The sequence below is a fragment of the Pipra filicauda genome, unplaced genomic scaffold (assembly GCF_003945595.2).
Source record: "Pipra filicauda isolate LSUMZ 115617 unplaced genomic scaffold, ASM394559v2 scaffold24_size8852520_pilon, whole genome shotgun sequence".
Lineage (NCBI taxonomy): Eukaryota > Metazoa > Chordata > Aves > Passeriformes > Pipridae > Pipra > Pipra filicauda.
Genome location: NW_024104365.1, coordinates 6421856 through 6493944, shown reverse-complemented (window position 1 = coordinate 6493944; position 72089 = coordinate 6421856).

Here is a 72089-nt window from a genome sequence, read left to right as displayed (position 1 = left end):
GGCCCAAAAGAACTCACCCAATGACCTGCAGTATTAAGGCTGAAACTGAAGGTATTAATTATACTGCTCTGTTTTGCATGTCTCAACACGTAAGAAAGTGAAAGAAAGCGATGAGATTCTTGATATATAACCTACTTTGTTGTTCTCTCTTTCTAAAGATAAGAACCATATGATTGTTTCAGGGATAAAAGATGTTGCACATGTGACAGGGATGAGTTATCAGAATTTTGTGAACTGTATGCAATTTTCCACTAGAATCCTTTCCTTAGTCCTTTCCAAAGTCTCTCTCAGCTGCTATATCAGTCTTCTACTCTCAATTAAAAAAAAAAAAAAAAAGAAAAGGAAAATTAATCTTCTTTCAAGGAAGAAATTGGAGAAAAACTTACAAAGCATTCTGAATATTATATGATAGTATACATATGATAGTATGTATATGATAGTAAGAAGTGTATTCATTCTGTTGGCTATGTTAGTTAAAACATTAGGGTTCCTAAAGAATTAAAATTGTGAAGGACATTAAAGAAGAATGTTGGCAATGCACTGAAATCTGTCAGTGTCCTCCATAAACAAACTTCTAGAGAGTTTGCAGAATTTTGATAAATTAAAATTTGGTCTTAGAGATATGTAACAAATATTTGGAAATATGCAGTTCGGGTGTGCTTTCTTCTACCACCTGTTTGCAGGTATCGGTTTTTACTTGTTTGCTTTGCTATTTTAAATCTGAACCTTCCATATTTCATTTGTTTCCTTTGAAAAATTAAGAAATGCATTTTGTGTATAGCAGTGATTTTGATCCTAGAGACACTGCAGTCCCAACCAAACAAGAAACAAAGATATTGCCACTGTGGACCAAATAGGAAACTCTTCACTACTTTATCTATTTGAGAAAATCAGGTTCAAGCCCATCTGAGGAACTTGTGGTTATTTTATAAAGATTGTGAAAAAGATGCAGCATATATGACATACTTGTGAAAACCAAGACATAGACTTTCTTTGAGCAGTGAGCATGAAGATTTTTCAGAGCAGTATATGCTGTAGGGACAGCATGTTTCAAGCTTTTCTGGACATTTTTAACCTCTTACAGGGGAATTTCTAGCTCTACTGAAGCAAGTGGAAGATCATGTTTATATCATGATTTTACCAATCTCTGACTTCAAATAAGAGTAGAGGAAGCTTTCTATGAAGAAAAAGCTTTCAAAATGTTTATCAAGGCAAAACATCTCTAAAGTCCCTAATATAAGGGAAAACAGGCACTTTTTGTTACACATATTTTAATAAACCCAGAGAGGTTAGATATAGCAATGGCATTAAACACCTGTTTGTTTCAAAAATTAAGTATTTTTGTATTAAACAGCAATCACCAACTATTAACAAATCCATGGGACCTGCATCCCAGGGTTCTGAGCAAACTGACTGGTGTAGTTGTCAAGCCACCCTCCACAATATGGAGGTCACAATATTGAAAAATCATGGCACTGCCTGGTGATTGAAAAAAGGGAAAAGTTTACTGCTATCTTTCTTTAAAAAGAGTAAAAATAAAGATCTTGGGAACTACCCACCAGTCACCCTCTCCTCTCTGCCCAGCAAGATCATGAAAAGGATCTTCCTGGAAGAGATGTCAAAGCATATGGATGGTGGGGAGGTGATCAGAGACATCCAGTATGGCTTCACAAAGGGCAAATTGTGCCCGACTAAGCTAGTGGCCTCCTACGATGGAGTGGCTGCCTTGGTGGATAAGGAAAGAGCAACTGATATTGTCTGTCTTGATTTCTGCAAGGTCTTTGACATTGTCCGCACAAGACACTTGTCTCTAAATTGCTGCGATAAGTGTTTGATGGACAGACCACTCCACACATAAGGAATTGTCTGGATTGTCCAAGTGCTCATCAGTGGCTCAATGTCCAAGCGAGGATCAGTGACATACAGTGTCCCTCAGGAACTAGTATTGGGACCACTGCTGTTCAGTATCTTTATTAATGACTCATAAAACCTCCTCAAGAGCAATAAGGCAAAGTGCAAGGTCTTACAGATGAGTCAGGGCAATCCCCAGTATCAATACAGGCTGGTCGTGAAGGGATGGAGAGCAACCCTGCAGAAAGGACTTGGGTGTATTGATGGATGAAAAAATTATACAATTTCTTTGTTGTAAAACATTGAAAATATTCAAGATCAGGCTGAATAGGGCTTTGAGTGAGCTGATTTGGTGGATGATGTCCATGTCTATCGCAGGGAGATAACTAGATGATCTTCTGAGTTCGCTTTGAATCCAAACTGTTCTATAATTCTACACTTTCATGAATCTGTGATTCTACCTACAACTACACAACAAGGTGTGAATAGCTGCATAACGTCTTTTAAATATGCATGAGTTTTGAAAAGAACAGGTAGTTAAACCTTAGTAAAAGTAATATCCACAATAGAATTCCAGGATCCTTTGTCCTCTGGTCCAGATAGTACCAAACTTATATGACAAAATATATCAAAACCAGTCCCAACCATCTGCTCTTTCTCTTCAGAAAAAAAATAAATCTGAGTTCAAACAAAATAATCAGAGAATTAGTGTCCTGGAAGCTCTGACAATAAACGAATCTGGATGAAACCCTAAAAAAATTTTAATACTGACCTATGAAAATTACATTTTTCTAAAAGTGACAAAATATTTAACGCAATACAAGTTATTTTTTTTTCCAGCAACATTCTTTTGAAGATTAGTTTTTGAGGATTTACTTTACATTCTCTAATAGTCAGTCTATTATATACATACAAAAAAGAATAAAACATAAATAAATGTAAATAAATGAATTGTGTGGTATAGCCAGGCCAATGCTAACATATTTCTTTGTATATCCTTGCTTTCTCCTAGTCCAGGATACTTGAATTTTCTAAAGATGTTTTCCAGTTTTAATTTAGGAAAAGTCCTGAAGTTTTCATGTAAAGATTTGTCATAATCAACATTTCCCAAAACCTAGGGAAATCAGTGCTTCCAGAAATGGTTAGAAGCAATTTTGCAGCAATTCATGTATATCTTTACTGCAGACAAAATTACTTTATCCAGACCATAGCTGTTCCTACTTCTTTATCCTCTGTTTGCATTTTGTACTTCCATACATGAAGACAAATAGATGAAGAAACAAAACCAAGTTTGTTTTCTTTGGCTGGGTGTTTTGTTTTGTTTTGTTTTGCTGTTGTTGTTGTTACCATTGGTTGTTTTTTTCCCATGGAAGGGATTCATTAAATACTGCTGCATTAACAGATAAAATGATGTATCGTAATATTCTATAGTTCAAGATGGGGTTAAGGAAACCACTTATATGTGTTTTGATCAACTTCCTCTTCTCTTCCATTGCAACCAAATAGTATTCAAAATATCTCTCAGCTATGCTTCTGAGTGCAGCCTTTGCATCGTACAACACTCCTGCTAAAATTAAAAAAAAAATTGCAATCAGACAGATAACTCAATTTCCAGTTAAAGGGGAGTAAACCCCTAGAAGTATTTATCACCTGAACAATAAAAATCAAGAAGGAGAGAAGTATATGCCAAAGATAAAATCCATGACTTTGGAACTTTTGAGGATTGGAACAGACTGCCCAGGAAGGTAGTGAAGTCACCATCCATGGAGGTGTTCAAGAAATGACTAAACGTGACTGTTAGTGCCATGGTCTGGTTGACAACGTGGTGATTGGTGAAAGGTTGGACTCGATGATCTTGGAGGTGTTTTCCAACCTAAATGATTCTACGGTTCTATGATTCTCTGATTTCATTATAGGAAAACAGGACAAGCTTCTCTATGAAACTTATTAAAGGCTGCAATCTAGAGAGCTTTCCTGCCACAATTAGAGAATCCATATTTTTGGGCTAACTGAGAAAACTCACAGTGGCTAAATACTAATTTTGTGTAAGTTAATGAGAAGCCAAGCCTGAAAGGTATTGTATGTACAGGAATCCTGTTTCAGTAATATTTTTGTTGCTAGTGTTTTTCTCAAAATTCCAAGGAAGGCACATGTTGTACTTTTTTTCTGCTTATTTTTTAAAAGAAAAAAATTAAATTTCCAGCATCAGTGATTCTGTAATTCTGCTTCAGTGATTTTGTGTTCTTCTTCTTTGGGAGAACTTAGCAATATCACAATTTCTATGTATTTTTAGGAGGAAGAATAACATTTCCTTTCATTATTGAAAATAGTTGAAAATTAAAATGAAAGTTTATTAATGCCAAGAAAACATAGAGACAGCTTAGTCTTTTAAAACAAATTTATAGCTTTCTTAGAAAATATTCTAACCTTTTAAATTTTCTAAAATCAGTTTTTGTTTAAAAAACCCCACCCTTGGCACCCATAAATAAAATAAATATGTAGTTTCCGTTTTTTTCTTCCCTTTTCGACTACTTTTTTCAAATTTTCAGCTCATAATTTGCATAATTTTAAGTTTCATATCTATTAGAATTGTTGAAAGTAGGAAAAGGGAAAAAATTAAACAAAAACCAGATTGCTTTATTTTGTATTGAAAGTAAGAAAATAGGATAACAGATATGAAATGAAACATGAAATAAAAATATTTTATAATGCTTATATTACCATAAAAGTGTTATATATAATATTTATTTTATTATTTATGTAATCAAATGTTTATGAAAAATTTTGAGAAAAAATATTTTCTTTTCTATAATTAGCAAATTGTTCCCGGTTGCATACACTAATCCCCAAGGTTTAAGAAACACCTCTCTGCAGGTTTTTGACAAACTCCAGATCAGAACATGACCATGAACAAAGGCTGCCAAGCTCATTTTCAGACAGTTGCCTACAGTTAATTCACTACCTTTGGAATAACCTTCCTTCTCACTTTCTTGGTTTTGTTTTGGTTTTTTTTTTTCTTTTTCTTTTAGTTTTTCTATAGCTCAGGGTATGGCTGATAGTATAGATCTTGGTAGAATTTTAGGGGGAGTTATTTTTTTTTGTGTGTGTGTTTTTGTTTTTTTTTTGGTTTGTTTGTTTGTTTGTTTGTTTGTTTGTTTTGTGTGTGTGGTTTTTTTGTTTTTGGTTTTTTTTTTTGTTTTGTTTTGTTTTGTTTTCCTTTCTCTGTTACAAAGGTGTTATAACTGACTACTTACCCCACTTCAAGGTATCTTTTATTTCAGGAGGCCAATATGACTGTGAGCCCACAAAAAAGAATTACAATACACGACATAGAACTTTGACCTTGAGCTCTACATCACTGTTCTCAGCAGAAACATATCATGCTGTACTGAGAAAAAGACAAGCAGCTTTTTGACCTACAGACATGTTTTTGTTTCACATTAATTGAGCCTTCACATCTAAGTCATATCAAATGCAAGCAAAAGGAATAAGCAAGAACCCCAAATAGAATACTTTCTCTTTGATTTTGGGCACGAGAAATTTCAATCCTTACTGTTAATGAACTAATCTAGATAGATTTTCAATATTACACAAACTAAGACCATACCAAGTTTATCATCACTAATTAACTTTTGAAGTAGATCAAGGGATACTGTTTCTCAAGTTTTTAGTCAGCATCCTTTTACTTTCCTCTCCAGCTGTGTTTTTGTAGATATTTTTCTTATAGTGGCTGCTAATATGTGTTCATGACTGTCAAAGCTTGAGGAGACAAGATACTTTCCCATCTGATGGAGATGAACAGAAGGTGCACAGAAATCTATTACAGTTACCTCCTTATAGCTAACTTCTGCTCTTCCTGGAGGGAAATGCCCTGTGGAAATGATGGTGAGAAGTAAGGTGATGTCCCAGATGGACAGAATGCTAGCAGCAATTTCATTTCCACTTTTCACTTCTGTCACTGTCAGTAACACAGCTCCTTGCCCACCCTGGGCTTGTTCAGAAAAGCAGTTCAGATTGTCTATTGCCAATTGTACCTTTACTGGTGAGCATGCTTTACGTGCAGATCCTCCCTCTTCAAACTTCTGCTCCCAAATAAAGAGCAGAGACAAACTGACGGGGTTTCACTGAGCTCAGATTTCATTGCTTTTTAACTCCACTGGCTGGAATTCAGAGACCCTGACATATCGCTAAGTTTCTAATTTTCTGTTACTCAGTTTTATGCTGGCTGATAACAATCTGCCTTTACAGCAAATAGAGTTGTTAGAGGAATACCGCTGTAGTGGAACACTAATTTTTTTAATATCACACTAGTCATGAAGGGACAGACAAAAGAACATTTACTCCTTACTTGCTTATCCCTTAAACTTAATAATTTGGTTTAACACTGTAATTTTGGATATGTAGAAAAAAATGAAGTAATTTCATCCTATTTCACTGTAACATAAAATTGTGAGACAGAATTCTCAGGAGTTGTATTTCCTGTAGCTTTTTGAGAACCACACAAATACTTTACTGCATATGTGAATAAGGGTGGTATGTACTTACTTTGAAATCTTGCCACCAATGTGTTATTTTCAGTTCATAATCAAGCACATCTTCATGCAGAATCTAACACTCTTAATTTTAATCTAGACTCCTAATAATGTTCTTTATGTAAATTTAATTGCTAAAAATCTAGTAAATAAAACTGATGACCTACTGTGGTGTTTCTTTTGGTGGCCTCAAGCCTCTAATTGGCTAGAAATGCCTTCTTGTTTTTGTACTATCCAGACAAAAGCTTTTTGGATCTGTTGTTCTTCATTGTCGTACAAGTGCAACCCAAATGTAACATGATAAAAACAATTATTGAATGCTATTCCTCCTAAATAACAGGTTTTTTCCACATTAGAATTCAGAACAGAATCACATTTCAAGAGCCCTCTTCCTTAGGCAGCATCATATGTTATGTAAAGGGTTCACCAAATATATGCACACATATGTAATTATTTATATACATGTATGAACTAAAAGAGTTCGCAGTGTTATAGCAAACAGTCGTAAACACTTCTACATTCTCCATTTTATGCTTCTGCTTTTCTTTAAAAAAGTGCTTTACAACACAACCAAGTAATTTTATTCTAATCAACAACTACTTTTAATGAAAATACATCTCAAGATTATTAAAAGAATTGTCCTGATTTGGGAAAACAACTAAGAGTTACATTTTGAACCAGCGGTTAAATTCCAGGTACCTAACTGAGCTGGTCATCAAATCTGTACCAGATACGCAAGTAATCCTATTAATATCTGTAACCAAACTCCGATTTCTCTACACTTTTTCTTTTACCTGTGCATGCTTATCAAATTTAGATTTTTCACAGTGCATAAATGCTGCTTTGCAATGTTTAATTTTGCTAAATTAATTGGAATATTAACTTACATAAAGGAACTTAAAATTTTCATTGCAATGTAAATTCAAGGACTGGCTCTGAAGGCAGGGTAACAAAAAAAGGACAAAAAATCAGATAGAAGGGAAAAGAAAAAAAAGATATAGTACAACAATACAGAAGAAAACAAAGATATGGCACAGTATTCCAAAAACAGACAACACAAAAATTGGCATGTTTGTTGAGGAGAATTGCAATAAATAGCATCTTGAGATAAAGGAAGAAAAAAATTTAAGTTCCCCTGAATGGCCTGGCATGAGGAGTCTAACAGGGCTTCATGAGTAAGCGAGGAAAACATGCAATCAAACTTTCCTTTTCTAAAGGTGGATTTGCTAATTTTATTAATACTCCACTTGAGCTTGTACTATCAGCACAACCTACCATAACATAATATTCTAACTATGTGCTGCAGCTAACACAGAAAAGAGAGAGAGAGAGATTTGAAGGGACATACAATGAGCTACTGACCTCCGTTAAATTTATTCAAGGTATTTGTGGCAGATAGAATTCACCATTTTGATAGGATTGATGTTTCCTGCTTATGTGATCACAAGAAGAGAGAGCTCAAGTTTATTGGTTCAGATACCTACTTTCAGCAAACACAGATATAACCTCATGAGTACAGCGTATCACCATTAATTCTGGTGTGTATTAACTTTCAGTACAATTGAAGCAGTCTCTATGGTACTCTGTATATGAAACAAATCCTGAAAGATAAATTTAAGTCTGGAGCTCGAATCTTCATGGACTGATAAGCTTCAGTGTGCTTTTTTATGCCGAGTTTCAGATTGCACCCACATTTAACAACTGCTTAGCAAAAAATGTATTTATTCAAAGGGCTGCGGTTCTCATTCATTGACTCCACCTGAAACCAGGTTCTGTCCGCAGATGACCAGAGCAAGACCACATTTCTCTTGAAGAAATTTCATCCTCAACTAGTTTGTCTCTGGAATGACCTCTCCCATTACTCTCTATTTTCAGGATTCAAGTAACTGAAAGTAGAATGGTATTGATTCTTGGTAGACTGGGTTTGGTACTTTACAATAACATATTTGGTTATAAAAGATCACTTGTCAGGCATTGCTATGGAGTTTATAGGATTATTTCTATCACTGATAGGTTACACTTAACAATTCTGAATTCTTTTGGATCTGGAATAGGAAGATTACACAAAGGATAAAAAAGTATCTACCTAGACCATGTCCCACCAAGGTAAAACTAAGAATGTAAAATTGATGTAATGGGATAATTAAAAGAAAAAAAAACACCAACACATCAACCCCCCAAAACAACACTCTTCCCACCCCAAAAATATTTTCATTGTAATAGTTACTTAGTTTGCAAATAAATGACTGCAAAAAAAAATTTACCTGAAGCCTACTTGAATTTAAAAAACATGAAGTTTTGACAGAATACACTAAAACAGCAAAGATAAGAAAACTGTATGAAAAATAGAAATAGCCAAAATACATAAAGGATGAAGACGGAAGAAGTGGCTTTTGATACACTGAAACCTTAAAGCTTGCCAGGACTAGGGTAATTTATGAGTACAGAGGTGACTAAAACTCCACAAAATCTGAAAAATAAAAAAAGGTTTATGAAAAATTGATATGTTAGAAGGTATTGCATTTGAGAATAAAATTACTACATCTTATCTACATTCTATGATTTAGAGAATGAATGTCTAAATTTTCGCATACAAGACTTTCTTTTATAATTCAAATTTGTCAGAATAGAATGCTTTTAAAGAAATTGTCAACTACTTCTGGTAAAATACCTGTTATATCAAATAAGTGTATCACATTGTTCTTTTCCTTTTGTTAAAAACCACTTCTTCAGATAGTTTCTTTTTCTGGAAACTGTCATTTTTTTTATGTACGTGCTCTATACATTTATATGCAGACATAATTATGCATATAAATGCAATTTTTTCTTGCATTTGACATATCTGTTTTTTAATTTTATACATTCAGTTATCTAATGTAGTGGTACTGGAGACTTGTGGTTTTCTTTCATTTCTTCTATAATACACACACACACACACACACACAGGTCTTTCTACAATATTTGACTACCCATACAGCTCCTACTAAGTACTTTTCTAGCCATTTAGCCAGTAAAGAACACATTATGTCTAGTCATTATTCGATAGACCTATTCAGTTTATTCTCAAATTATTCCTTATTCCAAAACTTTCTAAAACATAAATAAACTGAATAATGGATTGTCTGACTTATGATTTATAGTGCATAATATTGTTGACCAATAATGACCAATATGTTTAGAAATCATCATAATTTTCTTAGATTAGAAAGAATAACTATTATTCAATCTCTTGCAAAAGGGTACAGAACCTCTTTCAGACCAGCATCTGAGGATTAGTATTACTGAAGCCATGGACTTCTGCATGTTCAGATCCAGTAAATCATATCACTGGATTGAAGTGATATGATATGCCACTTCAAGGCATAAATTACCTAGTCAGATAGCAGTACTTTTTTTGTAGTAGAAGGTGGTGTTGTATGACATGTAGCCTGCTGCAAAGCCATGCTCTCTCCAAGGGGAAATAACACCTATTACACACTGGAAGACTTTTGCTTTTAGGTATTAGGCAGCAAGAACTAGTGGGTGGTCCCCGTGGGTGATCACACTGGCAGGAAGGATCTCTGTATGATCCCAGGTGATCCAGGCTCTTGTACCCACATTGGTCTATGGGTTTTTCTGGCAGGCAACAGACAGGATAGGCAGCATATATGGAAGGTCAAGTGGAAGGTCCCAAGTGAGCTGAGGCAATCCCTAGCACAAATACAGGCTGAGGGTACAATGTATTGAGAGCAACCCTAAGGACAAGACTTGGAGAAGTTAACTGATAAGAAGCTCAACATGGGCTGTCATTGCGCACTTGAAGCCCAGAAAGGAACTGTGTCCTGGGCTGCAACAAAAGCAGTGTGGCCAGCAGGTCATGGAAGGTGATTCTGCCCCCTTGCTCTACTGAGCTCTTGCACGCTTACCAGTGTCTATGTGCGCAAGTACTGTGTCTATGAGGCCCACAAAGATGCTAAAAGGGCTAGAGCACCTCTCCTATCACGAAAGGCTGAGAGAGTTGGGGCTGTTCAGCCCAAAGAAGAGAAGGCTCCAAGGATACCTTATGGGAGCCTGCCAGTGCCTAAAGAAAGCTGAAGAGGGACTTTTGACAAGGGAATGTAGTGATGGGACAGGAGGGAATGCATTTAAACTGAAAGAGAGTAGGTTTAGATTAATTATTAGGAAGAAATCCTTTGCTGTGAGGATGATGAGGCACTGGAACAGGTTACCCAAAGGAACTGTGGATGTCCCATTACTTGAAGTGTTCAAGGCCAGCTTGAATGAGGCTTTGAGCAACCTGGTCTAGTGGAAAGTGTCCCTCTCCATGGCAGCAGGGTTTGAACTGGATAATCTTTAAAGTCCCTTCCAACCCAAACCATTCTATAATTGCATGATTCTATGATTCTAACTTAGACTATATTATGATTCTATGTTTCTATGAAACAGTTCAGGACAGGCTTGCCACCTGCCTGATCACATGCTGTTACAAACAATCTCTTAGTTCATAAGAAGAATGAGAAATGTCAGCATAAGATTATGATACATCCTTTAGGAAGATCATAATGAATGGAGAGCTTTCCCATCAGATTATGAATGGGAACGGAAATTCTCTGAAGGATCTGTGTACAGCTAATTTCATATTTCTCATGTTAGATGAACAATGTGAGACAACCACCAAGTATTAAGGAGAAGGCTGCCCTTATTATTTGCAAATTGCAACTCCAACAGTCACCTTCCACTTCTATTGGACTAGAAAGGTGACTGTCTTCTGTAAGACTTAAGAAATATCCAGTATACGTAAAATTCTCAGCTCATGGTATGCTAGGTGGTTGGTACATGACTGGTAGTTAATGGGATTCCTTGCATCAGAGTTCTCAAACAGTGTTACTGTTGTTGTCTTGACAAGGAATCATTCTTCATTAAGGGCTAAATACATTTTTCTGATGCATTTCTGTGGTGGATTTGACTTTGGCTGTCTGCCAGACCCCCACCTAGCCAATCTCTCCTCCTACCTCCCCGACAGGGGAAGAGAGAAAACAAAGTGGAAAAACTTGTGAGTTGACAGATGACTGAACAAATACCATCATAAAGGGAACAGACTCAAGTTGGGGAATATTAATTTTATTTATTTTCAAATAAAAATAGAGTAGGATGGTGAGAAACAAAGACAAAACTAGTGGGTTTTCTTAGTGGAACTAGAAGTTTTCCTTCAATTCCCACCTTCTTTCCAAGCTTAACTTCGCTCCTGACTTTCTTACCTCCTCCTCTCCCCACAGAACTTCTGCACAGGCTCTCCATGGACTGTAGCTTCCTTCAGGTTATATCCACCTTGTGTGGTGCGGGGCACTCAATGGGCTGCTTGAGAACAACCTACTTTACCATAGTCTTCTCCATACACTGCAGGGAAATCTCTGCTCCAGCACGAGGAGCATCTCCTCCCCCTTCTTCTTCTCTTGCCTTAGAGTCTGCATGGCTGTTTTGCTCATATTTTTCTCACTCCTCTGATTTGTTGCACAGCTTTTTTTGCCCTTTATTGAGTAGGTTTTCCTGGAGGTACCACCAGCTGGGCTGAGGGGCACAGCTGTGCTCTGTGGTGGGTCCACTGAAGCTGGCTGGCACCACTTGTATCTCTCACGAGGCAGCCCTCAGTCTCTCCTTATAGACTGCAGCCTCCTCCTCTGCTGCCAACACCTTTCCGCACAAACTAAATGCATTTACAAATCCATGGTGCGTAACACAGATTTTACAGTGTAGGCTGATCTCTTATAAGTCAACCAGGTAATATTTTGTTCATCAATCATTAGGACTAATGAAATCATTAGGACCACATTTCATAGTCTACATCCATGCATCTTCTACCTTTTCTGAAGGATCATTTTTTTGGGGGCAGATTTCTTCTGTTATTGAATTAGCAGCATAACTTTGAAATATATCTGTGGGTAACTGAAGGGTAGAGGTCCTTTATCTCAGGTTTAAAGCCTATTGTTAAAGTATTTCTTTGTTAAGATACAGTTTGCCTGCTGCATCCTCTGCAATGTTTACAGGAGCAGATGGGAGTAGGATGGTAGTGTGACTCTCAAACTGTTTCAGTGGCAGCAGCATCAGCTGGAGTTTGCTCAGATGCCTGCAAGAGCTGAGAGTGCTGTATCATGACAAGTGTTCTGGCAATGTACATTACACAGGATTTGGTATCTGCTTCTCTAACTTGCTGTAATCTGCACATGGAAAGCAAGAATAAACCACATCATGTTACTCCTCTTAGCTTTTTCTGTGCTCGCCCATTGCAGAACAGGCCTTGATTAAGTGCAGACTGTCAGGGGGTTTCCCTGGTACGAGGTAAGTCCGGAATCTTTAATTAACTGTTTTTCATGATGGTGCATGAAAACAATGGAATATGTGTTACACAAAAGATGCTTTTATAGACACACACACACACACAAACACACAAAGTTTTATTCAGATGGATCGTTGTTGATGGCACATGTAAAGTGTGAAAGTAGCTTCTGGGGGAAAACAAAAAAAAAATAAAAAACAAAACAAACCAAGAGGAAAGTGTAAGGGATAAGATTCCCATTGACACGTCAGGAAAAGCACTGATGTAATTAATCTCTTCCCTGTGCATTCCCTCCAGGGTAGCAGGTGGTACAGCTGAAAGTGATGAGAATATTGACTTTTGCCACAGTTTTCCCTACTACTGTACAATTTTCAGTGTGATCCACTCAACTGGATTTTTACTGTTTATGATAATATTAGTGTGGATTACAGTATGCTTCCTCAGTCATGAGCATTATGTGCTAATTGACTGTTAAGCTCTCTTGCATACGTATTATTAGGTACTGTTTACTGCATATTTAAATTGTTGTTATTCATTAAGTTTTGAGTTTCTCTAGTATTAAGTAAACTTTACAAAACAGGATATAGGAAAAGCAAAGTAATAAGAGGGTGAGTTTCACATCAGTGACATTTGCTTTGCAGAAGAAGCCAACAGTGAGAGAATGTTGGCTTGCAGATGGTAAAAAACCAGCACAAAACAACATGGGAGAAGAATTGCACCGAAGATCGGGAAAATGGTCACATCAGCTTTGGCAAGAAGTTACCGCACAGCAGAGGAAAGGCAGGCTGAAGTTCTGCAAATGAAAAATCCCTTACTATCACACAGGTTAAAGTACTTAGTGGTCTGTGTAGCTTTGAGATAAGTACACTTAGGCCCAGATGTGGATGTGAGCAGGTAGTTCTGGGTCTGAGAAAAAAAACCCCTTTGCAAGATAGGAAGTACAAGGCCAAAGTCTATGGGTGGGAAATACTTACTGGCCACTACAGAAAAGTGAATACTTAAAGATGAGCCGTGAGAGAATGAGCAGTGAACTAAGAGAATGATGGGTAGGAGCAGACCAAAATTGTACGAGAAAATGCCCTGACATTTTAATGACGGGAGACCTAAAAAAAAGCCCAACTTTTACATGTGATAGGACAGTCTGCTCAAACTGGTTTTGTAAGGGTGAAGGTGCCTTCTCCTTTCAGAAAACTACCTTATATATATGTGCACCAATAGTAGCAGATTACATTATTGTTCCGGGGCCTCTGGTGGTCTAGTGGTTAGAGTGCCTGACTCTCACCTCTGCGACCCGGGTTCGATTCCCGGCCCCCTGGGCAGGTGGAGCTCGTCAGCCTTGGTAGGCAATCCACCTAAGAGAAGGTCACTCTAAACAAACCTACATCCTGGGGACCTCACTGCCACTGTCCAAGCTTTGCTCGGCCCCGGCAGATGAACCTCAGGACTAAAGGGTGGGCTCAGTTCAGCGCACGCTGTGTCTCACCTAAAAATCCACTGCGCAGGCTGGAAGGGTTAATGACCTTTCCCAAAATCTTCGCTCGCGAAGACTGGCCATTACACATTATTTTTCCTCAAAAGATCTTATTATATTGATCCCTTTAACATCTCCTCATTGTCTGAACAGATGTTTCTTATGGTCTTGCTATATGTTAAATTACTCTAATAGTCCCTCTGGACTGTTTTCTGAAGCTTTACATGATGGTTTAGTCTTTCTAATTTGTACAGATAAAAATGCCTTTATTCCATATATTTAGGTCAGATCCCCTAGTCTATACATATAAATTTCCACAAATGAGTATCACAGTGGCAGCCCACAGTATATTGAATGGTAATTTTGGACCCTTAAAAGTTTTTCATTGCACAGCCACCATTAAAGCACAATATTGTTAAAAGAGATTTATTATGCAAGAAGGTTCTGCTGAGATAAAATATTTTTTATTTCCTCAGAAAGCATACCTTTATAAATCCCTTTCCTGTGAAAATTTCCAATCTGCAGATCCAGCAATGTAGTGCATGAAATGTACTGCTCTGCCTTCCTGAACCCCTACTGACTCTATTAAGACTCCTTTCGGGAGTACAGATCCTTTTGCACGTGTCTTTTTTGAAGTCCACAGGTGAAACAATACAAAAGAGTACAGACAAAAACTGAGGGGATTTTTATGGCACAGCATGGCACACTAGGCAGTGCAATAAAATACTCAGCTGGCCTGTGGTGTTAACTCATTTCTCCTGAGAATGAAAACATTTTTATTGTTCTTGACAATTATTTTCTTCACTTTCACTTTCATCTCACCCAAACAAGTATATGGATAAGCACACAGAAACTGTAGAAGATGGAAAACTGCTCCCAATATATGGTGAAGCTGGAAAACTGCTATTTGTAGTGCACCATCACATAAAAAGTTACCATTTTAGAGATGGAAGCAAGAAAGGGAAAATTTGATCATATATGAAGGTTGTTGACATGATTTCTAGTATCACACCAGATTTCTGCAGGGTAGGAAAACTGGTCAAAGGAGATTAATCCCTTAGAAATGACTTTAAAACCGCTTCTGAGCATCCACAGAGGAGCTCAACTAAGAGCAGACCCCTCTTGTCAGGAAAAAGAAGCAAAAAAGAGGACAAAAACCCTTTTAAGCTGTGGTTTTCTGCTGCCATGGAGGCAGAGGTGTCTCACTGAGGTTTGAAACATCATTAATTTCTCTCATTCCTGAATACTACAAAACATTTTGATCTTGTCTTTAAATTTGCCCAAAGAGGTTCAAACATTTCATATTTGAGTGCCTAAATCAACCTCAGCTCTTGCTAATATGTTTGTATGTTCACACATTAACTTGGTTTTGGTTTACTCGCACACATGGAATACCTTCAGTTAACTTGATGACTTCAAATATTTCTTCAGAAAGTATTTAAAATTACAGCTTGATCATGTCTGCAAGTGATCAAACAAGAAAGTGAAAAGAGTTGTGACAGGAAAATGCAAAAAATTAAATTTAAATTAAATTTAAAGTCTCCCGACACAGTTTGGATGGCAGACCACATACCACAGCTTAAGAAAGAACAGATGCACATTTTTCTAATTAGGAACTATGGAGAATAAAGAAAATAAACAAATTCCTATTGCAATAGATATGTGGAAAATAAAAAGGCTGTGCTTCTGCAAAACCTGTTAAAAGAAAATAATCACATTAGAAATTCTAGTCAATATAAATAACAGCTTGCAAGTTTAGACAAAAATTAAAAAAAAAGAGATCTGAACTGCAACAAAACATGGTCAGAAGTTATGTGGAATCATACTAGCATTATTCACTTATAGTATCATCTTTAAATGCAAAGAGGCTGAGCATATCCTTCTCTATATCCAGAGACCCACAGGATCTTTCCAGAGAGGTTCCGTAATTTAGCTGATACCACTGCTTGTCAGAGCACTGTTCTTGAGAAAAATCATCTATGGAAAAAGAAGTATTTTATAGACTCTAGCCAGATTTTCCTCTAAAATATAAATATACAAGAAGATTCTGCTCATCAGCAAAGAAAATATCAAACTCAGCATACTTTTTGTCCATATAAGCTCATCAGTGAGTGTCACCAGAGGGTTGTTCACAGAACCTGAAGAAGGATTATTTTTATTGTAAGAATTTCTTTGAGGGGTTGATCAGATTCAATTGTGTGTGCTGAGATCTGCTTATGGGTGAGTAGTGTTTGGTAAATTGGATAATGCAAGACAGAGTCTTCCATTACTACCAGGTCAATTGCTCTGACCTTGCTTTGGCTGGTAATGACTGAAAATGTTTTAATAATGGTGTTGCACAGTATCTTATGTGAAGAGAGCTGATACTGTCAGTCCCATTTCTTGGAGACAGAAATCTGTGTTAAAGCAAAGCCACCTTCACAATTTTTCTTAACCGTCATCCTTGTTAGTGGTGTCAGCACTGAAACAGAAGTCTATGCGGACATAGAACTATCTCAGAACTATCATTGGGTTCTGGTTGGTGCACATTGGTGAGGGAGGCCTGTAGTAGTCACTTGGGAGATTAATCTGTCTCATTGCCAAAGCAGTAGCTAGAGCAAAACATGAATGCTCTTTTATTAAAGGGTAAAAATGGAAAATATCACTAATTTGCAAGCATATTTTCATGTCTAAATTTTTAATTCGCTTAGCTATTAAATCTATGTATGACCATGACAACTGCAAATGGATTTGAGAAAACTTGAGGACTTTTTGTCACGGAAGTCATCAATAAACAATTGAACTTTAGTACAAAGGAGGTCAAAATTACGTCTACACCAGATGATGAATGTCTAATTTGAGGTGCTGGAATTTAATATTAAATAGCCTTTGACATACATAAGAATCTTTTTTTACCAGTCCATGAGGATTGAAAACAACTATGTATGTACTGGTAATTTTCAATAGCAACAACATTTGATAAACTGTCAAGATGTCTTTGACATAGCACTGTTAATTATGTTCAAGATGGTGATGGTACCTGTACCCTGGCCTTCTGCCTCAAGGAAACATTCAGAGTTAGAATTGCTGTTCCATGTCTACAAGACCTTCAGGATGGAAGAGATGGCTGTAACCTTCTTGTAACACAGTCTGTCTTACTTCACAACCTTATGGCTTTATCTGATTTGTCTGTCAAGAACCAAGGCATTATTGAGCAGTGTCTTCCTTCAGTGTCTTCTCACTGTAGATTTGCAAAAATTATTCCCTTCAAACTTCTACAATACACTGTTGCCTGAAATGTTTAACTCTGCATGACACATAATAAATTGTGGCATATAGTTTTGTCACCTCAAGTCAGTAATCCAATGAATTTCACACGCTTAGTAGACTTACACTGTGCTGGGACTTCAAATATGAAGCTTCCAGCAAAAAGTCTAAGAGCATTGTTGTTGACATTCCTCTGAGTCGGAAGTGAGATGAGATTTTATAGGGCCTTGTGGTAGTAAAGAGACTGTCTTTTTGAACAACATATAAAACCAAATTTTTGCTTATCCATGACAAGAAAGAATTCCTTGGAGCTCTTCACCAAACAAGATGACATCAATCATGTTGATCCAACCAAGTACAGAATGGAAATTTCCCCTCTACTTTTCTGGTTATGACTGAACTACCCAACACAATAGTTTCTACTTCATGCTGCATAGTATGCTGCTCTTAAAGCAATTAAACAGTTCGTTATTTCAGTCTAGAAATATCTGGTAATAAATTCCTGCTTCTATAGGTAATTATAAGAAAGATAATACTAACAAGGCCATGAAGGGATGGACCATGCCCCTTATAAGGAAAAACTGAGAGAATTGGGATTGTTCAGTCTTGAGATGAGAAGGCTCTGAGGTGACCTTATTGTGGCCTGCCAGGGCCTGAAGGGGCCTACAAGAGAATTGGAGAGGAACTTTTGACAGGGGCATGTAGTAATAGGACAAGGGGGAATGCCTTTAAACGGAAAGACAGTGGTTTAGATTAGATATTAGCAAAAAATGCTTTATTGTGAGGGTGGTGAGGCACTGGAACAGGTTGCCCAGAGAAGCTGTGGATGCCCTATCTCTGGAAGTGTTCAAGGCCAGCTATTTAGAAAGGTGACACTTACAGAACTATTTATTAAAGTGGAATATAATACTACAGAAAACTCCTCACTTGATGGACTTGACTCATGCAAGGACTAACTTTTCAACAGATAGATATCTGAGAAGCACAGAAATGCAAAGAGAAATATAAGTAGTAATAATAGTTTGATTATCATTTTCAGCACATAGAAGTATCTCTATGTCCTTCCTGTAATTAGAAATTTCTTTTTGTTTTTGCATTATTGCACCAGACTGTTAGTCCCTGTTTCAGAATGCAGTCAGGATGGGGATAATGTCTTCCTTCTTAGACCTTTCCAGTCATCCAATATAAATATACATAAAAGAAGGTTGGGTTTTTTTCTAGTTTTCAAAGAAGACCTTATACTGCATTTCTAGATGTCATTGGCATTGTTTGTTGTCTCTTAAAAGAACTCAATTGTGAGACAAACAACTTCTAAGCTAGTCACATTATCAGTTTTCCTGTTTTTTCAAAGTTCCATTTCACACAGTGACCTTAAACAATAAAATGCTTTAGAAGCAGCTCTCTATCAAGTTAAAGTGCCTCAACACATGGACTACTGGTCACATAAAAAAGTCTAGATCCCTATTAATCCATTCGCAGCTTAGTATTGGAGCCATCTGAGACTAGGGAGAGGTTTTGTTTGTGTGTCACTTACAAAACCTCCACAAAATATTAAAAAAGAAAACAAAGAAAACAGAACAACAATCTTGTCTCTTTTGACATTTTCTTCTCCTGACTATGCATCATGTCTGTGCTTTTTTTTACAAAGTTATCTCAAAGTTATTTCTTAAGAGAAAACTCAAATCTTGATCCAGAAGCTTCCCTAACTCTTACCTTTACTTCAGGAAAAAAATGAAGCTGCTGTTCTTTCCCATTTTACAAATATCAAAGCACTTTATGATTCACCTAACTCACTGAAGACTTTGAGAAGTGATTTACTTCTAGTACATTTTTCTCCATTAATTGATTCTGGATTTTTAGGCAAAAGAAATGCAGCATTAGGTATAAAACCAATTAGTTTTCATACTTATCAAATATACTTGAAAAACAAACACTATTCACACCTGTGAATAACATTTTTTTTAATCTATAAAAATAAATACAAACAAACAGGTGCTAAGATCTAAAAAAATAATTTTCTAACTTTTTTTTGCAAAATGGACTCAGGTGGTAGGCAATTCTTCGTGTGACATACTCATGTCATGTTCTTAATTTTTTAAGGGTTTTTTTCGTGGTTTGTTTCTTGATTTGTTGTTGCTCAGAGAAAGCAGAGGTGCTAAAGAGAAAGAAAAAAGGGAAAGTCACAATTGCTTCAATGTGTCTGTATATGTATAATCCTTGTAGATATTTTATTGTTATTTTTTGACCTGCTTCTGTATATTTCTACTGTGTTATTTTTTTTTTCAGGACTCTTCATTTCTATATTTTTTATTATTATGCTACAAATGATTAGTCAACAAAATTCCCTTACAAGATCCGTATTTGCAATAATATCCATGTAACAAACTTAATTGAGCAACAGAAGAGTGGTTATTTCATTATTGATGTCTTTGCTGCATCATGAAGGCAGCAATTTAGCACTAACCTATAAATAGAAAAAATACTGTTGATGAAACTGGCAGGTCTTGTGTTTTTAATATTCCCTTCAGGGTAAAGTATGACATAACCTAATTACAGTGGTAGAGATTTCACTACAGGGAAAACCGCTGTTATTCCATTTGACAATCAAGTAATTATCTTCTCTAATGGATGTTTTACTGCATGTTACTAATTAAGTCATTCATGAGAATTTATTTAAAATTTGGGAAATGGTGTTACTTTTATAAAAAGCTGGCCCTCAATAATGCCAATAATTTTTTAAAAAAAATTCTTTTTGGTGGAGTTTTTTGAATGCTTTGTGTCAGAGTGCTTACTGAAGCAGAAAGCAGGTGTTTGTTCTGGCTACATCACTGCTCCTTATTTCATGGCATGGACTCAACTTGCAGTTTTTTCATTGTCCTTGGGGCTGTAGGGTTTCTGCTGAGTGCTGGGAGCAAGCGTTTAAAAACAGTAAAAAAGTGATGACAATGCTATATAAGTAGCAGAGTTACTGGGGAGAAAATAGTACTCGAAATTTCATCTAATTGTCCAGGTATTTCAGGAAAGGGGATCTAGGAAGCACAATATATCTCCTTTTAAAAGGATATGCAAGCAAACCTGAACTGCATCTCTCCTTATGGGAGAATCTTCAATCAACCCTGTCCTAACCCAGATTTGGAGTCAAAATTGGGCAATTACATCCTCCATCCTCATCCTCATCCTCATCTTTTTACTTTTCTCCTCTTTAGTTTTCCCTTATGTATCTATAAGATTTGTTTGTTCTTTCCTGATTATGTAACCTGTAAGAAAAGTCAACCATCTGATTGTATGAAAAGGTATAATGGGCCAAACCTCTCAGTCTGCTTCAGAAAGGGGGAACTTCCCTCTCATTAACTTAATTGTATTTGTTCTGCTTATTATGAGTTAATAATTAAAATCAGTGGATTATAATTTTCCTTTATATTATCAATGCCGTAGTGACCCATAATGTCTTGTTGTTCCCAATAATGGATTTCCCTTCCAGATAATACTTTTAAAAAATTAACATCAAGTTCAATATTAACAATAGAATTTACCTTTTATTTTCCCGTACTTCCTGAAAATCTACTGGTACAAAATTAGGAAGAATCTTTATAAAAACATCAGCTGTATCTTAGCAAAGTGTATCTCCATATTTAAATGTATTTCAACACACATTTCCTAATTTTATTTTTTCTTAAATGAATTTTCTTATCTTTAAACTGTCTTCTCTGTGATTACATATAAAAAGCATCAAACTCTTCATTGTATAGACTGAAAGAAAAGATGAAATTATCAAAGAGAAACATTTCAATATTTGAAAATTAAGGTGCCTCAAACATTTCTACATGTATTTTCTCAGTTTCAGAAACCTAAAGAAAGGAAATGTGATTCCATAAAAATAAACACTGGAAAGGGCTCTGCTAAAATCCTGAAATATGTACACAGAAATTTTACGGAAGTTATTCCTTATCTGTATGTGCTACCTATGCACATGACATATAGATGCATTTTATTAAACAAATATAAAACACTTCAAGCTATATGAAAAAAAGTAATCATGTATGCACAATTTAGGTATTTCCCTAAGGTAGCAAAATTGACATTACATCTCAAAGTAATTTATCTAGTGTTATGTATATTTAAAGATGTAGGTAATTACTATTTCTGGTTTTAGCTCTGTTCTGTTTAAATCTATTCAATACAAAGTATACCTGGACTGAATTGAAGTAGTTGTAGCTCTTGAGCGTACCATTCCTTTGACAGGTAGATTACAATTTTCTTCTACTTCAGTGTAAATGTAATTTAAGGGTTTTGTTGCTTGTTTCTAGTAAGTGTTGTGACTTGAAGATGAAAATATGCCATTCTGACTTGTTGGTTCTACTTGAAAAAGCTGTGGAACTGTCACTGACAGGAAAGAAGAAAATGTTTTATCATCACCATTAAACTCTAACAGTTTAGGAATCTTCCATGTCCACCAAGATTCAAATACCTGTTGTTCAGCAGCTGTGTAAGACTTCAAAGCAAGGATAATACTGTATCCTATTTAAAAAAATAATTAATAAAGCATCAGAGAATGTTTATCTCAAAGCACAAAATGTTTTCTCAGAAAAAATAGAATCTTATTAAATCTCGTATTATCAAGAACATCTAAATACACCATACATAAAAGAAGTGGTGAAAAGAAAATTATTATGATTCAAATTCTTTTTCACACAAACAATTAATCTTCACCTTCCTCAACTTTATGAAAGATAGTTCTGAACTTTATACACAGGAGAGAATCTAGGAAGGTACTAGAAAGAAAACGTCCACTCAGAGGCCCACCAAGTTAAATCAGAGATGCTCATGTCAGACTGCTGATGCTACAACTGAATCTGTAGCTAGTGAATCTATTTCACATATGTGTTATATTCTTCCATAAAAAATAATATAAACACTAAACACAAAACTCTGTACTCTTCCATGCTGCATTGCCCAATTCACTAACAAGGGGAAGTTCCACAGTAGCTTCCATTAGTACCACTTTATGTACGGTCTGTCCTGTTTCTATTCAAAACAACAAATATGGCTATCATCATCATCATGACTGGGCTTCGCGAACGAAGATTTGGGAAGGCTCTATCCACATTTGCTGCAGGCACGCTGGTGGCTTATGAGGCCAATACGTGACAGACATATCTGATTGCAAAAGGCACAGCAGAAAGACTCCTTAGATGGTGTATTCTGCAATATACGGTTCTTTCTGCGTTGCCTTTTTTCCTCGAGGGTGATCCTGCGTGTGTTCTCAAAGGAGACAGCTGCATTATAGATGGTGTGTCTCCAGGCCTCCCGATTTGAGGCCAGAGTAGACCAGTTATGGTGATCAATATGGCCAAGGCTGAGATGTTGTTTCAGGGAGTCCTTGTATCTTTTCTTCGGGGCTCCTCTCATGCGGCTGTGGAATAGTTTAGTAGTTAGCTGATTCTCATTTTCATTCTCCCCCCTAACATGTTTGTGGATATAGAAATGGCACAAATTAACTTCAGTGGTAAGCTGGAATACAAATGCTCCATTACAGACCTGGTAGATAAAGTTCTCATTCTGCAAGTTAGCAGATCTTGGAAAAAAACACATTTAGATTTGTGGTACAATTAAAGTTGTTTAAACATTTGTATTGAGATCCCAAGTACTCTTTATTCCTATTAGAAGTCTAAACTACTACCAAATAACAGCTAGAATATGCTGGTGGAATGGTAAGAGGTGACTTCAATGTGAATATCAGGATGGAAAAGCCAAATAATTCCTTAATGCCTTAAAGAAATGTTTTTTGCGTAGAACATCTCACAATCATTCAGTGTGAGGACTTGGTGTAGCAACGGTAACCATCTCAAGTGCAACAAATCCAAGTCCGTAATCTATCATTTACTAACTCCTCTAAAGTAGCTGCGAGTTCAGACAGTTCTTGAGATTGAATCTCCATCTCAGAAGCTGAAAGCAGAAGACTTCCTACTGAGCTTGAAGAGGTAGCTGAGAATAGTAAAAAAAGTATTTGCTCTGTAGTAAGTTATTTTGTGGATAAGATGAATGTCTTACAAACCACATCTCTTGTAATCACACATTCAGCAGAAGTGAAAATTCAGAGTGGTGATAGGGGAAGACAACAAGCTGACTTAACTGTTATAAATTTCAAGAGAGAATTAGAGATATAAACATTGATAGGACTGTCAATACTACCTGACAGTATCACATTAGAGTAGAGAAAGGGTTAAGGTATATTTTGATCTAATCAAATTCTACTAAAATGAACTAAAATATCTGGAACTCATAGGTATTTAAATAATGTAAGAAAATAATTTAAAATTAAGTGGAATTCTCTATTTATCTATTTATATTCTAGTATGTAAAATGGACAAGATTGAATTTTGTGACAACCATGCTCAGGCAAACACATCTTTAAGGGGAGGCATAATTCTAGTTACTTCTACTTCTAACACATTCATTTATAGCTCATGTAATATTTTTTCTAGTGAAAACTATTGCACTGAATGTGCATGATAAAGCACTCTATCAAATATAAGATAGGTATTATATGTCAACAGTATGCTCGCATTTTTTTTGCTTTATTTTGCCGCAGTAGGGATTTTTTGATAAAAACAGATTGTTTCTTACTGCTTCAGTTGCGTAAGTTCATGTCATCAGCGTTACTCTCATAATAATATAGCCATTACACACATTTTCTATAGCTTCCCAAGCTTATTCTCTAACTGTGGAACATGGATAGCGTCCAAGTCATTTCACTTCAGCCACTGAATGGTTTTGGAATACTATACAAAAGGCTCTGTCTACTTTTTTCTGACCCATGTATTTCCACATTTTGAAAAATTAAGTAAAATGTTGCTTAAGGTATCTCTCAACTCTCAAACATCACAAGATCAGTCTACTGACACTGTCAGAAAGTGAGAAATACAGAAATATATGGTGGTTTATTTGCAGATACAGTGGCTGGGGTTTTTTATATTTTTATTTAATTTTTAAAAAGATTATAGTTTCAAGCAGGTACTTCCAAAAGCGATATTAAAACATAAGAAAAAGATATTTGTAAGAATTCAGAGGGAATTTCCCTCTCCCCCTCAGTTTTTTCAAACTTTTCCCCTCCTTTGTTAGCTAGCAACTCTTGCAAGAAAGCCCTAATTGTATTTTAGCCCTAATTTAGCCCTAATTGTATCATTCCTTTCTGCTTCCTAATAAGAATCTAATGAAACTATATAAAAAGTTCTCAAAAAAATATATTTAAACAACTAGCATTACCTAGGGAACCTGTTTTGCCTATTCTTATTGAGCTTTTTTGCTGTATCTTAATTCTTTTGTTGGGACTGCTGAACATGTATGGTATGGCTTCTTTTAAATGACTTGATATGAGAAGAAAAATATATAAAACATATATGTGATACATACTTCTAAGCATGACAAATGTTATAAAAAAAATCTCTTAAGTAAACAGGTCTCCTTAGATAAAATGAATTATAAATATGCTGTACTTTGTTTTAGGAAAACATGATCACAAATCATTAATTGATACTGTGTAGGAACAACTTTAGAACAAACAAGAAGCTTTGCCTTCCCACAAATATTGAAAATAGACAGAAATCCATACCAAAGAATCATGTGAAGGCTAAAAGTGCTTTGACACAATTAACAATACAGTCATATTCATCCTATTGAGTTACACAAGCATAGAAAGTCCTTAAATTGCTTGTTGCTACAACCTGTATCATGGAAACACTAGCATATTCCTTCAAATTCTGCTTTCTGATTGCCATCAGTGATAATATACCAGGCTGCTTGGCATTACAGTGCTAGTTTTCCTTCCTAAACCTGCTGTTATTGAGGAGCAAGTTCTGACTGCTGCCCATGGGGACCGTGCCAGGGGTTGAGGGAGAATGCAAGACTGCCCTCTGATGTGGAGCAAGGGCACTAAGGCCACTGAGTCAGAGCTGGGATGAGACCCAGGGACAGCCTCAGTTCAGTGACAGCCTGATAACACTACTGGGGTAAAGTAGGTCTGAGACTGGAGAGAAAGCCATGTCCATGGATCCAGGTTGAGTCAGGATGTATCTGATATGAAAACTGGCAGCTAAGTCAATCATTATTTTTGTGATCTGAAGGGGTTGTCTACATTTTTGATCAAGCAGGTGATCTTTCTTTTCCACAAAGGTATCATTACAGCTAAACACATTTGAATTCAGGGGATTGACTGAAATATTCCTTGCAGTGCATGATAAAACTATCATTAATAATTAAAATCAATGCCTAATGTAATTAAAAAGCAAGTATCAAATCTCACATTAAAAAAAAAGAAAAAAAAGAGTGTTGATAAAATTCATTCTCTTGATTCATATGAAGAGAAAAAGACTTCTTAAGCCCATTGGCAAAGTTAAAAGAGCTTAGGCAATATTTGTTAAGAGTTTGCATTATAGGACACAAATCTTTCTGAACTAATCATATGATGATGATTATGGCATTATCCATTATTTTTTAGTTTTTTCCTAATTTTTATGGGCTTATGCATCGGAGAAGACCATACATATTCATCAGGAAGTACCACACATTTTGTGTAAGAATAAAATAAACAGGATAGAAAGAGTAGAATATATGCTAGGAATATGTGTCAAAAGTGGATTCATTGTTCTTCTAGAGATAGAGGTCAAGAGTAGGTCAAGCTAATAAAAATATTATATTTCTCATGAACTGGACTTAAATGCATAGTTTGTGATGTTTGTTGTTTAGAGACTTTCACAGATGAGAGATGTATCTCGAAAGACAAATTTTCTATAAGGATATAGGTTGATGTAGTGGTCAAGCAAATAAAAAAATCTCAAACAAGTGGTTAAATTTTTGAAAGTTTTAAAAAACTGTTAGGATGTTTTAGATTTGCTTGCATGTTTTCTGTGTCAAACTTCAGAAAACATTAACAAAATTTAATAAAAATAGCACATGAAAAGGTGACACTGCAGGGTGACAGTGGAGAGAGTAACAGTGGAGAGAGTAGCAGTGGAGAGAGTAGCAGTGGAGAGAGTAACTTCTGAAAGAAAAAAAAAGACAAAAATGTGATACAGTGAAAGAAGTGTATTTTACACCAGCTAGGATATCGAGACTGTTACTGCTGAGCAGCGATTACACGATGCCAAGGATTTTTCTGCTCCTCAAACCACCCCAATAGTAAGGAGGCTGGGGATGCACAAGAATTTGAGAGGCAACACAGACAGAACAACTGCCCCCAGCTGGCCACTGGGATATTCCACACCATATGGCATCATGCTCAGCAGTAGAACTGGGGGAATAAGAAATGAGGGAGACATTTGTAACTATAGCATTTGTCTCTCTGTGGGGCCTCTGGTGGTCTAGTGGTTAGAGTGCCTGACTCTCACCTCTGCGACCCGGGTTCGATTCCCGGCCCCCTGGGCAGGTGGAGCTCATCAGCCTTGGTAGGCAATCCACCTAAGAGAAGGTCACTCTAAACAAACCTACATCCTGGGGACCTCACTGCCACTGTCCAAGCTTTGCTCGGCCCCGGCAGATGAACCTCAGGACTAAAGGGTGGGCTCAGTTCAGCGCACGCTGTGTCTCACCTAAAAATCCACTGCGCAGGCTGGAAGGGTTAATGACCTTTCCCAAAATCTTCGCTCGCGAAGACTGGCCATTATTTATTTTATTATTATTTGTCTCTCTGTGTAACTGTTACATATGAGGGACCCCAGCTTTCCTACAGTTGCTGCCTGCCCATGGATTCCTTGTTTTGTTTTGTTTTCGCACACAGCTTTTCCCTTACCTATTAAACTGTGTATCTCAACCCCTGTTTTTTCACATTTACCCCTCTGCTCTTCTTCTCCATCCCACTGTGGGGAAGTGAGAGCAGCTGTGTGGGGCTTAGCTGCTGGCTGGGGTTAAGCCACACCTTTTGTCAAAGACTTTTTTTTTTTCCCCTGCACATCCATCCAGCTGACTTTTGTTTTGCTTTTTCTTTCCTCTATGTGTTTGCTTGGTCTTTTACTTTTTTTACCTTATTTAAAAAACAAAACAAAACAAACAACCTGTTAAAAAATACAAAGCCAATTTAATCCTTCCTTTTGAAAAATATGATTTCTTACTCTAAGTTCAGGCAAAGAGGAAGATGGCAAGAAGTGGTTTTAAGAGAGCACATCAGTGCTCTTTCTTCATTTAAATTATGTACCTTCAAAGGAAATTTAAAATGTAGAATTCCAGGAGAATACAGAAGTGAGTTCTTAGATGCTTCATCTGCATATGCAGTGGTTTTCTGTCCTGTTTCCTATTTAACCACCCCATCAAGCCTTTTGTTCCATAATGGTAGTCTCTTACCGGATAGATCTCCTTCTTCTATTTCAGCATTTAGCAAAGATTTTCAAATCCATCTTTAACTTACAAGGCTTTGTAAGAATTTTGATTTTTCTCGTGATATGTCTTTTTTTTAAGTTACTTTGTCATTTTACAGAAAGTCCTGGCATAACTTCTCTCAAATGCTGCTAAAATGATGATGCAGATAACTAAGACTAAGTATTTAATATTGATACCATTGTTAAAAAAGATCAAGGAATCACACAGTCATGTTTTAAAATTAATTTTAGGAGAAATCACAAACAGATTTGTCACCAGGAGAAATTACAATTCTGTTCTCTTTGAGCAATTTTTGTGCTAAAGCCTTCCAGGGCCACTCTGGCCTGGCTTAGAGTAAGTATTTGGGACATGGAGGTGCATTCTGTGTGGGGGAGTTTTGCCATTGTTGGGGGATTGACAAAGGAGGCATCACTTGCAGGAAGCAAGCATGAAGTAAAGTACTTTGAAATTAATAACATTCTTTTCAGTTACAAAGCATAAAGACAAGAGGGAGTTTTAACATTCTTTAATTATTATTTTTAATGATAGTAGCATGAAATTTAACTGGACATATTGACAAGAGTTTGAAGTTTCCTAATTCTTGTGGCCATACAAACATTTTTTCTATTTCTTTTAATTCCATTTCAATTTCAATATGTTCCAAATTTTACTACTACTTTAACATTCTGTTATTTTTTTAAGATTTTGATTGGTTTTGTCTATTTGTGACAAATTACATTTACTAAAAGTCAAGCATCTCATTTAAGTGCTGTTGGCTTTGGTTGGTTCTTTTTTAAAAGGGCAGAGGTTTTTCTGCTCTGCTATAGTGTTATGCCCATGGCCCACAATGACATTTTTCCACAAGCTTTTCTACCTCATCAGTGTACTCTTGAGATCTGTTCCATATTGTTTGAAAGTTTCCCAGGAATGTAACTTTCTTGTGTGTCTTTGTGTTAATGACTTAATTTTGTGTATTTTTCCTGCAAGATATATTGACAATTTTTATCTCTAACAAATCAGTTATTGAGTTTGCTATGAAAATATTATTATTTCTTTTTTTAATTCTTGCTCTTTGTTATCCTTCTATCTCCAGTCAGAGGTCTCTTCGACATATCCTGAATAAAGGTCAAAAGCTTGGCTCTACCCACTGTATCTTGAAACCTTTAAAAGGAAAATGTCTTTTGTCTGTTATTAATTATAGTATTTGATGACATCAAGCTGAGAGGTGCAGCTGACATGCCTGAGGGATGGCATACCACTCAGAGTTACATGAATAAGCTCAAGAAGTGGGAGCATGGGAACCTCATGAAGTTCAATGGAGACGAGTGCAAGGTCCTACACCTGTGTGGGAAATACCCCTGCTATCAATACAGGCTGGGGGATGAACAGACTGAGAACAGCCCTGCTGAGAAGGGGGTGCTGGTGGATGAAAAGCCAGACATGACCCAGCAATGTGCACTTGCAGCCCAGAAAGCCGATTGTATCCTGGGCTGCATCGAAAGCAGTGCGACCAGCAGGTCAAGGGAGGTGATTCTGCCCCTCTACTTCGCCCTGGGAAGGAGTCCTGTACCCAGCTTTGGAGTTCTCAATATTGGAAAAACTGTTAAAGTGAGTCCAAAGGAGGGCCAGAAAAATGATCAAAGGGAGAAATAATCAAAGGCCAAGAGAGCTTGGAGAAAGGAGGGGCCTTTCAATATACAAAGGGGGTTTAAAACAAAGAAGGGGATAGACTTCTAAGTAGGATGTGTCATCATTATGGCTAGGCTTCGTGAACAAAGGTTTGGGAAGGGCTCTGCCAACATTTGCTACAAGCGCACTGGCAGCTAAAGAGGCCAATGCGAGATAGACAAGTCTGGTTGCAAAGGGAACAGTAGAAAGACTCCTTAGGTGGTATCGGCAAGACATGATTCTTTCTGAATTGTCTTTTGTCCTCGAGAGTGATCCTGCGTGTGTTCTCAAAGGCAACAGCAGCGTTATAGATGGTGTGTCTCCAGGCCTCCCGATTGGAGGCCAGAGTAGACCAGTGATGGAGATCAATATGGCCAAGGCTGAGATGTTGTTTCAGGGAGTCCTCGTATCTTCTCTTTGGGGCTCCTCTCTTGCGACAGCCAGTGGCAAGTTCACCATAAAGCAGGATCTTAGGGAGGCGGTGGTCCTTCATCCTTGAGATGTGTCCTGCCCAACACAGCTGTGGTCTCAGCAACATGGCCTCAATACTTGTGACTGCTGCTTGTTCTAGAACAGACACATTGGTCATGTAGTCTGACCAGAGGATATTTAGGATTGTGTAGAGACAGCATTGATGGAAGCGTTCTAGGAGATGCAGGTGGTGGCAGTAAATGACCCATGATTTGGACCCATATAAGAGAGTAGACAACACTATGGCTCTGTAAACACTGATCTTTGTACTTTTCTTCAGGTGTTTATTTCGCCAAACTCTTTTATGGAGTTTTCTGAAAGCTCTATATGCCTTTGCTAACCTGTTGTCTATCTCTCAAGTTTGCCGATTGTCATGGTTTGAGAGCCCCAAAATCCAATTCTCTAGTCCAAGCCCCCCTCCTACATCTCAACCCAGTATGAGATGGGTTTTCCAAACACCACACGAGACTCAAAATGGGGGGAAGGGAATATATATTACAATGACTGTACAAAATAAATATTACAATACATTACACACAATCTTAACTATCTCTACCATGACAAAGCAGTATTTACAATGGATCAAATCTCTTCTCCCTTCCAAATAAAAGTCCAGGAGGGAAGAAGGAAGAGATCCTTTCCACTCTCAGAGTAGCAGTGTCTCTAGGGCAGCAGGCTCTCTTCTTTCATGCAGCAGCAGCTGTAGCTGGATCTCTGCCAGTACACACGAGGGGGGTATCCAAGCCCTCTCCGCCACTCGACTCCAAGCAAGGGTCTTCTCTTCTGTAGGCTGTGTTCACTGGGACAAAGGTCACTTCACTACATCACATCACGAAGCGCAGGGGTCTTCGTGATGGTCTGTATCTTCAGGGGATTCAAGTTCCCTTTGCAGAGCTCCTGTGCTCTAACTCGAAGCAGCGGGGGGGTGAAAGCCCTCCTCTGCATTCCTTTGGCCATCCCGGTCCAACTCCGGGAAAGCTCTGAGCTTTTCAGCTCCTTCTTTTCAGTGCTGTAGCACTCTAAGACTCTTCTCAAGTAAGAGTCCATCATCCTCCTCCTAGGAGATCTCAGAGAGGTTTGGGGACTTTGTTTCAGTTCTTACCCAAACTCTCTCTCTCTGTAGAGCTTAGTTCTGCTCTCTCTGCTCCTGGCTCTCTTTCTCTTCAGACAACTTTGTGTCTCTCTTCCTTGGCTGCAATACCTGTTTGCTGCTCCTTATCTTCTGGCTCTCTGTCACTGTCTCTGGCCAGTGTTGGTTTTGCCGCTGCTTCTGCTGCTCACGGAGGAGAAGAGGAGCTTTCTCAGCTGCAAACACTTAGCCCAGTCTTACACCGTTCCAAGTCCCTGTAGCCCCCCAGCAGGGACTGGAGGGGTCCCAGCCCCCCTGTGGGGCTCTGGGCCCCTCAGCTCGTGGCTTTCACAACATGGCCACCTCCCAACAACAACTGCAACAACTACTTTCTTTTTCGGTCTAAGTGTGATATGTTTATATTTTGCAGAAGCGTTCATTGGTTCAAACCTCAAGGGTCACCACCCCCTGGGGGTTTACCATTTTATAGCTTCAGGGGGAAAACTGTTTTCCCCCCACCACACAGATGACATCAAGTTGGGTGGCAGTGTTGATCTTCTGGAGGGTGGGAAGGTTCTGCAGAGGGATCTGGACAGGCTGGACCGATGTCCCAAGGACAGTGGGATGAGCTTCAACAAAGCCATATGATAGGTCCTACACTTCAGCAGCAATAACAACCACGAAGTGCTACCGGCTTGGGAAGCGGGGCTGGAAAGTGGTCCAGAGGAAAAGGACCTAGGGGTGCTAGCGCTGGTTGAACATGAGCCAACAGTGTGTCCAAGTGGCCAAGAAGGCCAATGACATCCTAGCTTGTGATAGTATGGCCAGCAGGACGAGGGAAGAGATTGTCCCTCTGTATTGGCACTGGTAAAGCTACACCTTGAATCCTGCCTTCAATTTTGGGCCTTTCACTAAAGAAAGGTGCTGGAGCAAGACAGAGAAGGGCTATGAGGCTGATGAAGGATTTAGAGACTAAGTCCTGTGAGTAGCAGCTGAAGGAGCTGGAATTGTTTAGCCTAGAGAAAAGGAGGCTCCGAGGAGACTCTACAAATACTTGAAAGAAGGTTGCAGCTAGGTGGGAGTCAATCTCCTCTCCCTGGCAACTAGTGATAGGACGAGAGGAAATGGCCTCAAGCTGAGGGGAGATTCAGATTGGACATCAGAAAGAATTTCTTTACTGAAAGGGTTTTCAAGTATTAGAATGGGCTGCTCAGGTAGGTGCTGGAGTCATCACACCTGGAAGCATTCAAGAAACGACTGGACATGACAATTAGTGCCATGGTCTAATTGACGTGGTGATGACTGGTCAAAGGCTGGACTCAATGATCTTGGAGGCCTTTTCCAACCTAAATGATTCCATGATACCCTGATTTTATGACAGGAAAACAGGATGAGCTTCTCTGCGAAATTTGTGGAAGACTGCAATCTAGAGAGCTTTTCCTGTGTTGTCTAAAGATTGGGAGCAGAAAAAACTCCTGGTAAATTCAGTAGAGATAATAGAACAGGTCTTTAATGAAGGCCTTCCGGTACAAGAAGTACAAACAACAAGTGCCATGTCCAGGGCTTCTACAATTTTATGGTATTGTCCATCTAATCCCAGAACTATCCGCACCCCATATCCTTCCCCTGGCACATCTCTTCGGAATTGAGTCGGAGGGTCCCAAGACTCCTTTCCTCATCTTCCTCTTTTTCATGGCACGTACTGTCTTTGGAGCTTCTCCAAGGTTCTGGGTTTGCTTTGACTATTGTGGTACCTTGTTGTTCAGGCATGAGGTGCAAATGTTCTTAAAAAGAAGGTGTTTACTATAGTCCTGCCTTGAAAGGAGCCTAAACAAGCCTAAAGAACTTAGAAAATACAATATGAAATGGGGTATAGGGTTTGGTCAGAGTTTAACCACTGTTCCAAAGTCTGACAGACTACACAGCTACCTTAAAATCTACAAAAGCTAAAAATCCTAAAAATTCAAAGACATCACCTGCCACAATTAGTGAATCCATATTTTTGGTCTAACTGGCCAAATCACTGTGGCTAAATGATAATTTTGTGTAAGTACAAATAAGTTCGTGAGAAACCAAGCCTGAAAGGTATATGTTGTATGCACATGAGTCCTGTTTCAGTCATATTTTTGTTGCTAGTGTTTTTCTCAAAATTCCAAAAAAGTCACATCTTGTGCCTTTCTCTGCTTATTTTTTAAAAGAACAAAGGAAAATTAAGATAATAACAAACTGCCTTAAGGTTGGGCTAGTTTTCACTGCCTTCTTTGATGTATTTTCATCAGGTGTGGCCAAATTACCTGTGCACTATCATCAGTAGTTGTTGGAAGAATTTAGATGAACAAGTCTTCCTCTCTGTCTTCTTCAAATAAATGCCATGCATATATACATCCAAATCTCCAACCCAATTTTTTGGAAGCTACATGAGTTGAAAGGTATAATGTGAGTATAAGACATATACCATTTCAAAATTCACCCCCATGCTTCTTCAGTGATTGAATTTTTTATTCCCTATGGCTGCAGTTTTCTTACAGTGTAATATTTCAACATGATGGAACTATTTCACTTTCAAATTCTTTAAATTATTTTAATTTTTTGCTTCAACATTAGGAAAAAGAATCTGTTTTATTAAAAAAAAAGGTAAATCAATCAAGTACCCTCTGTAGAGGTTGGAAATTAATTTTGATAAATTTTGCAATATTTTTCACACAATAATACAGAATAATTATGCTTTTCTGTAATGGGTTCAGTTAGCCATCTAAATGATACCCATTATGGTCCAGAGTTTATATAATTGTGTCACTTTTACTTACCTTTTCGCTTCCAGCTTATATTTATATTTGAAGAAGATAGGGCTGTATATTGTGAAAAATTAGTGAAGCAATCATGAAGGGATGAAATAATCTACTACTTCAAGGTTAGATATGACAGAAGTCAGTGGCACTGTATGATTATCTTTATTATTGATCTACTAATACAAAAGGAACCTTGACCTTAGATCTCTGTCTGGAAACCAAGAGACTCCCTTTTTCCAAAGATGCATTGAAGTTTGGACATTTCACTCTGATGTGAGATTAAAGATACCTGAATTACTTAGGTACACTGAAAACTCAGCTAAAAGAAACAGATTTTAGATGTCAGTGATGTCAAAGTGGCAGGTGTTACTCTAGACTATTAGTGAAAAATTACCTCTCATAAAAGGGGGAACTACTTTTTCCTAGTTATTTTTGAAGGCTATTCAGTGTGTAATTGTAGTGGATTCCTAGAGTTGCTACTGTATACTGCCCCCAAGTCTATTACCACAGATGACAGGTGACCTTCACAAATTCCTCATATTTTTCACTCTATTTCTTTGTGGGGAAAAAAAAATCATTTTCATCATGTATAGATTGTAATATTTTTAAGTAGTGCTAAAGAAGAACATTGCGTGCACTCTGTGGATATGGGGAAAAAGCCTGAAAACCCAAAAAGGTCTTTTTCTCAACAACAAAAATATTTGCCTATAAAAATGTTGCTTCCCTGGTCTGAAAATCCCGTAAAAAACTGTGGAGTCCATCTGGACTCTGCTTTTAAATGTACAAAATTTTCAACAGCTTCAAAACCAGAGGATAATAAGGTTGCATGCAAATTATCAAATAAAATCTTATCTTTCTTGTATCTTTACTTTTCAAAGATAGACAACATTCAGCCCTGTGAGGAAACCCTACAGGTTCAGTGTGGGTCTGTGTCTGGTGCACCTAATGATGTTTGGAGGCAACATGGATTCAGTTGCCTTCTCTGCTACAAATACCACACTATCTTATGAAAGTAAATGATTAACTGAACTGTCTCCTGACGTCAAAGATTGTCAAACTTCAGATGTAGGCTGGAGTCTGGGGTTATCCCACAGCAGCCCCCAGTCTGGTGATTTCGAGAGAGGCTAAGGACTAGCACTAATAGAGTCTGAGCTTCGTTTACGTGAGGTCCTAATCTTTCTGAGTTTAAAATGTGTGCATTTTTGTACCGAACAGTAATACCTTCTCTCTTTATCTATTATGTCTAATACTCCTGTGTATTTTGACATGGTTCTACGGTGCTTCGCACAACAGGATTCCTAATTGGTTTCAGTAGGGATAGAGGGACACAGTGCAGTACACTGTGCAGGGCACTGAAATGCACAAACCATCAAGGAGAATTTGCCAAAATAGCCAAAAATGCACAGTCCTGTGTATGGCAGAAAGTCAGAACACTGCTTTCTGGGTCTGCAGACATAAATAAAGGCAGAGCCTATTAACTTGGGTTGGGAGATGAATTATCAGGCCCACATTTACACTTTGAATAAAGGCAGAAGTAGCTACTTCAGTATTTGTTTGTCAAGTTCACAAGCAGACATATCCTGAACCTTTCCATAACAGCAGTACTAAAAGCAATACATACTCACATAAACTTAGAAACATACTTTTTACTGACAACCATGTGATAACACTTTCCCCTTGAAATGTTATCAAAATGACTAGATTTTTTTTTGGAAAGGTTAGTCTGTCTGCTTATCTGAGAAATATAACTTTTCTGGTATGACTTAGAGAAGTAAGTATCATACAAAATCCTGTATCAACATTTATATAATATTTAAAATGTACATTTTGCAGAATCACAGAATCACAAAAAAATGCTGAGTTGGAAGGGATCCACGAGAATCAACAAGTCCAACCCTTAGCCCTGCACAGGACCATCCCCAAGAGTCACGTCATGTACCTGAGTATCATTCAAATGCTTCTTCTACAACTCTGTCCTTGTTGTCCTACAACAAGCTTGGTGCTCTGGCCACATTTCTTCCTACCCACAAGTTTTCTCAAGAGAAAACATTCTGTTCAGAAACTGAAGTAACTTTAAATGCAGTATTTATTTAAGCGTTCTTCTTCTACTTATTGTGGCATCTTCTATTACCGCAGAACTTGTTTGCCCTGGTATGTAAGAATTCATGGAAGCTGAGACTACCTTGTTTTGGTTAGTCTTATTTTGACAGGAGATTTACTCCCTTTAAGCCTCAAATGACTTCTCACAGCCATTGTTTGGCTCTTTCTGCCACTTTTATATAAAAAGTCATATCATGCTCTATTTTCTTATTCAACTTTAAAATAAGGAATGAACCAGAAAACATGGTACCTTGGAGAGAAAAAAAATTAGAAGAACTAGATGAACTTTTTTCTTTTCAATACTTTCATTATTTGATTGATTTTTTTTCCCCTTTTTGTCATGCACACGCAAGTTCTCTTCTCTACCTGTTTTTTTATGGGTTTTTTTTCCCATAATTAACTCGAGTATGTGGCTACGTTATAAGAAACAGAGAAACTGTTACAACTCAAAATGCTACAATAAATAGAAGACTTTTAATGATTTACTAAAAACAGAATCTTGTTTCCTTTCTACTACCTGTGAAACTATATAAAACCACAGGGAAATAGGAAAAATAAATTTGAGTAGAATTACTTTTACAGCAACCTTACATCGGTGCACCTTATTTTGTCCAAAGGGAATTTTTTCTACCTATTTACCAGCATGAATGCAAGAATGTGTTCTAGTGTTGGTGTTTCATTACACAAGACAAAATTTGCATCTTCTGATGATTTGTATTAATAAAAGTTGTCTGATTCAGAACACTGGGAATAATAGAAATTTATGTTACTACTAGAATTGTCTTCTCTTTTTTAAAAGATGTTTCTAGAAAAAGTTGATTATTAAATTAATTGCAATACTTATATCCATTCTTACTCTAATTCTTTTATGTAAATGAAACTAGCACCGAAAGTGATGGATTACTCTGAACATCTCAAACCTCAAGGATTAAGTCAAATGTTTCCATCAATTTGCCAAATAGAACACCATTCAAAGTTTAAAAGTATTTCTTAAAACATAATTCCAGTTTTCCAGACAGCTATAATTTTTAGTTTTATTGCAGATGGCAATAGCTGAAGCCACCAGATGTAATTCCTTCCATTTCTCTAGTCAGGAGCACACTTCTGGTTCTTGATATGGACATCCTATATTATGTTGAAAGTATTTGTTTCCTAAGTCCCAAATCTGTATAAGATCTTTCTTGGGAATTGATGGTTATAACACTTTTCTATAGCCTTCCCTCACAGAAGAATTCCAACCTCACTCTTACCTTCATTTCCTCTCCCATGGTGTACTAAAGTATTGCTGTAATCAATAAGTACACACAAATGGTGCTGGATGTTTAGAGCTGACCACATAGAATATTGACTTTTTTCTTCCCTCCAGCTACAATATACTGGATAGGGATCTGACATTTGCAGTGAAAAAGCCGATAGAAAAAATTTTCTATACGAACAAATTTCATAGGCAAGTCTGATGAGAAAAAACGATTTTATCAAATTTTGCAAGAACAAGTTTTATCATGTAAGAACAATATTCCTGCTTTGAAATAGTTAAAGGGAGCTTCATAAAGCTTAAAATACTTAAATGTTCATTTTTAAATTAAGCCCCTTAACTGACTAACATGAAAGTTCACAAACAGGTCAATAAGTAAGGAATACATCATATTCAGAACTTGTTAAATTATTCATGTCAGTAAGAGTGAAAACTATACCTCGTTTTTAAAGATCTTAGTGGATTAACAGCAGAAAGGCTGGTGGAGCTTTACAGATTCTCAGTGAATGAGAAGCACCACAAAGTCAATATTGTTAGTAATTTAATCTGACCTCTTTCCCTCAAGAACATAATGTTAAGAGCAAAAATACAGCAGTGATGTGTATATAGATCCAATCAATAATATTCATAGTTTTAGGCTATTTAGTAATAAAATATGTGAACAGTAGATCAAAATGCACTAAATCCTGTTTCTAACAAATGGTTTCCATTATATAAGAAATCTTCCCAGTTCATAATATTATAGAAAAAATGTTCACATTAATTGGTCAACAAAGGATGTGAGTATATCCTAGAGTCACAGGGTAGTCCAAGTTGGAAGGGATCCACCAGGATCATCTAGTCCAACCCTCAGCCCTGCACAGGACCATCTCCAAGAGTCACACCATGTGCCCAAGAGTATCATTCAAATTCTTCTTCGACTCTGTCAGGTTTGGTGCTGTGAACATTTCCCTGGGGAGCCTGCTCTAGTGCTCAACCACCCTTTGGGTGAAAAGCTTTTTCCTGATATCCAACCTAAACCTCCCCTGACTCTGCTTCAGGCGGACCCTTGGGTCCTGTCACTGGTCACAAAAGTGAACAGTGCCCCTCCGTTTTCATTCATGAGGATGTTGATATGTATTTGTTAAATGAAATATTAGCATAAAAATTAACCAAGGTTGTGGGCATATCCTTCTGCCTTGCAATTCACCTTTAATGTCAATAGCTATTTGCTTTTTCTGTTATTCCATGCTGGCAAAGGTTCTCTCATACTCTGTAAAAATTCATGAAGAAACTGGTTTTCCTGGCAGGGTAAGATTTGATTACTTTGATGTCACCAGAAGAATTTCTTTACATACTAATGGAGTAGTACAAAAAATTACAGAAACATCTGTATCCTCTTGCTCTCTTTCATTTTAACTTCTGCAGAAGTCCTATAAATTGACATAATTTAAAATGCACACTGACAAGAATGTATTTTCTAACAAAAGTGAATTCCATAGAGTTATGTAAATACTGTGGCATTTCACAAGGTGTATTTGCATAGGTCAGCAGCCATTTCAGGTCATCTACTGATAAGATAAGAGACTAGCTGAAGTAATTTTGTTCTTGTTTCATTTAAAAGACATTACACTTATACGTATGCATACAGTGTTGCAAAAGATTCTTTTTGGCCTTTATATGCATAGTACTTACCAGATGGTTTTGCCTAATGTGTATAGAGAAAGAAACAGTACTCATTTATCTTAGGCTCTTCAAAAATAGTGAAAAATATCATATTAAATCAGACCAGTGCTATGTTTTAATTGCAGGTCTTCGATTTCTTTCACAGTATGCAGAGTGATAGGGTGTTTGTAACACGGACTTTGACTGCCATCACTGTATCAATCCTTTAATGAAATCTTTAACACTGATCTCACATATGGCACTGTAAAACCCAGAAGCCCACATAAAAGAAGTGAGAAATGTTAACTCTCTACGTGTAGCAAAACCTCTCATGAAAAAATAGTTCCATACTGTGTATAACAATCCATTCCTGAGAGGAACAGATGCTCTGCATTTTTCAGAACCTTCATGTCTATAAGTTATGCCACGCCACAATAATGTATATAAAACCCCACAGAGCAAGCGTTGTCTTGCTGTATTCAGGTTGATCAAGCTCTACACCATCTCAGGATGAGTCCATAAATTGAAGACAATATTCCATCTTCAAAGCAAGTCCAAGTTTTCACTGTATTTTTCAGCCCACAATATCAGTACCAATACAAAAAAGACTTCCATCCAACTTTGCTGCAAAAGGATATTAAGAGTACTCAATGGGATAGTAAACAAAAATAAAGAGTACTAGATCACCTCTTTCAAGCTTCAGAATCAAAGAAAGGCTTGCTAGTTTCTTGATTTTTTAAAAAATTCTTCCTCTAAAATATTAAGAAAAAAATCCAAAAAATATATTCCAGTTGCAGTACCTACCTTACTTATGCTCTTGAGCACTGATCATTCTCAAAAGCTTCAGACTTCATTTGTCTGCACATATGCATCTTCACTATAACACAAGAAAATGACCAGCTAAGGTCATAGGCTTGACCTTATCTACAAAACCCATAAAATATAGAAGTTATAGCTAGAATGGTATTAGACTAAAATTATGTGTCAGAACTGATAGTAAAGGTAATTACAAACTTACTATTGAGTTTCATTTTCAGAGTCTTCTGATGACTAATAATTGTAATAATACTTGATTATAGCTTCTGCTGAATCACCCGAAAACCGCAACACATTACAAAAGTGCAGATTTTTAGTGTCTTCTTTAAAGAAAAAGAAACACCAAAAAAAAAGAGAAAAAAACCCAAACTCCAAACACCAGAGAGTTCCTCTTAAATGAATTGACCACCCTCTTGCTAATTAACTCTCCTTAAGCCCCTCTTTTATTTCTAGCCCATTTGTCAGTGTTAGTCTTTTAAATATCAAATGGTATGTAAGCCTTTTGTACAGTATTTTTAAGCTTTCAGAGAGCTCTGCCAAGCTGTATCATGCACCTTTTCCTTAAGCGAAGATAAAGAGGCCTTATTACAGACCTGTTACTCCTGCTAAGTAGTTGATGCTTCTGACACTCTCTCTCCTGCCTAAACATTTGTAAAAGATGTCCACAGATCTTCCTGCTGCATTCTAATGTATTTTCCATCTGCATGGACACTGGCCCAAACCAAAGTGAAGCACCAAAGTAAAACACCTATATCATTCTTTGAACATTTTCAAAGTCCTGAGGGAGCAAGATGAAAGGTGAATACATCTGCATGCAGACTGCTGTGCTCTAAGCATATGCCTGTCTTAATGAGAAAAATATCCTGGACAGGTTGGTGAAATTTGAATGCTGAAAACTGAAGGTAAGAATCAGTGGAATCCAGTGAGGAATAAATATGTTTTACCTTCCATACCTTTTAATTAGGCTGAGGAAATACTTTAAGATATTTTTACGGACTTGGAGTGATGTGCTAAACACAATAAACAGCATGACCCTAGCTTAGATGTGTGTCCACGCTCGTGAATAAAAGCTGCAGTCTACATGCAGCCAAATTACTTGAGTATCTGTGTCATCATTTCATCAGAGTCAATATGACAGTGTTTCTGCCCAAGACAGTTTGAATTGTTCAAATGAGATTGTCTGTAACAATGCACAAAACAGCTAAAAGTAGATCAGGAGATGGCTGTGAACTTACATAGTTCTACTGAAGTCAGAATCATGATGACCTATGCTAGTCAAAGTCCTTATCTTACACTTTTATTTTGAAAAACAAAAAAACCTTCTATCAATATTGTGAAAATCAATTTCAAGAACAACAAGAGGACAGGGTAAAAAGGGCACTAGTTGCCACAAAAATGTTTTTTTGATTTTGCATTTCTCCATCCATTTTTACTCCTGAAATAATGTTTATAAATAAATATAACTGTCTATGTAGTTTATTCAGAAGAAGTATGTCTTGGGAAAGTATTTCAGAGGACATGGAGCAGAATCCAGAAAGTTTTATATGCAGTCAGAAAGGAAAAGAAGACAGCAGCATTTAATAAACCACATTACTTTTATACTGTCTTTTTACTACCTCCTTCTTTCAAAACACAAGATAAAAACAAGGGCTGCACTCTTACTGCCTTGCACAGAATTATAAGAAAAGGGAATTCATCTAAATAAGCACACTAATTTTTTAAAACTTTAAACACATCATTAAAGTTCTCTGTGGCTCCTGAAGTTCCATGGATATAATATACCGGGAAGAATGATCAGGTTAACTTGCAATTCATGGGAGAAGAGAGGAAAAACAGGAGAGTTACTATGGCAGATACCTTTTCCCTAAACATCTTAGCAAAAGTGCAGCATTTTGTGGCTGATGCTTTGAAATTCTGCTCTCTATGGCAAATTTATTATTGCCTTCGAGAATCAAAAATCACACAAGGACAGTCAGAAAATATATCTGCCATGAAGAAGCATCTTTTAGAAAAGCTCAAGAAATTAACGTTCTTCTCATTATAGTGTACCATTTTACCAGATTTGTATGTTTCAGTGTATTCGAAACATATGATGACAGCTGTTTTTTTGTAGATTGAAAATACATCTTAGAGAAAAAAAAAAACTTCTTCTACAAAGATATTCATAAGTCCACACTTTTTAGAGATTTCTTTCTATCCAAGACTTCATCCATGGAATGCTCTGATTTAGGATTAAATTGGAATACTTCTTGGTATACACATTCACAATATTGACATATAAAGTAAGGACACACATGGACATAAAAGATATGTACTCAGTTTCTGAAGGTTATCCTTGTATGAAAAGGACCCAAAGACTTTGAAAATTACAACTGTGCCTAAAAGCCAGTGTTTTTCTTTCAGGGACTTGAAAGTCCCTGAAAGAATTGAAGATAGTGATTACAGGACTGTGAAGGATTTTTTTGCCAAGGATACATTAACTATTCAGATAATCTTCCAGGTGACAGTACCAAACTGCACTAACCAAAATGACCATTTGTGCTGACACACGGATTAATACATTTCAGTGTCAGTCATTAGATCTTAATGAATGCAACTTAGAGATCTACAATAACAGTTCAGAGTCATGAATTATAAAATATGCTCCAATTATATAAATAGTAAATACCATTAATACTGCTCTTTACGATTCTTTTGATCCCAAGAGAAATCTTCCATTAGTCAAGGGTTTAAATAAGGATTTTAAAATAAGAGAAAGAAAAAAAGAATCCAGATCTCTTGTTCAGGCATCTCCTCTTTTCATACAAAGCCATGTCACCTCTTCTGCCTCTACATCCTGTGCTCTTTTAATTTGATTCCAGTTATTAAATAATGTCACTTTTCCTCATACTTCTTTTGTTGCCTATATTCCAGATGTATATATACACATATTTTAGTCATTTGTCTGTCCTCAAAGAAATGTCAATCTCAGATACAGGATAAGGAGAACAAATTATCTTTCCACCTCCTCCTCAATGCAGCTAAAACTTGATACATTATTGTCATACCAAAAACATACAATTAATTCCTTCCCAGAATAAAAAAAAAAAAATCTACCTTACTTTGTAATTTTTGTCTCAAAACAATTTTTTTCTGTTCTAGTACACCATTTTCAAGACAAGGAAGATTAGGACGGTGCATGATATTCAAGATTTGGAGAAAACATAGATGTGTACAATGACATGCTGATATTATTCATTTTTCTACGTGAATCCTGTATAATAATCCTTGAATTATTCTAAATTTCACCTTAACACTGAGTTATTTTTCCATTCGGAGGTATTTAATCTACATTCATTCAAATGAGTGAATATGGTCCTGTTATTTGTGATGGTTTAAGGACAATAAAAATAAATCATGTTTATCACAGACCTTTTCTGCCTTCTACTTATACTTTGTACATTACCCATTAGCTAACAGCATGTGCTTCTGTTATATAGACCCATTTCCCTGACCACACAGGTCTGCTTTTGACACACATAACTTCTTAAGTGCTTGGGCCCTTTTATTTATTTTTTTTTTTTAAGAGAACTTCCATTAGTATGACTTCTATCTTCCATTTCGTTTTTACTTTAGTGCTTAGGTTTTGGTCGTTCTGATAATTTCTTCCTCTTTTGCTAGAATTACATTCTTTTATGTTCCCTTATTATACCTTAAAATGGTTTATTGTATACTTTATTCTCTTCCCTAGTCCAGAGAGTTAGAAAATTTTCATTTTGTTGCTAGTCTTTTTCCACTGGTCAAGGTATTATACTGCTGCTTCCCTTGTACACATCAGCTTCCAAGCACATAATTCAATCTTCTGCTAGGTGCAATGGTCCCTGCGTTCAGTTAAATAAAGCATGTTCTTTCATCAGCTCTTTAAATCTTCATCCCTAGTGTCTCCATCATAACTTACCAGACGTAGGCAGTCAAGGTTAATATTTCAGCCACATCTTCTGTGTCCAGAGACATTTATTGTCCCTTGTCATTTCAACCCTACGCGTTTCCTCAAGATTTCTATGGCTTTTACCATCGCTTTCAAGAAGAAAGGAAAAAAGTGTAAAGATAATGTTACATCTATAGTATCCTACTATCCTTTGTTGGCCCACTTTGATATTTTGAGATTGACTGACAGAATTTTTTTTCAAATGAGAATTAGCACAAATAGAGGGCTGACTGGAAAGCTGTGTGCCAAACATGATCAAAGACAGATAGTCTCTAAGTTTTACTTGGTGGGTCTCCTTTCTCACCATGTGACATGGTCTCCAAAGAGATAGTGACAAGTAAACAGAATAAAAAAATATAAAAACATATCCATGAATAAAAAAAAGGATTCGTCTATTTCTCCTCAAAGGACAATCCTGTTTGCTCACAAATTGATGCTTATCTATGTCTTCTGTCTCCTCTGAAGTATAATTCATCAATTAAACTGAAGAGCTGTGAAGTGCAAAATGCTGCAGTACGGCTATATTATATTTTCTACTAACATTCTCCTAAAGTAAAAATGAACAGATTCTTGCAAGATTTCTTGTGGTCTACATAACTGAAAATTCTCGCAAAAAATATTAAGCAATACAAAAATCACAGTAGAACCCTGAGTAGGCTATTCTTACAGTTTTAGGAATACATTGTCAAGTTCAGACAGATTAGTGACCCTGCTGAGCTTGGGAGCACAATAAAAAAAAAAGTAGAACAAGAAAAAACTGAGTGTGTGTATACCAGTAGCTTAGTATCATTAAAATTAGCTATTATATGATTTAAGCTATTTTCTGTCATTGATTAGAGAATAGATTTCTGTCTCTAATAAGAGAAATTTGACTTCCTGGCTTAGAATTTCTGCAGGGTGGTTTTGACCAAAGGTTACAATTTAGTCTTCTCAGAAGGTCAGACACTTGAAGAAACTGCTCTTCGATTAGACAGATACAACCTGAAGGCTTGAGATCCTTTCTGTCACGATCTTTGATGTACCCTTCAGCATAAGCCTCAGGGTCTGCAGCCCTGTTCCACTTGAAGTCATGATGCAACTCTCGTTGGTGTTCCAGGTTCTACGTATTTGAATAATAACTTATGTCACTATATGGGCAGGGCAAGGCAGGAAGTGTCTCCAGTATAAGCAGTGTTTAGGTGTTCCCTTGGAATTCAATGAATGAAAATTGCCTGCAAGATTTTCATGATAAAGACAAGAACGTTGTGTTTCTTTGGCTAATACTTTTAGCATGTTGGTAGCTGACAATCATAAAATTTACAAGACTGTGATGAAGAATAATAACCTAATTCAAGCATGTGGCAGTGGTCAACATGGATAGAAAATTTTAAAATATGGTTCAGTGTTTTTTTTTAAGCAAAAGGCTGTGCTTACTGGATCTTTTCCCACTCCAGAGAATAAAGATTATTTTAAAGAAAAAATGTCTACATTTATTAACTTTACTTGTAACATCCTTAAAAATAGAAAAGTACAATACAATATTCTGAACTCTTGTTGATCATATTTTTTACTTTATATTGTGCATTTAGACAGATGCACTCTGAATGTAACAACGTGGTAAAAAATAAAGATAAATATTTAAGAAAAACCAACAACACTTCTCAAAAGAAAGCATGCTACTTATCTTTCTAAATAACAAGAAATTTCTATATTCTGATGGTAAGAGTTTTTATGTACAAGAAGCTACATCAAGAAGTTAGATCTAAAAAAATCTGTATAAGAAATTAACATCTTTCTGATACTTAAAACATTCTACGTGGTTAACTAGGGAGGATGTGTAAGAAAGTTCACATGATAGTTACAGTAGCAATACTACCACCCCCTAACTTTTCTACTGTTAAATTTATTCAGAGGCTATCCTTCCACCCTTGCTATCCCTGTAGGAACATTGTTTTCAATTGAAGATCAGATAGCACTGCCTATAAATCAATTTATTTCTAAGAATTCTCTAGTGACATGCTTCTCCAACCCTCCCAAATTATTTTGTATGCAATTTCTCAGAATTGTGTAAGTATCAACATGGCACATCCCAACATACAGATTTCAGTTTCAAACTGGATATAAACTTGAATTAGTCTCAAGAGGCAGGCAGCTTCTCTACATTTTCTACGTTGCTACTGTACAAGTCATAGCAGTAGCTATAACATCTGCTTTTTTAGCTCACACTGTGTCATCAGAGAAAAATCAGAGACCATTCAGGCAGATCTGAGCCAGCACTTAGTATATTGATTTCAAATAAGTGAATTTAGATATATAAAATACTTAATAATTACAGATGGATTGGCAGTCAATGCTATTTACTACACAATACTCTACTAACTTTAAAGTTAATATGGGATACAAAGACTATTCTGTAAGCTTGCTATACACATGCAAGCAAAACATGTCCCTTACCAACCCACAGATGTCCAGTGTCAGGTAAGGGACCTCTCAGCACTGAGGAGTAACCTTGAGAGGCATCCTTGCTCAAGTGGAAATCACTGCTGCTCAGACTAGGGAGGGAGAGCTCGATGGGACCTGATGGCTGCAGATATTGATAGCACAAGGTGGTTGGTTTTCAGTCAGATTTTTTTGCTGGGTTCATGAAGTTTTGGATACTTATCAGTCTAGTATGCAGCCAAACCACTCTTTCTGGTTTGGTGGTGTCTCATTGGTAATCTCAGTCAACAGGATTAACTTCAGTTAGGACTACTTGCTGAGCATCTGCCTGGATCAAAGTTCAGTTAACTCAAAAACCCAATTACACACTGTTCCAAAGTAATTGGAACCTTGAAGGATTGTTTCTGTTGACAGTGCAAATTGATTATAAATATTAGATATATCACTTATTGTATTCTTAGTTACTTACAAACAGCAAACCCTCAGTTTCCAAATAGAATAAAAATATACAGGGTTTTTTGTTTGGAAATCTAATTGCCGCTCGATCTGAGTTGTGATCAAGAGATCTGTTTCTAAGATATGTCCAAGAGGTTGTGATCATAAACATTCCCTAAAAGCTTTCTTTGCATAACCACATGGAGCAAAAGAACTAATTCCTACAAGCATATTATGGGAAACTTCTCTCCTCACAGCTCATACGCCTTTGCTGTGATCTATTATGTGCTTTTTAGCAAACTATTCTGTAACTATTTCAGCTGTGCACAGGTTTACACCATAACAAAGTTTTGAAAAATATCCCTCTTCATTATAAAGTGTTTTCCTATAAACTGTAAGCATGAACAGATCCTCTGCAGAGAAAAAGGCCCATACTGTGCAATATTTTCAAGCTGAAAGCTGATTGTTTTCTGAGAAAGTTTAAATGCCAATCACTTCCATTTCATTTATATGTAATTATAAGGAGGTTTTCTGTTTGTTTGCTTAGTTGTTTTTTTTCTATTTGTTTTGGTTTTTCTTTATTTTGGATTTTGGGGTTTTCGTTTGTTTGTTTTTAAGATAGAAATTCAATAGGAACCACAATACCATTTCCTTAAAAACTGTTAATTCAACAGAGTTGGTTTGGTTTAAGAAAATAAACTTTAGTCTTCTTTTGAAATGCCTACATCATCATCACCAGCTATGGATGGATAATTCAAGCAACATTCGATTCCAAACTGGCTATCGTTGGTAGCAATAAATTGTGATATATAATGCAAAAACAAATAACACACTTTGAACACTCTGGGGAAAAAGCTACCAAACACCAAAAGGTTGTTCACATACAGAGAAAATGTGAGAACAATAAAAAAGGCAGTGGAGACAACATTTAGAAACATGAGTTATGTTTGTGAGCACCTCTATTACATGATGTTGAGTTGCATTATTTAAACATCAGATCTTATCATTTAACCTTGGATGACTGCCAGGTGCCCACCAAGCCACTCTCCCATTCCCTCTCCTAAGCAGGATGAAGGAAGAAAGCGAGATGAAAAAGCTCATGGATCCAGATAAGGGCAGGGAGAAATGAATTCAATTTATTGCCAATTAAAAATAGTGAGATAGTGAGAAGTAAAGACAGAACTGAAAACACTCTCTATCCACTTACTCTTTCTCCCAGGCTCAACTTCACTCCTGATTTCTCTGTCTTCTCCTCCCCTCCCACACTCATCACAGGAGGACTGGGGAGAGAGGGTTGAGGTCTGTCCACAACGCTTTGTTTCTTCACGCTGTTCTTTGCTTCAGTGTGAGGTGCCTCACTCAAGATAAAATCCTTCACAAAATTTTCCAAAGTGCATCCTTCCTACAGGTTGCAGTTATTCAAGAGCTGTTACAGCACGGGTCCTTTCTGTGGCCTACAGCCTTTGGGAACAGACTGATATAGAGCGGATGCCCCAGGGGTGTCAGAAAACCTATTCCTCTCCATGGGCTGTAGTTCTTTTCCGGAGCCTGTTCCTGCATGGGGTCTCTACCATCTCCAGCTTCCCTCACCTTCTTGGTGGGGGGTCATCCATCAGCTGCAGCGAGGATATCTGCTCCAGCTTGGTCCCCATGAGTTGCATGGGGACAACCTGCTTCACCATGATCTTCTCCATGGGCTGCAGGGACTCCCTGCTCCAGCACCTGGAACACCTCCTCCTCCTACTTCTTAATGTGATGTCTGTAGGGCAGTTTCCCTTACATTTTTTTATCACTTATCTGTCTCTCAAACTGAGGTGCGGTAGCTTTTATCCTTTATTAAGTATGTTATCAAAGAGGTTACAAGTGTTGTTGATGGGCTCAGCTTTGGCCAGTGGTGGGTACACTTTGAAGCTGGTTGTAACCAGACCTGTTCAACATGAGGATGGCTCCTGGTTCCTTCTTACAGAGGACAGCTCTGCAACCCCCATGACACTACTGAAAAATTACCATGTAGACACAATACAACTATGCTGCTTTCTAAAAAGGTTTCAAGAAGATTGAAGAAACAACATTTCTTTCTTGAGGTTTCTCTGGTTATGTTATTAGTTGTGACCCTTAAATTTATTCTAATCATACTTGTTCCAAAACTGACATCTGATAGAACATGAGCAATGGATTAATAGTGGATTCAGTAATGGTTAAGGGATGATACACTAGCTCTCCTGAAGCAACTCTGTCACTGCTTGTAGTTGCAAGACCCATTTGCAAAAAAATTAAAAAGCCTTCCTATAACTATATTGAAAATATCATCATGGCTGGGCTTCGCGAACGAAGATCTGGGAAGGCTCTATCCGCATTTGCTACAGGCACGCTGGTGGCTTATGAGGCCAATACGTGACAGACATATCCGATTACAAAAGGCACAGCAGAAAGATTCCTTAGATGGTGTATTCTGCAATATACGGTTCTTTCTGCGTTGCCTTTTTTTCCTCAAGAGTGATCCTGCGTGTGTTCTCAAAGGAGACAGCTGCGTTATAGATGGTGTGTCTCCAGGCCTCCCGATTTGAGGCCAGAGTAGACCAGTGATGAAGATCAATCTGGCCAAGGCTGAGATGTTGTTTCAGGGAGTCCTTGTATCTTTTCTTCGGGGCTCCTCTCTTACGGCAGCCAGTGGCAAGTTCACCATAGAGCAAGATCTTAGGGAGGCGGTGGTCCTTCATCCTTGAGACGTGCCCTGCCCATCGCAGCTGTGTTCTCATCAACATGGCCTCAATACTTGTGATAGCTGCTTGCTCTAGAACAGATGTGTTGGTCACATAGTCTGACCAGTGGATGTTTAGGATTGTGCGGAGGCAGCGTTGATGGAAGCGTTCTAAGAGACGCAGGTGGTGGCGGTAGATGACCCATGATTCGGAGCCATATAAGAGAGTCGACAACACTATGGCTTTGTAAACACTGATCTTGGTGCTTTTCTTCAGGTGTTTATTACGCCATACTCTTTTGTGGAGTTTTCCAAAAGCACTATATGCCTTTGCTAATCTGTTGTCTATCTCTCCGTCGATCTTACCATCTGAGGAGATGAGGCTACCGAGGTAATTAAACTGTTGGACTGATTTGAGCTCTGATTGACCAATGGTGATGTGGGGATGATGGGGGACATCCTGAGGTGCAGGTTGATGGAGGACCTCTGTCTTCTTTAAGCTGACTTCCAGCCCAAAGAGCTCAGCAGCATCTGCAAAGCAGGATGTTAAATGCTGCAGGGCAGCTTCTGTGTGGGCAACAAGGGCGGCGTCATCAGCATAAAGTAGCTCCCGGACAAGATGATTTAAGGTCTTGGTGTGGGCCTTCAGACGCCTTAGGTTGAACAGACTTCCATCAGTACGATATCGAATGTAGATACCGTCCTGATCATCGAGGTCTGCCATGGCCCTTTGGAGCATCATGCTAAAGAAGATGGTGAATAGGGTAGGAGCGAGAACGCAGCCTTGTTTCACACCATTCTTAATTAAAAAGGGCTCAGAAAGTGTGTTGCCATATCTGACTTGGTCGTGCTGATCCTCATGGAGTGAGATGATCATTTTAAGGAACTTGGGGGGACAACCTAAACGTTCCAAAATCTGCCACAGACCTTTTCTGCTCACAGTGTCAAAAACCTTGGTGAGGTCGACAAAGGTTACATAGAGACCTTTGTTCTGTTCCCTGCACTTCTCTTGCAGTTGTCTGAGGACAAATACCATGTCTGTGGTGCTCCTGTTGGCTCTGAAACCACACTGACTTTCAGGAAGGATACCTTCTGCTATAGTGGGTATTAGTCTGTTCAAGAGTATTCTTACCAGGATTTTGCCAGCAATGGAGAGCAGAGTAATACCACGATAGTTTGAGCGGTCAGATTTAATTCCTTTCTTCTTATACAAGGTGATGATGACTGCATCACGAAGGTCAGATGGCAGTTCGCCGAGTTCCCAACAGCGCACCACAAACTCATGAAATTTGGTGTGGAGTGCAAGGCCTCCATGTTTCCAGATTTCAGGTGGAATTCCATCAATCCCAGCTGCCTTGCCGATTTTCACTTGCTGTATGGCCTTGAGGGTTTCTCCTAAAGTGGGGGCAGTATCCAATTCATACTTTACTGGTTGTTGTGTGATGGACTGAATTGCTGAGTCTAGGACTACGCGGTTGGTACTGAAGAGAGTCTGAAAGTGTTCAGACCAACGATTCAGAATGGAGGTTTTATCTGTCAGAAGTGTTTGACCATCAGCGCTGAGTAGAGGGCTTTGTACCTGGTATGTAGGCCCTTATACTGTTTTCAAGGCCTCATAGAAACCTTTGTGATCACCTGTATCTGCGCATAATTGAGTTTTTTCAGCTAGATCGATCCACCATTTGTTCTGGATGTCACGGAGTTTCTGTTGGAGCTTGCTGCATGCAAGACGAAAGGCTGTTTTTCTTGCGTGACAGGATGGCAGTGCAAGGTGTGCTTGGTGGGCGGTTCTCTTCTTCCTCAACAAGTCTTGGATTTCTTGGTTGTTTTCGTCAAACCAGTCCTTGTTCTTCTTGAGGGAGAACCCTAAGGATTCTTCAGAGATATTGAAAATATAGACTATTCGCAATTTATCAATCAATGATATTTTAAATTTTTTTTTGTGCTGTATGGAAAATGACAGTGGGAAACAGGCTGAATTGTGGAAGTGAAGGATGCCTTGACTCCGTTTTGCAATTCGAGTGTCATACTATCTAGTCACTTTCTCTAAATCTTGCAGAGTTCTGTGTTTGAAAATGATAGACAACTTTCATCATAACTTTTAACTCAAACTTTTTTATAAATATCAATTTAACAATGAAGTTTGAGTAGGATGATAGGGCAAAAACATGATGGTGAACATGAAAAGGCAGGAGACAGAACATTTAGAAAATTAGGGAGCAGAGGAGCTGATGGGGCTTAAGTTTCAAACAATCTTATGGCTGAATAATCAGATTAAAAATTTGTGAATGTTGTGTTTGTACTTTTAGTGCTAGTAAATCACTTAAGGTTTCAAACATGTACATTTTGACTGAAGAATGTACCAGAGTTTAGATTATATATATATATATATATATATATCTCCCTATATAATCTCTCTCTCTCTCTCCATATATATATATATATATATATATATATATATATATATATCTCAATTACAAGTTTTTATACTGATTCTACACTTTAAAGAGAAGTGACCTTTTTGCCACATGAAAAAATAGCTATCACTGTTAGGGTGTCAGTCAGTCATATGCAGATGGTTGTCAGTAAGTTCTGCAGTTGTTTTGTGAAGGCAGAGAACTGCTAGCATTCATGAGTTCTTGTTTCTGTCACACAGATTTTTTCATGCGCATGAGACAGAATAACCCCTACACCAATACAGATTGTGGAGAAAGCTTCTGAAAGGCAGATTAGCAGAAAAGTATGAGGAGGGGTTCCGATGAGCACTGAGTTGATCATTACACAGAAAAACATCCTTGCCATAATTAAGGCCAGCAGCTTCCTGGGCTATATTGAAGATTGTTGCCAGCAGGTCAAGGGAGCTGATCCTTGCCTTCTGCTCAGCACTGGTAAGACACACTTGGGCTTTGGGTCCAAGTCTGGTCTTCACAGCACAAGAGGGATGTGAATATCCTGGAGAAAGTCCAGCAAAGGGCCATGAATGTTATAAAGGATTATAAGAAAATTACGTATTATGATAAAGATCAAATAAAGATTATATAGTCCCTTGATGATATCTAGAGGTGCCTTCCAGCTTTAGTAATTCTGTCATTTGGTGATTCTGTGTAGTAAGTTAGTCACTTGTTTCCATGTTCACTAGTTTTTCTTCATAAAATATGTCTTCTTATTCCCTCAGTCATGGTGTCCCAACTCCTCTTGGCACTACCATGCAGAACCCAGCTCATGCCCCTTCTGTATTCCAGTCAGATGGCTTTCTCTTTTCCTCACCTGGCTATAAGCCAGGCAAAAGCCTTTGGAAATTTCTTAGGAGAGTGATTTGCATGTCTGCATTCCTGTACCTGATGTGTCAGTTGCTGCTGGCTGGCAAAATTAGAACTTGGGAGAAGTTCACTTAATTACTGTCTTATAGAGAAGAATGTTTAGTCACCTAGCAGAAATGGTGCTTACATATTGGATCTTGAAGTTAGCAAGGTGTGTTCATGGTAGACTTTTTCTTTTTTTTGAGAATTCAGCTATGTGGTCATGACAAATTTCCAATGGGTATTTGCAAACAGAATATTCAGAGTATTATAATTTACAAATGTCAAATGATTTTTTGACAGAGGGGAGCTACTGAAAGGCAACTTCCTCTCCATATGCCAAATTTCAAGTCTTAATCCTAATTACATTTAAATTTATTAACTAAATGATAGCAATTATGTACAGAAAGCAAGGTTACTTCCCTTAATCCTGCTCTAAAGTATGGTAAGATTGTATTGATTAAATATAATTTTCTCTAAGGCTGGTACCTGTCAATGAATAGTTTAATTTTAATAATTAAAGTGTGGCACAATTCTATGCAAGCAAAAGCAACTTTCAAACAAAGAAAGCTTGGGCATTCTCCATGTGTACTAGCCGGAAAGACATGTAAAACAAATAAAATATGAAGGAAATATGGAAAGTAATGAGGAGATTCAGGCCTAAAACTTTTCAGGAAATCTTGAAACATACATCTGTCTAAAGCATATAGCTTTAAACATATGTTATGTGTCATATATATTTAAACTAATGTCATAAGAGCTTGCAGCAACTTACAAGTATCTAAAAATAAAATAGGTTATGACAAAATGCTTACCTGAAGTAGATTTCAACTGAAAAACTCAGAAACCTTACTAATAATGTTTTTGAACACTTCAAACTAAAATCGTAATACATGACTCCTGAGACTGACTGAAGCAAAGCTGCCAGACAAACAGATTTCCTGTCTGTTCTCCTTTGGCAAGTCTGATAACAAAACTGATGGATGTCATCATTTAATGAGTCCACATGTCATAATTCAGATTTTTGCATTACAAAAGGTATACTTCAACCCTCCAGTACTCTTTGGTCTTGTCTGAGAGAAAATTTTTGCACACAAGAAAGTGATAAATTACACTGAGGGGTCCATGTATAGCCACTTGAACATTTAATATCCAAATTTAAATTACATTAAAAATACTTTGATGAATAAGAATATTGTTGAGTGGTCCATCTACAATGTTCAACTTGACTGGTTCATTTGGATGCACTCTACACTCAAATACCTCAACAGCTACATCCATTTAATGGCTTAAAATGGTTTTTGAAGTTGTATCATGATGCTGCTAAGTCGAGTGCAAACAGGCATCATCTCTATAAATTTAAACAAACACAAAGAATTACCACATGTGATTTTATTTTATTTCATGTACTTATTATACTGTGTGTTCTCTCATCTGCCTACCTTGCTATGTTTGTTTTATAGAACAAAAAGTAGGTCCTGATTGGAGAGAACATACTCAATGTAAATACCATTTGTTTAATGACAGCCTTCTTTCGTTAACATGACATGAATATGATTCTATTACCCTGTTATCTGTTTTCAACATTGTACAATAACCTGCTTTGTAACTAATTTGCAAAAATCCAAACTTAAAAAGGTCTTTCTTTGTGTTGATAATGCCTTGAAGTAGCAGGAAAAAAAATAAAAAAGCATTATCCATGCAATTCAGAAAAAGAATATAAAGATCAAAAAAATCTGAACCCCAAAACATTGTGTTTCATAACATACTCTGCCCATTAAATATAATAAATCTTACTATTTCTAGTCTCTGTTTAATCAATGTGATGGAATTGCAATTCTGTTTTCACTAACTGTGATTTACTTAGTGTGCTTTGATTTATGGTACCACAAATTTGTTTAGGTAATGGAATATTTTAATGTACCATGCATGATAGAATGCAGTGTAATATCTGTGAATTGCATAGTGACTAGTATTATATTATTGTTGAGATCTAGCTAAACTGTAAAATCAGAAAAAAAATTAGTTGTGTAAGCATTTTACTTTTAGGTATCTGTAAAATTGAATACATTGACTATCTTACAACACATATACCAAAATGAAGATTATGTTTTATGTTGTAAGTTAACACATTCTTCTGCTTAGAGTTCTTTATAAGGACTATGCATCACTGGCCTAAGTGCTGCACTGCAGAGCTGACACTACTCATAGACTTGCAATGCATAGTTCCAGTTCTGCAGATTTCCACAATCAGTCAATGGGGTTATCAATAATAATTCACAGTAATTAGGTTTAGTAGATATGTGTATCTTTATAGGACTTAAATTCTTAATACATTATCTTTAAAAGTCTTATTCAGACAAACTAGGTGATGCTAGGGCATTTAGACAAAGTTATGCGAAATGACTTTCTGATGTGATGCTTGAAAAGCAGCGGGTGTACAACAGGACAAATATGTTTTCAGGCTCTAAATGAAAAGGATGATGACCCCTTCTTCTGTTGAGTATTTTTTAACTGAGTTTATATAACATCACATTAACAAAATCAGAGACGAGGTGTCACCAAAATAATGCTAACAAGTTCAGAGAAAAAAAAGAATTAAAAAGCCTTCTGAAATAAATTGTCCTATAATGTCTGAGCTTCATGGTCAGTACTATTCAGTGACTGTGAAGAAAAGACTATATTATGAAAACAGTCAACATTTCTAAATTACACATTGACAGATTCTTTTCTAAGTTTAAAAATATTTTACCAAATATTATATATATTATGTGTGTGTATGTGCACGTAACTAATGTATATATTTTATGTACATACCTATATTTACATTAAATGCAAATATATAACACACATATAAATACACTTGCATATTTTATGCCCTGCAGATCAATGATATGTAACAACTACAATTTTAGGATTTGTTCTGGGAAGCACTTTTTAATAATTTTCTAAAAAAGAGAAAAATTTAACAGAACAAACTAATTCACATTATATACCAGAAGCAGTTAACTAAAGCATTTTGAACTAATGATACTGCAATACACTTCTCCAGTGGTTTCCAAAGGAGCTTTCATTCTTATCTTAGATTCTTGAGATTATCTTTAGCACACTTACCTACAAGAACTATTGTGAGTAGACTTTCTTAAGTTCTGATGTTGCGTCAGCATTGGCCTGAAGTTACGTCTCCATTGATGTGGACAAATCCTGCATAATGTACCTGCTTCCTGTGCAATTAAATTCTTGTTTTACCTACTCATGCATATTTTTAAGTTTTACATTCTGGCCACTAGTGTGTGATAAACCGGAGTAAACAAAATTACTGTCCTAGGAATCTGCAATAAAACACTACCTGATTTTTTTTCTTCTTACTAGGTGACCTGCTTAAAATAGTGGCTTTATCAACTTGTAAATGTGGACCAGCTAGCAGAAGCAGGCCTATACAGGCTACTCTGAAAGTGTCCACATGTTATTTGATGTAGTTATTTAGGAAAGGATTTGTATTTTTTTAAGTCAGAAATTGCAGAAGTGTGAATATTTCCACAAAGTAATAACTATTATTGTGGAGTCATGTAAGTTGTCACACAAAAAAAAACCCCAAACACATTTTTTATTGTTGGTAGACCATCTATCTATTATTCCGGGTGGGTAATGAGGGAGTTGTCCTTGTGAAAAAGTCATGCAAACCAGGTCCCACATGGTAGCTATTAAGGTAAGGCTGAATTCATGTTCAAAAGAGATGAATAAAGGCAATATACTGTAGTCACTGAATCTTCACTTTTTTATTGTGTTGATTGATTCACAAACAAAGTCAAGTTGTCCTGTCAAGTTTAATGCTTAGAATTTTGAAATGGAATATGAAACTTATGTTTTATTTTCTGGGAAGAGTAGTGCAATGGTAATTTAAATTAACTGTATTGGGTGTGATAGATAAGCTACTATAGGCTGGAGTTCTTTTCAGTCTTGCCACACTTAGTTAGCTGAGATGAGAGGAACAGAAAATAGCCAGTGGTATTTTATTGTTAAAATAAGGTAAAAGAAACAGATGCAAAAACCCCCCAAGATTCCTTGCTGCTTATTGGGATTATAGCTGTGTTGTGTAAGTGATTGGAGTAATTTATTCTTAATGAGAAAAGGTTGTTCTCAGAGAAAAGTATTTTCTGGAGTCTTGTTTCTTTGCATAGAGAAATATTAATTTATCTACTTCTTTCTCTTTTGTGTTAGAATATTTTGATACCTCTTCATAAAGCAAGAGTATCAATCAGTCTTGCTTTACCAAGATCTACTGTACCTCTCTATTTTACTTTAGATTTTTTCATAGTCCATATAAAATATTTTCATCTTTAGAATTTTCAAAGTTCCTTGTCTAATGCAGCACAACAGGCCCCGTACCATTCTGTGATGTAATACCTAACGTCATCTAAGAAAGTCCAGAAAGTAAAGTGAATTTAGCACCTGTTTTAGCCAAGAAATTTTGGATCTGCTTCTGTGTAGAAGAACTGGATAGTCAATGTTATACTCTGTTTGTCTGACCTAGCTAACTTTACTCAAACTCTTTCCAGGTTATGATGACTGTCAAATCTCATTTCAGCTTTCATATCCTTTCCTTTTTCTCATAAATAAGAAGCTCTTCTTTAACGATGGGTTAGTCTGCTGATTTTTTCAATTTCCCTATCTGGAGGATTCCAATTGGGATTACAACCATTTCCCTGCTCACAAAAGTTTTTATAAATTAAGAGCTGGTTATGAGTAGACAGTTTGAGCAGTTTGTAATGGTTTAAGTGCTTGAAGATTAGCACTAATTATACGTAGCATATTAGGATACCGTAGATTAACATTACTAGCAATTAGCAGCAGTTTTATTGCAGATTAAAAGGCAACTTAGATTAAAAGGCAACCATTCTGTTAAATGTCTTAGAAATTATTTATAGAGAAGTTGAGAAAGAAAACTGTTAAAAATTCCAAAGAAATGATAATTAATAATCAGTGAATAGTTTCTCAGTTTCAGATTGTGATACTGCAGCTGTACTTGTAAGATCTTATATTCAGTGGTGACACCAGGGATGTGAGTGGATAGGAAGAAGAGATTTTGGAAAGTGCCTTAACACGAGTTCAAAATGTCTCTCGAATAACAACTATTTATTACTCTAGCAGCACAGAACTGAACCTGTGATGAACATACCCGAACCTCAGTAAGATTAAAGGTACTGTGTAGCAATGAACATACTCCTACCTGTTACTGAGCAGCTTTTGACCACTGAAGTCACCAAAGCATTCCTGCCCTACTGTTACCTTTTACCCTGCTACATACTAGCATCCTTTTGCTTTACATTGGGAATGCAATAATGGCCTGATGCCACTGCAATATAAAACATAGATAATGAAAATTTGCTACAACATCAACTAAATAATAACATTCTCATGAAGATTCAATGGTACAATTCAGTCAAAGGTTCTTTGCATGCATCTAAGGAAAATAACATTGCCACAATAAAATTATGTATAAAAGCATAAAAGTAAGCAGGTTAAATGTGAGCCAGTTCCAACTATCTTAAAGCAATTGTATTGGTAGCCTATCACATGGTAACTTAGTGGGGTTTTTTGTCTTAAAACTTAGAATGCTTCTTTAGGTGGGAAAGTGGCAACTGACATAACTTTTAAAATGATTCAAGCTGAGAGGTAATGCCTGAATCAATCCCACTATTGATTTTTATGGATTTAGGATCAGGAGTTTTATTACTTTGAGAGTCAGTGAAATTCAGTATCACACTTATGTTTCACAAATGCTGAATGAAGAAGGCCCATTTTTTATAAACTTCCCTGTTCCTGAGAAACAAATCATAATTGCTTGTCTTTGTATCTGGAGAATAAACTCAGTCTCCTCTTTGTGGGCCACAGAGAAAACTGACATTTCTTACTTTTCCCAAGGTTATTCTAACATTAATTAAAGGGTTTCACTGTACTTTTATCTCCCATGCTTGTTCTTTTGTGGATATTATGCTATTTTTAATATATTGAAATGTAATAAATTCAAATGCCAGACCCCAGAAAATGAGTACGTGTTAGGACCCCTGGATGTGTACAGCAGGTTCTAAATCCTGTACGAACAGGATTTAATTTGCAAAGATCTTCTGATTATTTACATTTTACAGCACTTTCACTGCATGACATGGTATTAGAGAATAATGTCCTTTCTTAACAGTTTCAGTGGTTACTAATGATCTCTATAGGCTACACACTATCACTTCTGGTAATAAGAACCATAATGAATTTAGTTGCTTTAATCAGACACATAATTTTTCTCTAGCATGTCAAATGGGAGGGAGAGAGAGGTAGTAAGGAAGAATGGAAGAAAAGAAAATTTGAGAGCTTGTTATTGCCACCTCACAGTGAAGGGAACATAAGCAACCAGAGGTAAACCTGGGCAGTAATGTCCCTCTTCCTAGCTGAAAATTACAGCCATGAGATATTCTGGGCCAATGTGAGATTCAAAGTCAACATGTGCTCCTATACCCCTTGCTTCTATCTGGAAAGGTAAAAATCAGATATGTGAATAGTGTAATCATTATTTAGCATACCAGTGTTAGAAATGTGTTTTGTAAGTGCATGAATTCATTGGGATACTGGTTAAATTGCTCAGACTTCCAAAAAGGCTTGAAGACTACCAAGGGCTCTGGCTATGCTAAGTGCACAGATGCTACCAAACTTTTTCCCCTCTACTCCTATCAAAGCCTTCTTGCTCAAATTTTCTGTGCAGAGAGGTACATAAACTATTATGCTTTTTAAGTATTTTAACTGTTAAAGAAATGAGCATATTATGATTCTTTATTCCAAATGGTAGAAAAACAGAGAAGGACTTCTTTGTGTCTGTCCATCCCACAGTAAATTTCATAGGAAATTCAGTATCTCATTTTCAGGCTACATGGCAACTTTATAGTTGCAGCTGTTATCTTTGAATAACCTGATTAGAACTGAGTGATTACTTTCACATAGTTTTTTCTCTAGTCAAATAATGTATTAGGACTGTAACAGTAAATCAGTTACAACTTCTTCCATTTTCCCTTCATTTACCACATCACCGCCACTTAGAATAATTTTCTGTTCTCTTTATCACTTACTTCTGAAGACTATTTCTTTTTTCAACTTGTAAGTAATCAGAACATCTGATCAAAGCATAATGAACATCCTATCCCATCATGAACAGATAGGTAACTGAATGGTATAGCCAGCATGCTACAATGAAATCATGCCATAAGGAAAAGTGATTCACAGGGTTCATAAGCAACAAGTTACATTAGCAGAACCCTGTATCCATAACAGAAACTCTATCATAAAATATAAAAGAATATTTTTATACTTTGATAAATATCAATGCAATAGACTATTGTCATTGGTTAATTGTTTCCCAGATAAATACCAGAGCAATGTAAAAGTTTTTAATAATTTTTTTTTGTCAAATAAATGTTTTGACAAAGATGAAACAACTTAGATCTTTCAGTAAAAGATCTGTTTCACTGACATAATTTCTCTTGAATTCGAAAATGCTATATTAAATGAAAATACTATTTGCGTTCAAATAAAATAATCCAAAGTTAAAACTGGCACACGGTTCTCTGTTCCTCATTTTTTCTCGTATTTAAGACATCTCTCTACCTAGACTTTTTGCACCAGATCCATAGCCTAGTAAATGTCCCATTTCATAAAGTTCAGAGAGATTTTGCTGACTTAACTCCAAAGTGGTGGCAAAGTGTATTAGAAAAAGACAAATGTCTTGACTATACTCCAAGTTCTTTCTATATGAGGGACTGTAAAGTATTCTGTAAAGTCTGTAGTCTGTAAAGTCATGTGACATATCTTATCTTGCAACTTACAGTTTCTTAAAAAAAAAGCAACAAACTTTTTTCTGTTTGCATGTTAGGATCTGAAAGCATTAAGTTAACTATGGTTCCAAAGTCACAGAGCATTCATGATAAATTTATTATTTAGAGCCTTGAATTATAAAATGAAACACTGAACACCATAAGTTTAACGTTATACATGTACTTAATTCATGCTTATTAATTTTATAGAGGCTGTGTTGTGTATGTGTATGCATCTTGAATATTTAGATTCCAAATATTTCTAAAGGTGTTTTTACTATTTTATCTATAGTAGGAGAATAATTCAGTGAATATTAGTAATAATTCAAATCCCACTTGGTTATATTTTTCATTTTATATCTGATCTGATTTTGTGCTAGTTGAGAAATACTGCAATGTTGCACCCAAAACGATGTATGTTCAAATGTCTATTTACTAGCAATTGAAACTGAATGACTTAAGTGCTTGAACTCAGTCAGCTATTTATTTTTATATTCAAAAATTAGCAACCAGCACTTGAAAATATTAATATAATAAATTATCTGAAGCATCATAAAGCCCCTCCTTGTAGAAATGCTTCTTAAAGACATTTTTTATTTAGAAATTTACCAGGCACATTTTATTATCGATAATTTATGTTTACCAGGGCAAAATTAAAAGGACAGTTTCACTTCATGACATTTAACTTGGTGAAGTAAAATGGCAGTTTTGTAATCTCTATGTGGTAACATAGTTTCTATGAATCTGGTAAAGACTGATCACATTTGGGTCCATAAACAAAAGAAAGGAATAACTTCCAATTCAAAAGATCTTGGTAACCTGTATCTTAGTAATTTATTAGTGTACAATTAAGAACAAGTATAATATTTATGTCCTTGCCTCTAAATCTTCTTTTTTCCCTCATAATTCAGAAACGTTTACTAGTACTGACAAATCTTATACTGAACTTTATTTTGTTAATTTAAATATTAAATTTTTTAATATAAATTTCCTAGAGTTGTTTAAATTTCAAATGTTGAAAAATACCTCCTCCTCTCCCCTCCCCTTTCCCCTTGACCTGCCCTCCCCTGCCCTTAACGTGTCCTGTCCATCCCTTAAACTAATCCTCTCCCCTCTTTCACAAAACAACACAAACAATTCATTGGTCTACTAAGAATATTGACAAATTTGAGAATGTTGTATGGATTTCAAAGTAGTCTCATATTCACACAGACCTTCATCCTGAAAAATCTCTCATTCTGCAGTTTTGAAAAGAGTTTATATGCATCCTAATTTGAAGTGTGTGTTTTTCCATTTTACTGTAACAGAGCCAATATGTTCACACCCTGCAGGATTGAGTTCCAAACACATTTTCTGGACAGTGTTGACAAAAGTTAACACCTGTGTCAAAAATATCTATTTGGAAAACCATGCTGAAGCTTGTCTACATAAATTCTTCTAATCTTCCATTGATATGCTTGAATAGAAGCATAAAGTGATAGAATCACAGAATGGCCTGGATTGGAAGAGACCTTTAAGATCATCCAGTTCCAACCCCCCATGCCATAGGCAGGGATGCCATTCACTAGACCAGGTTTCTCAGGGTCTCATCCAACCTGGCCTTCCAGGGATTGGACACCCACAGCTTCTCTGGGTAACCTGTTCCAGTGTCTCACCACTCTTTGAGTAAAGAATTTCTCCCTAGTATCTAACCTAAACCTGTCCTCTTTCAGGTAAAAACCTTGCCCATTGTAAGAGACTTATAGATCATGATTGCCTTAAACACTGTAGGGCCACAGAAGGAACTTGCCATAAGTCACAGAGTGGAAACTTCAGATAAGCACAGAAGAGAGGAATTTGCAACAGGAAGGCTCTAATTATGCAACTGATGGAGAAAGGCTGGTTAGCATGTCCTAGTTTATACATCTGGACAAATATTCCCATTGTAACAGACTGTGAGAAGCAAAGTAACTGCTTATATACATGCCTGTCCTCCTGCGCAGGGCTGCTCTCAACGACTTCTTCTCCCAGTCTGTTCTCAGCTCTGGGATTGCCCCAACCCAGATGCAGCACCTTGCACTTGGCTCTGTTGAACTTCATGAGATTCTTGTGGGCCCACATCTCAAACATGTCCAGGTCCCTCTGGATGGCATCCTGTCCTTCTGTGGTGTCAACTGCACCACTTGACTTCATGTCCACTGCAAACTTGCTGAGGGTGCACTCGATCCCACTCTCTATGTCACTGATGAAGATATTAAAGAGCATCAGTCCCAAGACAGAGCCCTGAGGGACACCACTCATCACCAGCTTCCACCAGCCTCCTCCTCCACCAGCCTCTCCAATTTCTTACCCACTGGACAGTTCATTCATCAAATCCATGTCTTTCCAATTTGAAGATTAGGATGTCATGTGGGACAGTATTGAGATCTTGCAGAAGTCTAGATAGACAACATCTGTCCGTCTTCCCTTTTCAACCATTGCCATCACTCCTTTATATGAAGGTCACTAGCTGGTCAGAAATGATTTGCCCTTTGTGAAGCCATCCTGGCTGCCTACAATCGCCTCCTAGTCTTTTATGTGCAGGAGGATCTGCTCCATGATCTACCCAGGTGCAGAGCTGAGGCTCTGTGAGAGACTGGAAAAAAACCACTACTGGTTTGAAACAACTAAGGTGTGTGGGGGGAGGGGACAGATCAAGCTCTGCAAAGGTGGGACGGAGCTCTGCTCCATACCACAGCCCCTAGAGCCTCTCCCTGTCACTGGCACACCAAAAGCAATGCTCCAACTGCTCTGGAATGGCTGGCAGAGCAGAAGCCATTTCACTGCTTTCTCTATCTCTCTTTTTTTCCTTCTTTCCCTCCTAATTTTCTCTTCTTGGAATCTGTGTAACTTAAAGTTGGATGGGCTGGAGTTTGCTAAATCAATGCTTTGTGAAATTCTTTATTGCGATTGGATGTTGCCTTTAAAAATCACCAAGTTGCCTAATTTTTTAAAGTTTGCCAGTAAAAAGTTGTTGCTTGACCTCACAAGAAAAGTCCTATTTTTCCCTTGTGCTTTCTCAGGGTATAAAAAGCCCCAAAGCCTTTTTAAGAAGCTCACAGGGCAAAACTAGGGCCTTACGAGCTTACCATGTGCAGGTCCCCAGATCTTCCTTTCTTTCCTTTTGTAAAACTGGGAGCAGTGTTTCAATTTTCTGGTCACTGCGGACTTCATCTGACTGTCATGACTTTTCAAATACAACGTAGAGTGGCTTGGCAACAACATCAACCAGTTCTCTCAGGACCCTGAGATGCATGTCATCAGATTCCATAGACTTGTAGCTGTTCTGCTTTATTAAGTGGACTCGAACATGTTTTTCACTTGTAATAGGAAGGACTTCACTCACCCAAGCCCCACCGAGAGGATCAGGAACTTGAGAGAAGTGGGAAGTCTAAGTGCCAGTAGAGACTGAGATGAAGAGGTCATTGAATACCTCAGCCTTCTCCATATCAAGATCACCCATCTTGCTTCTCATTTACACAAAAGGTATGTAAACTTGGGGAGAAAAATTAAGGGACTTATATGATATATTGAAAACTTAGATTCCAGTGGTATCCTACAAAAATTAAAAATATCAATTGCTTGGTTAACTGTCATACAAATACACCAAAAGGTCACCTTCTTTGACACTAAACTCAGAGCCACGAGTGGCTTAATATTCTGTAGTAGCTTCATCTTCTGTATTGGTATCATGAGGTTAGGACTGCCCGATTTAGTCTCGTCAATAAGGAAGAGCCTCAGCTACACTCTCTTTAGAATGCCAGTGGTGCCCCAGTGAGGTAAAGAGAGAAAGATCCCCCAGTTTCATTTATGAGTGTTGTTAAATTGCAGCTGGGAAAGATTTACACTATTACAAAACCAACAAATTGAAAGGAGTTCAGTGGCAACTCACTGCTTCTGAGATGTCTGTACGTAACAAGTATGGGGAGGAACGATGCCCTCAACTTAATTTCCTCTTTTTCTGATATATGCCTTTATATGTGCACTGATGAGGGAGATTTTATCATTTGGTGGATAATTTGAAAGGTAAATTAGTATTTAGCAAATAGAAAATGCATGCTTGATGTGCTGGAAAGGGACATAAAGTACCTTAAAGCTCAGACCCACGCTGAATAGTTGCCCACTACCAAGAGGGTACTGTACACAAAACAACAAATCTTGGTAAATGAAGTCCAGCTAGAGATTTGCTGCCCCTGAGGAAAGAGGATAATGTGAAGAAGTGACTATTTTACAAGTATAGTATTTTTACATTTAAATTCATGAAAAATATTTTATATCAAAGTTGTTCAAACTATAGCATATATGATCAGAACAATTTTTTTTTCCAAGGAAATCAAAGTGGATTAATTCTATACATTCAGTAGGTTTTTTTCCAAGTAAAATTATCCCAAATCCTATAGAAAATATTGTATATTTTGTTATTATACAAATAGCATGAGCAGAGATTAAATTCTGTGCACAGCTGCTCTTAGAACAAACTAGCAGAGCTCAGTTAAATAGAGGAACTAAAAGAGTTTATGAGGTTTAGTTTTTTTTTGGAATAGTACAGGAAAAGGACATTGAACAAACAAAGAAACAAAAAATACATAGTTAAAATGATAACAATAAAATAAAGGATATAGTAAAATTAATAGAAAGCAAAATAATTTCCTAAAGGATGTGATTATGCCTTGTCATATATGATCCCACTGTGGGTAGTCAAAATCAAGTAATGCAAAGCAATATTGAGCAGAGGTGTCTCCTTCCTAGGAATTTTAAACAGGTCTTTTCCATCCTTAACTTCTAGTTCCACACAGGGAGCACAGAGAAACAGAGAGAAACGACAATGGGTCAGATAACACAACTACCCCCATGAAGGATCCTGGAGGCACAGTTGGGGTGTTGTCAATACCCCAGGCAGCACCCCAAGCACCCACCTGGCTCCTCCTCAGGGTGTCCCAGAAAGCCTCTGCCCCAGGACTGGGGGACATCGAGACTGTGAGGCTGTGGGGGCTCTCCAGGTCTTACTACAAACAGGGATCACATCCCGTGTGCAGGATGCTTCATGGGGTGCAGGAGGTAGTGCAAGATTTATTGTGGGATGTAAAGGGGATAAACCAGAGGCAGGAGAATCAGGAAAAGCAAGCATGGGAAACTGAGGGGAAAGGGGATGCAAAGGGCCCAAGAGACGTAAGCAGCGTGCTCATGGGGCCATGCCCCACGCCTTATTGACAAAATCCACCCTATCTTCTCTCTGGTCTCCATTCCTGTTTTCTGGATAAGGAACCCTGTCCCATGTAGCTGTGGGGTGAGACTGTGGGTCAGAGTCAGTGTGTCAGCCCTGAAGCCAGTACAACTGCATGTACCTGTGTGTGATCACCAACAAATGTGCAGCCCAACTGGATGGCAAGGGGGGAGAGCAGACCAGGGCCAGCCTGTGGATGCTTCTGAGGGTGAGGCATCTGGAGGGTTTGGCTCTCAAAGGGACCAATCATCCAAACCTAGTGCTGGAGGAACTGTGAGGACGAAGGTCAACTGAGACTCCTGGTGTCTGGTGTGTGTGTCTGTGCGTGCATTTGTGTGTGCATGCATAGGTGTGAGACAGAGATGGGAGGATCCATGGAAAGTCACTGGAGACCGCATGTCTAAGCCCAGCTGCCAGGAGATTCACACTTACACACGTGTGTGCATGTGTGTCCCAGGGTCTCTGTACCAGGGGCAAGGATGGGGTTCTAAGTTCTAGCTGTACCTCTGCGAGTACTGTGGTTTGTGCCTTGGTGGATCTGCGTGGCCTGCTGTGTCTGTGTGCATATATGCATATTGTGTATGTGTGTTTGTGTATGCATAACCGGTACTACGTGTTCAGCCTCACCAGCTTTCTCCTTCAGTCTGGTGGGATTAGAGGCATAGAGCTGTGACAAGCTTGACACTGTCAGGCTTCCAGATTTGACAACCATTATCAAAAAGGTAGATGTCAAACAACTCTTCAAAAGTTCTGAGATAAGGGATTTTGGAGCTGCGTTAGGCCACACTTTTGGGCTTAAATGGATAACGACAATGTTTAATCATGAATAGAAAAATAATTTCTAAAGCTGGTGAAGCTTTAGAAACATAAACCTATTATCTTCCTCTGCTATCTCCAAAACATTAAATATCAGGAGTAGTAATTCGTGAAAACAAACCAAGTGGATCACTGATAACATCTTCCCAGGAACTCAAAGGGAAAAGGAAGTAGGCACACTCCTTCCACCTCCCTTCTCATCTTCTGTCTTTCTTGTTCTCATTGTCACTTTCTTCTCTACAACCCTAGTCTTCTTTAGTTTATCTTATATAAAATACAGTTTTGACCTTCCTAAGCACACAGCGACAATTTGAAAAATGGACTCGTTTTGTCCAAATGAAGGATCTGATCACAAAATCCTTAGTAAAGCAAAACTTCAATTGAAGTCAATGAGTTAGAGAAGTGGTGTGACCACTGAAATCAGTGCAACCTTGTTTTGGTATGGGTTATGAAGCTACAGTTAGATTTTCCCCACCTATCCCACTAACAACACACTTTTCTCAGTTTTCAGAATGATTGACTTCTATCCACAAAAATGCTTCTGCATTATTCAGGTGGGACCAACACCATAGCAAAAGTCTAAATAAAAATAAAAGGAAGAATCACTTCCAGCTTGGAAGAATTCTGAAAAGTTTATATGTGAGTAAATTGTTACTTTCACTTGTAACTTTCATGATAAAGGAATGAGATTTCCTGAGGACTATTCAAAGTAATGTAAATTATGTACACTGACCATTTCTTTTCTTGATTGTAATGTTGATTACTATAACCAGAGAGCAAGGCAAATGTAAAGCTTTGTGCTCTTTTCCTTTCCCACATTACACCAGTACTTGTCTCACTTGGTTCACTGCTACAAAACGTTTCAGAAATATAACAGCAATCTCTGAGATGCTTTCTCTGCTATATACCATTTAATCTGTCAGTACCAGAGAGGAGTGTTTCAATTTAAAAGGTGTTTATCTAAAAAACCCAACAAAATCACTGATTCATGAAGAAGAAAATCCAGTTTTCTTGTTTTAAGAGTAGCAGGCATGAAAGCAACCTAAGGAAACAGCTGAAGCTTTGTTTGTCTTTGCAAAACAGGATTTTAATTTCAGGAAGAATTTGCTTTGTGATTGAGTGGCAATTAAATTCAATAAGATCTATTGGGTTTGAGTTAAAAAAACCACTTAATTAATTACACAAACAACTAACTGATGGTCCTGTCAAACTGGCAAACAAACTCAACGATCTTAAAGTAAAGCTAAAAACAAATGACGAATCTATGAAATAATACTCATACTACAATGGAAGTACAATTAGAGATAGGTAATAATTGAGAAAGGGCAGCAGATACTGTAAAGAAGAGAAAGATGTCTATGGTCACAGTTGGAAGAATCCTGCATTAAAAGACAAAGACTCTTTAAGATAGCAGCATTTTACTACAGTCAGAGGAAGTCAGCCTCACCTCTGAGCCTGCAATATCATGAAGCAGATCCTTCTGGAAGGTACGTCAGGTCGTATGGATGACAGAGGAGTGATCAGACACAGTTACATGGGTGATGTTCCACACTGTGACAGCTTTCTCAGGCACAAGTTGCCCTTAGTGAAGGCTGGTGGCCTTCTACGATGGAGTGACTGCATTTGGGGATAAGAGCAACTGATATCATCTGTCTTGACTTATGCAAAGCTTTTGGTGTGGACCCAAACAATATCCTTGTCTCTAAATTGTCAAGATATGCATTTGATGGATAGATTGTTGCATGGATAAGGAGCTGGATGAATGGCTGCATCCAAGTCAATGTCTCAATGTCCAGGTGGAGGCTGGTCATGAGTAGTGTTCCTCAGGGGGACACTGTACTGGGACAAGTACTACTCATTACCTTTGTTAATGACATAGGCAGTGGGATTGAGACCACCCTTACCAATTTTGCGACAACAGGCTGAGTGGTGCTGTTGAGCATGCTGGAGGAAAAGGATACCATCCAGAGGGACCTTGACCGTCTTGAGAGGTGGGCCCATGCAAAACTCATGAAGTTCAACAAGGTCAAGTACAAGGTCCCTCACCTGAGCTGGGGCAGCATCCAATATCAGCACAGGTGTGGCCAGCAAATTGAAGAGGTGCTTATGCCCCTCTACTCCCCTCTCCTTAAACTCTGCTTGGGGTGCTGTGTCCAGCTCTGGAGTTCTCAGCACAAGAAAGGTGTGGACCTGTTAGATTAGGTCCAGAGGAGGGATACCAAAGTTTTGGAATACCTGCAAAAAAAGGCTGAGAGAATGTCCTGGTTACAGGGCCCGGGACCAGTTTATATCCACCATGTGGATATAACCAAAACTGTGTATTTTACACCCTCTATGTCATTTCCAATGGACTTGTTAATAGTAGATCATTTGCAGCAGCTGCCCAGGGCACACCTGGCACTTCAGGCTACAAGCTGGGTGTTAAAGGACTCTGTGAGGCAGACGAGTGTTTCTTTGTCTTCACACCAATGACTCAGCTGTGATAACACCTTCACACTCAGTCTGAGGGGGTCATCTCTGCCAATGGGTCACAACAGACTGGAGTAATAGGCAGCTGCAATGACCTAGACCATCAAAGACTCCAAAAATATCCCATGACTCACAGAGTTAAATCACCCACTGTGAAACTGCCCTCCCCAGGGGAGGTACTGGACATTCCCACCTGAGCCTGAGTATATATAATCTTGGGTTTTGGGACTTCTGGTACCACTTGTCAGATCCAGAGAAGGATTAGATCTTCAACAGGACTGTGACTGCCACTCCTGACAAGACTGCGACCATCACCCAGACCAAGAGTTTTACTTTGTCCCCAGGGGGACCACGTGGTGCTCAACACAGCGGTAGACTAACACCGTTCTGTTCTTGTCCGAGAGTGCTGGGTTAATACATCTGTCTTTGTGGGTTAAAACCAGTTTTCCCTGTATCATTGCATTTACCATAACCTTTTTTTAGTAAATTGTAACTCTGACTTGTAACCTCTGTTGAGTTGGGTTCATTTCTTCCTCCAGTTTACTTTTAAACCAACACAGAGAGTTATGGTTGTTCAGCCTGGGGAAGAGAAGGCTTTGGGGAGACCTTATTGCAGCCTTTCAATACATAAAGTGAGCTCCTAAGAAAGACAGAGAGAGACTAGAGCCTGTAGTGGCAGGACAAGGGGAGACATTTTAAAACTGAAAGACGGTAGCTTTAAACTGGACCGAAAGAGGACTTTTTTATATGTTAAGTGTAGAGAAACACTGAAGAAGGTTACTCAGAGATGTTGTGTATGCCTCATCACTGAAACTGTTCAAGTTGCTTTTTATCTCCAGCCTGAGAATCCCATGGCTGAACTTGAGCCACTGCATCTTGCCCTCCTGTCATGCGCTGCTCTGAAGAGCTTGGCTTTGTCTACTCCATCCCCTCCTGTCCCTCCTGTCAGTACCAGGGATAACCCCAAAGACATTCCTTCACCTGGATGAACCAGCACTGGTCCCTTGGCTTCTTCACAAAGGATAAGGGTTTTAACCCTACCTTCTCAGTGGCCTCCCTTGAACCCAGCTCAGATTGTCAATGTTTATAAATATGGCATATGCTGTTATCTACTATATACTCTATATGTCACCAAATTCTTCAGGCTTACTTCAGTGAAACAATCTGTCTGTTAAGTTGAATTGTCTTAGGGACAGTCACGAAGAAAATTCAAGCAGACATTTAGCTTTTAAGCCCATTGGATACAGGATTGTGGTTGAGAAAGTGCCCACAGCAGGTAACATGCTGCCCAAGAGAAGCAAAAACTACTCTGCAATGGTTTACTTTCTCGCTGCTGTAGGTCGTTCATTGTGCTCTGCATGTTATTGTTTAAAATTGTGTTAAGGTCTAAAGTAAATATGTGCAAGATGTAGAAGGAGGGCCCAAGATCTTAAAGTGAGAAATCATGAGAGTTCTTTCTACTGAAGGCTATAAGAAAAATTATTTCAAAGGACAAAATTATTTGAATGAAATGGAATATTTAGTTTAATCAGAAACTAAATAAGTCTCTTTTAGATATTCAAAAATGATTATTTAAAAATTAAATGTAGCTTAAATTAAAAATAAGATTGGATGAAGCATCAAGAGTTTTCACTTGATTACAAACATTTTGTAATGAAAGTTATTTATCTGAACAAGTGCTTACAACTCTAATGTGCATGTCATAGAGTTTACATTTTATAAATGCACACTAATATGTGTGATTTTTCTGTTATTAAAATGCCATTTTATGGTAAGGTTGCTTATATTTCAAAACAATCACAGTTAGGATTTCATTTGAATGCAATATCACTAAAAGGTCTGATAAAAAGTCAGACTTTTTCTGACAGAAATTTAAGGATTTGTTCTCTTCCTCAGAAAAACTACAATTCAGGATTCTTGAATAGGAAAACACTTCAGTATATCCTTAAGCTTTAAAGTATTCCCAATCACTTCAAGATGAAGTTATTTTGTCCCTTAAGAATATACAGGGACTTGAATGACTTTACTGACTTAGAATCTGAACAGAGCCACTTAAACATTTTCTGTCAGATGCTAAAGCCCACAAAATATTTTTATTTGCAAAATATTATCTCAAGTACTGTGGACAGAAGCTGGTAAAAAAGAGAACATAAGCCTCCAAATAGTTTCTTCTTGCATAAGAATACTAAATTGCAATGTAGCACTTCGAAGACACTAGGTTTAGCATAAGTAAGCAAACCTGCACCAGTATTATTAATTTATGACTCTTTTAGTCAGAAAGAGACTCAGTGAGGCACACTGTTAGGCATTGTAAACACAGTGTCTAATGACCTAGATATTTTAAGAAAATATCTTATCTAATATCATATCTGTTAACATGACTAAATTAATGTCTGTTAAGAGACATTATATATTATATATCAGGTTTTATTTTAAATTCTATTAAAACTATCTGTAACTGTGGTTTCAAGGACCAGAAGCAAAATGGCTTTTATTACAATTTTCTAATTTTTCCTCTTACTAAATGAAGTTCAAATTAGGTATCCCCCCTATTTCTTCTCCCCTTGATCTTTGAGGAATAATTTATATGCAGGCGATCACATTATGCTAAATTATATAGACACTTGTACAATGTCTCTTGAATTACATATTGTATGTTTGTGACTTTTAATAAGTCATTTATATTCTGTCCATTCCTCCCCAAACTTCCTTGCTGTTCTATTATTAAAGAAAGGGATGGAGGAGGTGAAAATAATGTTTACATTTTGAGAAAAAAAATATCAACTTTTAGAAAAAAAAAGGCAAAACTGTTTGGAAGAACAAGTGAATAGGCATGAGAAATACTAAATAACTCAGTCTTTATTTCCTCTGGATGCTTTTAAATTTTTTATTATTTTTTTTGCATTTACCGAGATATACAAGTGTAATACAGAGAAGCAACATAACACATGATCATTGTTTTGATTGCCTTTGACGGAAAAGCTGACTGCTTTCTACTTTCCAGTGTGTTTCAGGTGTTTTGAGTGTATATGTCATCCTGAAACAGATAATGCTTCTGCAGTGAGATTCTTAAATCCGAAAGAAACTTGTAGGCACACATGTACATTTCTGTATCTTCAATCTAATTACTATGGACACTAAATTAGCATGCTAATAGAAAGACTGCAAAGATAAGAGTTACAGCAATTGTTGAAGCAAACCATTGATTGTTCTTCGTTTACAGGGTAGAAATTTGTTCAAATGTGGGAAGCAGTTTAATAGAAAAAATGGAAAAGAAGGGAGAGGAATAGATGCTAATATAGTGCACAACT